This window comes from Tamandua tetradactyla, chromosome 26 (genome assembly GCF_023851605.1).
Source record: "Tamandua tetradactyla isolate mTamTet1 chromosome 26, mTamTet1.pri, whole genome shotgun sequence".
Lineage (NCBI taxonomy): Eukaryota > Metazoa > Chordata > Mammalia > Pilosa > Myrmecophagidae > Tamandua > Tamandua tetradactyla.
Genome location: NC_135352.1, coordinates 24412033 through 24484121, shown reverse-complemented (window position 1 = coordinate 24484121; position 72089 = coordinate 24412033). Strand labels below are relative to the sequence as shown.

The 72089-nt window shown below is 36.6% G+C and overlaps 3 protein-coding genes and 1 pseudogene across 9 annotated transcripts in view; 1 reads left to right on the top strand and 3 right to left on the bottom strand.

Annotated features, from left to right (window-relative positions):
* The window catches only part of TRIML2 (tripartite motif family like 2), a 15744-nt gene extending 2160 nt beyond the window's left edge, over positions 1-13584 (bottom strand). Inside the window, exons 1-6 of the mRNA XM_077144338.1 lie at positions 13200-13584; positions 12855-12950; positions 5567-5761; positions 3594-3734; positions 2456-2478; positions 2167-2267 (exon numbers count right to left, since the gene is read on the bottom strand). Coding sequence (XP_077000453.1) covers positions 2167-2267; positions 2456-2478; positions 3594-3734; positions 5567-5761; positions 12855-12950; positions 13200-13385 — 742 coding nt within the window. The 5' untranslated portion in view covers positions 13386-13584. The remainder of the gene's footprint in view (positions 1-2166; positions 2268-2455; positions 2479-3593; positions 3735-5566; positions 5762-12854; positions 12951-13199) is intronic.
* Positions 13585-24026: 10442 nt separating this feature from the next.
* On the bottom strand, positions 24027-44283 carry LOC143669779 (E3 ubiquitin-protein ligase TRIM11-like). The gene is made up of 6 exons (XM_077144375.1): positions 44102-44283; positions 32269-32680; positions 31880-31963; positions 26414-26436; positions 25614-25705; positions 24027-24801 (listed from the first exon to the last, which is right to left on the bottom strand). The coding sequence occupies exons 2-6, from the start codon at positions 32674-32676 to the stop codon at positions 24260-24262; spliced, it is 1149 nt and encodes a 382-aa protein (XP_077000490.1). The 5' UTR covers positions 32677-32680; positions 44102-44283; the 3' UTR covers positions 24027-24259.
* Positions 44284-44340: 57 nt separating this feature from the next.
* TRIML1 (tripartite motif family like 1) lies at positions 44341-53832 on the top strand. Of its 7 annotated transcripts, none has more exons than XM_077144645.1 (7): positions 44341-44418; positions 44671-44869; positions 48177-48272; positions 49282-49512; positions 50658-50680; positions 50864-50961; positions 52951-53832. In XM_077144645.1, exons 2-7 carry the CDS (start codon positions 44750-44752, stop codon positions 53484-53486), a joined length of 1104 nt encoding a protein of 367 aa, XP_077000760.1. In that variant the 5' UTR covers positions 44341-44418; positions 44671-44749; the 3' UTR covers positions 53487-53832. The 7 variants fall into 7 exon arrangements, with proteins under 7 accessions (XP_077000760.1, XP_077000759.1, XP_077000765.1 ...); XM_077144644.1 differs by having other exon boundaries at positions 44368-44418; positions 44744-44869; XM_077144648.1 differs by having other exon boundaries at positions 44410-44480.
* A 2416-nt stretch (positions 53833-56248) lies between these two features.
* Positions 56249-57000, bottom strand: LOC143669547 (ras-related protein Rap-1b pseudogene; annotated as a pseudogene).
* Between the last annotated feature and the right edge of the window lie 15089 nt (positions 57001-72089).

Sequence of the window (72089 nt, the reverse complement as noted above, 5' to 3'; positions counted from 1 at the left end):
CTCATATTTTTTATGAAGACAAATGCAAAAATTCTTAATATTAGAACATTGAATCCAGCAATATATATATATATATATATAAAATGATTAAAACATCATAGCCAAGTGTTTATCTTCAGAATACAACGCTAGTTCAACATTTGAAAATCAGTCAAAGGAATTCACCATACTAACAGATTAAGAAAAATAAAAAACATAATAATTCAGTTACAGAAAAGCACTTGATAAACTCAACATTTACTTATGATAAAAATTTTTAGCAAACTAAGAATAGAGGACAACTTCCTCAATTGATGAAGGGCAAGTATTAAAAACCTACACCTAACATACTCAGGTGAAAGACTTAATGCTTTCTTTCTATCTAAGATTGAATAAGGCAAATGTTCATTTCACCATTTCCATTCAACATCGTTTTGGATGTCCTATCCAGCATAAGATAAGAAATATAAAAGAAACATATTGGGAAAGAGGAAATAAAACTATCTATAGTCATAGATAACAAAAGCCACTGTATCTAACGAATGAGTTTTAGGGTAGCTATAAGAGATGATGTCAATATACATAAATCAGTTCTATTATTATACTAGCAATGAACTAGAAATGAACAAAATTTCCATAGGAACTGAAATTTTAAAAATACCATTTACAATATCACTAAAAATCATAAAATACTTAGGGAACAATCTAGTAAAATATATGCAATATTTGTGTGCTGAAAACTAGAAAACACTATGAGTAAAATCAAAGACCACCTAAATAAATAGAGATATACCATATTCATGGACTAGAAGATTCAGTATTATCAAGGTGTCGATTTTCCCCATATTGATCTATAGAGTCAATGTAATCCTAAACTCCTGGCCATCAACAAGCTAATTTTAATTTTACATGGAAAAGCAAAGACCTATAATGGTCAAAACTATTTTGAAATATAATAAGTTTGAAAAATTCACACTACCTGCCTTCAAGATTTTATAGTCAGTGAAGCTAGTGTAGTATTGGTGAAAGGAGAGACATGATGAACAATGGCTGTATTAGATCCAGAAAGAGACGTGCTCATATATGTCAACTGATTTTCAACAAAAGTATCAATTAAATTCAATGGAGAAAGGATAGTGTTTGTAACAAATGATGCTGGAACAGCTGGATATCCAGGTGCAAAATAATAATATTTTACCATATACTGACCATATACAAATATTTATTATCTTTGCTGGTGCTGGGATAGGCAATGGTTTCTTAGAACACAAATAACATAAATCAAAGAAAATTTGATAAATTGGGCTCCATCAAAATTTAAAACTTCTGCTCTTATAAAAAGACTCTTAGGAAAAAGAAAATACAAACCATGGACTGGGAGAAAATATTTGTACAATACATATTTGATAAAGGACTGGTAATCAGAATACATAAAGCAATCTCAAAAGCTGATAAGAAGAAAACACACAACCCAATAAAAATTTGAGAAAATATTTGTACCACTACTTCTCCAAAGTGGGAATACAGAGGATAAACAAACACATGAAAATATACTCAACATCATTCTCATTTGGAAAATGCAAATTAAAATCAAAATGAGATACAACTACTAACCTATTAGGTTAGCTCTAAAAAAATAATTTTAAAAAATCAACAATATAAAAAATGGTGAGGCTATAGTACAGCTAAACCTATCATACATGACTAGTGAGAAAGAAAGATGGCAGTCAGTTTGGAAAGCGAGTTTGGTAATCAGTCTCACCCCTAGTGGTATTCAACCAAAAGGAAATGAAGACATATGTCCACACAAAAACCTGTAAGCCAATATTTATGGCAGAAAGCTAGAAGCAATGCAATGGCCATGAAATTATGAAAAGATAAATAAATAGTGATATTTGTACAATGGAATATTACACGACAATAAAAAGAAATAAAGTACTGATACAACAACTTAGATGAGTCTCAACTGTATTATGCTAAGTGAAAGAAGCCAGGCTCAAAAGTCTATAAACTATGATTCCAGTAATATGACATACTAGAAAAGGCAAAACTACAGAGATAGTGTGTGTTTAGAAAATAGATACATTGACAGGTGGGCGGATAGATAGAATGATATGGCAAAAGTGGGAAAAAGGTTAAAAGTTGGTGGATCTGGATATCTGTAATGATGGATATACGCCAACTTACTTTGGAATACTCTTAGCATTTCACTCATTCCTGTTATCTGGCCAAAACTCAGGTTTGTGATATAGGCAGGCTCTAGACATTGAAGTAGTGGTGACTCACTCCTATAAAGAAAGGAGAAATTCAATTGTCTGCCCATACCCCAGACCTCTCCATTTAGGGGACAGATTTCATCATACTTCATCATTAGATGGATCCACCCTATCATTGCCCCAAAATCCTTCTCCCTATGTGTTCAACACAGCACACTCTATGATTTTGATGACCTGATAGTCTCCAAAATTAAACTTACCTTTCCAAAGAAAGTCTTACATTCTAAAGGGAAGAAAAAAAGAGAGAGACCAGATTATTACCAGGTTTTTGACCTAAGCCTTCTGTGAGTTGTGTCCATGAAAATATCCTCTTGCAATAATGCAACTTGATTTTTGCATAATTTCTTCAGCTTCATGGTACAAATTTTTAGATATCAAATGTTTACAACAAAGTAGGAAAGGTAAGGAAACATGCTCAAAAACATTTTGCAAAAGTCCTGAGGGAATATTTTCTATGCCTCACCACAACCATCTCATATACAACACTCATCATTCTATTGAGGCCCATCTATTTGCTCTCTATGCTGGGGGTGGCAAAAGCCCTCCTCAGTAGACAAAGGGGTCCACTAGGCTGGGGAGAGTAGCAGGAGCCAGTCAGGTACTGAAGAGAATTAGGCTACACTTACCCATACTGTATGAACTAGGCTTGGCTCTAGAACTGAACAGTTGCCTAAGAATTTGCATATAGAGGCTTCTCAAATGAGAGCAGGCACATTGCAAATAGGGACCTGGCAGAGGGATATGGATGGAGTTGTAAAAAGATAATTTATTTTCTGAAAAGGCAATGCATGGGTACTGTACTCTATTTAAAATATGCAATATTATTAAAAAAAAAAAAAACCCTCTCCCACCCTTCTTTCCCAAATCTAACACTATCCACACAATGTGCATGTTTATCTTGCCAAGAGACAGTTAATAAGCATACACACACACACACACACACACACACCTGTATATTTTCTCTATAAAACAAAGGAATTCTGCATCTTCTGCTCTTACTTGATAAGTTATCTTGAAGATACCCTTTTAAGAGCAGCTTCATTCTTCTTTCTATTTGGTTGCAGATTTTTCCAGTGTATAGATGTATCATAATTTCCTAAGTAATTATTTACCCTATTGGGGGATCTCTTGATTCCAACTTACTTCTGAGGCAAGGATGCATATTGCAAAACAGGTCTACACTTTCCATCGATTTTATCAAAATTCCTTTTGGTGACTGAAAAACAGCCTTTACCTATGGCTAATCACTGGCTATTGTGCTCTGGAAGTGACACCTGATGAATATCACTCACTTTTAGTTTCTCAAATCCTGTAATGAAGGTTTTTCTCCAATCTCACCTGGAGCAGTGCTAAGGTAGATTCCCCACAATTTTTCTCTAGCTCTCTGATCAGACTTTGGAGGCTATTGATCTGGGTAGAGACTCTGTCTTCACTCTTCTTCAGTGTATTCATGTTCTCTCTTCCCAAACTGTTTACTCTCTGCAGAAAGATTCGTTCATTACTATTCAAGAACTGGTAATCTCTCTTATTCTCTAATTTAATCATCTCTCTAAAAATCTACTTTTCTGCCAGGCATCATGGATCTAACAGATCAGGCCATGTTATCCCTGTGTCAAGAAGGACATTGCTCAATAGAAACTTGATTCTTTGACACATAGTACATTTATGTCGATGCAAACATGCGTGCACGCATTCCTCTTAGTCCCATAACAACTGCTTGGGGCTAAAAGAGATCACACATTTTTGTTGTGGCATCTTGTTCAGAAACTTTTCTATTTCCTTTATTAGATTAAAGATAAAATGTATTATTAATGTAAATTTAAAAGAATTAAATAATCAAGCATTTCAAGCACTTATTCACATTATCTTTTCTTAAAAAATAAAAATGTTCATGATGATGAATATGCAAATATGTGATAATGTTGTGAATTACAGATCATATATGTAGACCGGAATGATAAAGAATTAAGAACGTTTGCATTCATTTGGTGTATTTTGGTTTTTTTTTTTTTTTAATAATGACTCTTTTTTTTATTAATTAAAAAAAAATTAACTAACACAACATTTAGAAATCATTCCATTCTACATATGCAATCAGTAATTCTTAATATCATCACATAGATGTGTGATCATCATTTCTTAGTACATTTGCATCGATTTAGGAAAAGAACTAGCAAAACAACAGAAAAAGATATAGAATGATAATATAGAGAAAAAAATAAAAATAATAATAAAAATTTTTAAAAATATATAAAAAAAGGAAAAAAAACACAAACAAAAAAAAACTATAGCTCAGATGCAGCTTCATTCCGTGTTTTAACATAATTACATTACAATTAGATAGTATTGTGCTGTCCATTTTTGAGTTTTTGTATCTAGTTCTGTTGCACAGTCTGTAACCCTTCAGCTCCAATTACCCATTGTCTTACCCTGTTTCTAACTCCTGATGGTCTCTGTTACACAAACGGACATTTGCACACCAATGTTTATAGCAGCATTATTTACAATTGCAAAGAGATGGAAACAGCCAAAATGTCCATCAACAGACGAGTGGCTAAACAAACTGTGGTGTATTTTGGTATTTTAAAGAAAAATTAAAAAAAAATAAAAAGAAAAATGATATCATACCATACTGTATATTTGATCTGATTTTTCTTAATATTATGATCATGACAACTATTCCTTATTCACACAGAGCCATATCTTTGTCAAATACCCTTGTTAAATACTTCTTAAATTCCACTGTATGAATATAAAATATTCACATCATGCGCCTAAACTTATGGATACAGGTTTGCACCTCATCTCTTCCTATTATAAATATAACAGTAGTTATTCAAATAGTCAATATTTACTGAGTGCTTAATATATATGACACTATTTCAGGAGCTTCATGTAGATTATCTCATTCAATCCTCTCAACAATGCTATAGACTAGGCACCATTACTATCTCCACTTAAGAGCTAAGAAAAATGAGTCAGAGGTTAAGCAACTTGTCCAAGGTCATCAGGGGCTATAAATTGCAGAACCTAAATAGGAACCCCATCAATCTGGCTTCAAAGACTACTTCTAAACAATGACTCTATAATGAAACTCAATTTTACAGTGTTGCCTTAACCAGGTCTTGTATATGAGCATAAGTACATCTGCAGAATAAATTCTTAGAAATAGAATGGCTAGGTGGATATATACATTATTTTAATTCATGTATGGTTGTTAATGGATGCCTTATTCTGGAATTGGCACAATGTTCAGCTCTTCTTTCTCTTATTTCTCAAATATTGTGGGGATGTCATTTTCGGCATTTTACCTGTAGTGTCTCCTGGTACTTCTCCTCTAGCTCTCTGGCAAACTTGATCAGGTGATGCAGGTTGGCTTCTCTGGTATTCAGGTTGAATACACATCCTTGTAGTCTCAAGAGGTTCATCTCATTATTTTCCTTCAACAGCCGAAACCTTAATCTATATTCAGACTTAATCATCTCTTTGAAATTGTGCTCCTCTCTCTTCGCCATAGATAAAGATATGACAGACTTTGGGTTAAACATTGACAGACTTGACCACAATAATTTATCGTCATTCCATCTCTAGCCCTATAAGAAGACAAGACAAATATAAAGTATGGGCTGTGGTGGAGGGTGGAGAGGAGGGATAGAAGGCAAAAGTTCAAAGGAAAAAGGGAACTTTGGAGTTAAGACTGGCCAAAAGAACTATGTGACCTCAGAACATGAAATGCAGGTGAAAGAATATTAGTTAAATCTCTTAGAAAAGTTGAGTGAGTTATAACCTCCATGACCAAGGCAACCAAGGAAGACAGTGCCAATGGGATTTGCTGATGCTTTCGATAATGGTTGTGGGAAAAGAAGACCCAAAAGTAGATGATTCCAAGGGTTTTAGAGTAGGCAAATGGGGGAATGGAGTTGCCAAAACACAGAAAGAGAAACTCTGCAAGGAACAATTTCCCAAGTTGTAGAGTCTATTGGGAACTTCATTTTGAATATGCTGAGTTTGACTCATCAATTAGATATCTAAGAAGAGATGCCAAACAGGAGGTTGGACACAAATGTTTTTTGTTGTGAAATCTGAATTGGAGATTTGCCTAACTTGGGAGAAGTCAGTTTAAAATTGATATTTAATTTTATGAGACTTGATGGAATCAAGATCTAACAAGAGGCCCTACACCAATCAAGATGAGAATATAAGACCTCATGGCTCTGTTCCCCCATAGAAACTTTGAGTAACCAGCTCACCAGCATGACAGGATGAGTGCCAGATCAAGAAAAAGGCCACTCACAAATATCTAATTTAACTTGCATGGCCTGTTTCTTTGAAGATCACAGTTACATGGAATCTTGAATAGGGCATGAGCTCTTGTTAATTTGTAAGGTTGGTGTGATGTCCTAACACATCCTACAGAAATTTGGGCAGAGAATAAAAAAGCATTTGCTAAGTTCACTGGAGGGACTAGGGAGAAAGGAGGAAAAGTTCAGCTTCCCCATCTGGGGAATTCCTGATATTCTCGCAAGCAGTGGGGACAATCGATTTAATAGGATGAGTCCTCATTCTTGGACAGTGGTGTAGGTAGTGCAGCATTGTGAATATCATTAAATCCCAATGAATAGCATGTTTGGGAGGGGTTGGGATGAGAACATATGTTATATATACATTTCCACAATTTAAAAAAGAGAAACTAAAGAGATAATGACAAATACAACATTTAATAGTGGATGGTCTCTAAGAATGGAGGAGGAAAAAAGGCTCAAAAGGATATTATTGGGATATAAGAAAACTCTGGAATATAGAATGTAAGCTTCACATCAACATTAAATTTCCTGTACTTGGTAACTGCACTTAAGGTGATTACATAAGTGTATATCTGTATTTGTAGGAAATGTACACGAAGCATTATGTGTTCAAGGAATATAATGTGTGCAACCTACTCAGATGTTTAGGAAGTAGATGATAGATACATGATAAAAAGATGCAGCAAAGGTGGCAAAATGTTAAAATTAAGGTTGACCCCAGTATTTGGTGGGGGAAGGGCAAGCTGGAATTCTCTGTATGGGAACTGTATTATTTTTATAACTGTCCTGTAAGCTTAAAATGATTCTGAAAGAAAAAGTTAAAAAAATATATATCAAGAACCTGATCACTTCAATGAAAGGAAGGGTAAGGGGCATGGTATGCTTTTTATTTCCTTTTCTGAATTGATGCAAATGTTCTAAGAAATGATCATGATGAATATGCAACTATGTGATGATATTGTGAACTACTGAATATATATGTAGAACAAAACGATCATATGTTAAGAATGTTTGTGTTTCTTATATTTTTAAAAAAAATTTTTAAAATTAAAAAAAAAAGAACCTGATCACTTCTCCCCCTCCTCCCAGTGCAACATCACCTTTCCAAGAATTACTGCCCAGACTGCTTTTGGGTCTCTCCATGTTTTCCCTCCCCCTCCTGAAGTCTAGAAGTCTATTCACCTTTCAACAGCTGGAGTGTTTCTATGAAAATGGAGTTAGAGCATGTTATTCCCCTGCTCAACACCTTCTAGGGAATATAACAAAATAAGGTATCAGTGGCTGAAAGTTCAAAGAGTCAGGGAGCTACTCTGGAGGCTACTCATAAGCAAGCTTCAGCTAGATATTGCTAATTTCCATGGTTTGCCAAACCCCCAACCAAAACCATTCTTGCTAACCCTAAAGGACACTTTTAGCACTCTGAGATTCTACAAAAGTTTTACACACTAAGATTACCTTCCAGAAACGTACAACCTCCAGATGGTTCCTAGGTTAGATAAGCTCTAAAAACCCAGAGGAGCCAGCCTCTGCAGAACATCTACTACTTCCATACTCCCATCCCATATTATCAATACCTCTGTCCAACATGAAAAAAAATTAGAATGGGAAGGGTCCAAATACCCCTAAAGATAGGCAGAAGCATCAAAGAAGAAGGAGCTATAATACTGAAGATAGGACATAACAAATGAGTATGACTGCTTAAAATTATATTGATATTTCTTTTAGTCTCCACTGTCTTGGAGCAGCTAGAAGGAAAAACCTGAATTTGTGAAACAGTAACCCTTACCAAACTCCAAAATCTGTTTTATAACCACTTATTACAATACACTTTGAAAATGCATATATATATTTATATATAATATTTTTATATATTATATATAGATATATATTTCACAATAAAAATGTTAAAACATAAAATGCTTCCAGGGGTTCCTCATTCCATTTAAAGACAGTTGCCCTATCTATATGACTTGGGTCCTTTATTTTCTCATCTCACCATCTACTAGTCTCCCCTTCCTTCAAAGTCCTAGCCAAGTGCATAGCAGCGTCAAGACCTGTGCACTTGTCATTCTCTTTGCCTATAAAGTTTTCCAAGATGCCTGCATACATAGCTCAATCTCTCATCTCCTTGAGTCTTTTCTCAAATGCACTTTCTGAATGACAAGGTCTTTATCACCTTTTTTTAAGACTCTTCCCTGCTTGATTTTAAATAACAATAATTATAGCAGAGCTATATTATCACATACTATACATTTACTTATTTTGTTTACCTTCATTAGAATGCAGATTACACTAGGGTAAAGTTGTTTTCCACTTCTGAGTCCCCAGCACCTACCATAGTGCCTGGAGAACAGTTGTGAGCTCGGTATTTGTTGAATTTAAGATGCTTGGAGTGCAGACACAGTTTAAAATTCAGGATATATAAGAAGATCCTACAACTCAACATCACTAGCTATTAGGGAATTGCAAATCATAACCACAGTGAGATATTATCTGACACCTACTAGAATAGCTATTAACAAAAATGCAGAATATGATAAGTCCTGGAGAGAAGGTGCAGAAAGAAGCTCAGTTATTCTGTTAGTGGGAATGCAGAATAGTGCAACTGCTCTGGAAGGCAGTTTGGTGGTTCCTCAGGAAGCTAATTATAGAATTGCCATATGGTCCAGCAATCCCTTGACTAGGCATATATTCAGAGGAACTGAAGGCAAAAACACAGACATTTGCACACTGATGATACTTATAGCAGCACTATTCATGATTGCCAACAGATGGGAACAGCCCAAATTTTTATCCATAGGTGAACATGTAAACAAGCTGTGGTGTATACATGTGATGGAATATTATGCAGCTGCAAGACAGAATAAAGTCATGATGCATACAACAATGGGAATGAACCTTGAGAAAATTATGCTGAATGAAATTAGCCAGAAACAGAAGAATACTGTATGGTCTCACTTATATTAATAAGCTAGCATTAATGAGTGAATTCTGAGAGTCAAAGTTAAGAACACAGGTATTCAGGAGATGGAAAGAAGGTAGAGATTGAGCATTTGGTGCTAAAGGAGTGCAGAATGTTCAACAGGTCTGATTGTAAAGACCCAGAAATGGCTAGAACAATACTATGTGATGGTATATAACACCATTTATATATCATAATATGAATACACTGAACGAAGCTGAGTGTAAGTATGGTTGAGGGAGAGGGATTGGGGGCATGTATGACACCAGAAGAAAAGATACAGAGGCTGAACATTGAGGTGGTATAACTTAGTGATGCCTAGAGTGGACAATGACGGGGATTAAATGTATAAATATAAAAATATTTTTGCATGAGGGAGATCAAATGAATGTCAACATTACAAGGTGTTGAAAATGGGATGGTGTACAGGAGAAAATGCAATCAATGCAAACTAGGGCCTATAGTTAATAGTAACACTGTAACATGCTTCAATTGAATATTACAAAGGAAAATGCCAAAACTAAATGTAAGTCAGGAATACTGGATTCTTTCAAGAAGAAAATGTCCTCATATGCATAGTGGTGATAAAGGAATGACTATGTGATTATACTGGGACTCACCGATATTTTATTTAAGTTGGACTGTATGATATGTGAATAAAATGAACAGAGAGATAAAAGTGCTGGAGAAATATAGAGAAAGAGAAGTTGGTGGGGAAGCAGAGTGCCGCAGTCCTTCTGGACGGCGGTGTGGTTTCACAGGTAGTTAGCTAGGGGTGGGGTTGCCGTATGATCCTGCAACCCCATTGCTAGATGTACACTTGAAGGAACTGAGAGTGGGGACAAGAATGGACATTTGCACACTGAAGTTTGTGGTGGCAGTGTTCCTTGCAATGGATGGAGGTAGCCTAGGGTTACAATGACTGAGGAATGGAAGAGGGAACTGTGCTGTATACATACAATGGACTGAGTGGCTGCAAGAAAGAACAAAGTTGTGAATCTTGAGGACAGTATGTTAATTGAAATGAGTCAGAAATGAAAAGACAAATATCAGGCCTCACTCATATGAACTAACTATAACATACAAACTTGGAGAATTGAATCAAGAGCATAGGTTATCAGGTAAGGCCTATTATAAAGGGTTCTAGATTGCAAGCTCTTACAGCAGTCGCATCTACTGTGGAATTGTAACTGTCATTTCTTAATTCTGAAATGCTAAGCTATTTGTTTATAACCTGGTCATTCCCTGGAACTTTGGGTGACACCTTAGACTCAGGGTTAAAGCTGAGTCTATGAAAATCAGCAATAGCCTATATAGCAACTGTTAAAAAAATTTTTTTAAATAATCAGACTGCAATCAGAGATATGAATGAAGCTGATCTGGATAGGACTTATGTAAACCAGATGATTTGGTTCATATTCAACTCCTGTGTGAGACTAAAGGAAGAGATTTTCATATGGTGCAAAATATATATTTTGGGTAGTACAGTAACTAATTTAACTTGATACGGTCAGTTTATTTGAACACCATAAATTACATGGAATCTCGAATAAGGAATGAGATCTTGTTGGTTTATACAAGTTAGGGTGATGCCCTAAAACATCCCAGAGTAATTTGGGCAGAGAATAAAAGTATTTGCAATAGCCCCTTAAGGGACTTCAGAGAAATAAGGAAATGTTAACTCCTCATATGGGGAATTCCCAATATTTTCCATTATAGGCCAAACCCTTGCTCTTGGGGTTCAACCCTTTGAACTTAATCCTGCAAGAGAAGCTAAGCCTACTTATATATAATTATGCCTAAGAATGACCCCAGAGAACCTCTTTTGTTGCTCATATGTGGCTTCTCTCTCAAAGTCAACCCAGTAGGTGAACTCACTGCCCAATGTGGGATGTGACTCCCAGGGGTACAATTTCCCTGGTAACGTGGGACAAGACTCCCAGAGATAAATGAGCCAGGACCCAGCATCACAGTATTGAGAATGCCTTCTTGATCAAAATGGGGAAGAGAGAAATGAGCAAAATAAAGTTTCAGTGGCTGAGAGATTTCAAACAGAGTTGAGAGGTTATCATGGAGGTTACTCTTATGCATTATATATATATATATATCCCTTTTTAGTTTGTAGTATGTTAGAATAGTTAGAAGGAAATACTTGAAACTGTTGAACTGTATTCTAGTAGCCTTACTTCTTAAACATGATTATATAACTATATAGCTTTTAAAATGTGAATGTGTGATTATGAAGACCTTATGGCTAATATTCTCTTTACCCAGGGTATTCAGATGAATAAAAAAATAAAGACAAAAAAAAGAATAAAAATAAATTAATTAATAATAAGGGGAGGTAATGTATAAAAAATTCGGTACGGCGGGCCATGGTGGGTCAGCAGGCAGAATTCTCGCCTGCCATGCCAGAGACCCAGGTTTGATTCCCAGTGCCTGCCCATGCAAAAGAGAAAAAAAAGGGGGGGAGTGGGGTAGATGGCGATACTAGTAGTCACTGAGAGAGAGGGGGTAAAGAATTATGGGATGGATGAGGGTTTTTTCTTTTTTTTTTTAATTTCTTTTTCTGGAGTAATACAGATGCTCTAAAAATGATCATGGTGGTAAATACACAACTATGTGATGATATTGTGAGTACTGATTATATACTTTGGATAGACTGAATGGTGCGTGAAGATATTTCAATAAAAATAGTTGAAAAAAAAAAGATGTTTGGGGCAGAAAAAAATGAGGATCAGTTCTCGTGCTGCCACACATTCCTTCCTTCCCCACCACCCCCAAATGGAGATTTTTTTTTTCTCTTGAAAAATTAAAACTGAGAAGATACAGATTCTGGGATACTTAAAAGAGTTCATAAATGAAAGTGTACATCATGGACGCTGGGGCCCTCAATTTGGATGGCTATTCTTAGATTGTCTTTTATAAAGGTTTCATGATGTTCACCAAAAGTACATGATGTGCTAGTTTTCATACATCTTTATAAATAGTGTAATCAATGTGTTTGATCTTGCCAGTGAGGGTTGTTAAGAACTGGCTCATTAACATTTAATACATTTTAATATATTTTATTTTATTTCAGGACCTTCTTGTATGTTTAAAAGATGATGTATTTTCTTTTCAGTCTCATTTCTCTATGGAGTTTCTAGTCTTTTTCTTATTGACTTTTAACAGCTCTTCTCACATTAAGAAATTAGCACTTTTCTGTCCTATGGATTTCAAATATTTTTCCTGCTCTGTCATGTCTTTTGACTTTGTCATGTTTGCAATATTATTATTTGCTGTGTATATTATTGGTTATTTTCTCACTAAAGAATGAAAATGAGCACTGACCTGAATCATCACCATTTTTCCTTGTACATCAGCTAATATACTTTTAGCCACCTCCAGTTTCTTCCTCAGTGTGTTCAATATCTCCTGGAATAACTTCTGCAGAGAAATACATCATAAAAATGCAGGTTTTAGAACTGTTGGGTCCTAATTTGAAACAAACCAAAGGTTAATACATCTATGTATTTTTTAGCCTTAAAGTTGCAGGCCCCAAATCTGACATTTGTCTTGTATTCTTTGAAAACCATCAACTAAGGGAATGGTCTTGAAGGATCAGAATATCTGTTCCCAAATATACAAGTAAATAGGAGACAGGCAGGGTACTCCGAGATCTGCAGTGAAGCTTACCCTGTAATTCACTGAAGCCTCTTCTATTCCATGCATCATGTGATACTTGTGTTCTTGGGACAGGAAACATTTGACACAAAGTGTGATTTGGTCATCATCACAGAATAGCTGTGGTGGTTCCAGGTGTTTCACGCAGTAGTAATCTGGGATTTTTTGCAGAAATTGGGGGCTGGGACTTTTGGACATCTTGGCATGTGCTGCTAGTTGAAGACAGGACTATTTGTTTTTGATATGGACAGGAAAGAGATGGGCAGGTCTCTTCTATGCACAGACACAGTTGACAACTGCCATGCCCATGTCAGGCTCCAATGTCCTAAGCAAACATTTCACAGAGACACGGTGGTTTGGCTCATTCTAGACTCTTCAAATCAAACAAACTGTTGGGAGACCTTGTGTTTGGGGAAGAAGACAGAAAGAGTTATACCAGTATTCTAAGATCAGAATGGTTCTCTCAAGGTTTATGATAATTTTGACCTACAGGCTGAAAAATAAATTACAAACGACAGCATGGCACAGCACTTCTCTGTTTATCATTGAGAAAAAAAAGATGCTCAACAGAAGGCATTGAGCTGAACTTTGGAGGAATGTCGAGAAGAGGACACAGCAAAAAGCAAGGAATCCAAGGAATAAAACTTATGGGGGCACTCACTGTCCTGGCACTTCGCATCAGCCTGAAAGTAAGGGCCTCTTTGAGTGCCTCCTTAAATTTTGTGCCACGATACTTAGCTTGCCTCTCCCCAGTCTTGGCTATTAAAAGATATTGATTGAAAGACAAAAGAGAACAATTATAAAACTGTGTTTTCATTAATTGTAACAAATGTATAACTCCAATGCAAGGTGTTAATAATAGGTATATAGGAATCCTGTGTTTTATGCATGATTTTTTGTAAACCAATTTCAAATAAAAAAAAAAAACCTAATACCAACAAAAACACACCAGAGAATGAAATCCAAAAAAAAAAAAAAACCTTTGCAAAAATCCTAAAGGGAAACTGTACATTCTGTTCAGTTCTTTTTAAGAAACTGTCAAGGAATCTATAATTTATCTCATCCCCTTTCTGTGTCCAATTATTTTAATGCCTTTGATCAACAAGTCCACCTTTCCTCTCAAAATATTATTTTAATTATAGTCTTGAAATGTGTCATCTACCGTATCTGGAAACATTTTTCTTCAGTGAACAACTGCCTCGGTTGACTTTGTTTTCAGTCATTATTGGGTGACACCATAATGCTGAATACTGATTTCTCCAAATCCTCTGTTCTATTCATATTTTCCCCAATTCACCTTATTAAGCAGCACTTTTGATGGGCGCCCCAAAGCTAATCTACCTAGTCTCAGAATCCCCCAATTTCTTTTTCTAAATGTACTAACTTCTACCATCTCTTAATGCCCTCCTCACTCTTTCTCTGCCCTCGTGTCCTTTCATTCTTTTTAATTTTTTAAATATTTAGAACATTCACACTTCTTAAATTGATTGATCTTGTACATATGATGTTTTGGTATTTTGTTAAGACACACTTTAAAGCAGTTTCTTAAGTGTGATTCTTAAACTTGGTTTGCCTTTTTCACTAGTTAACAATTGCACTGATGATAGATAAAACTGCTGGAGTATTACTGTTAATTGAGGAAGTGGCACCAAACAGTACTAGTAGTCATTCATTATGTTTTTTTTATTTCTATATATTTGCATGCACCCAGTTGGAAAAAAAAGTTTTAAGGATATTTCTTATGTCTTAATGAAGCAGTAAAATATTAAACCTCAACCTGTGCAAGATTTAATATTCTGAGTGAAGAATGGAAAAACCATGAGAAAACATTTATGTAGTCTATGGAAATAAAATAGTTGTTCCAAGATTAAAACCACTTACATGATTGAGTTGCAAGCTATACTAGCCATATATATTTTTTCATATACTATTTCCACTTGAAAGAACTGAGACAAACCATGGTAATCCAGCCTGGATACTTACAGTGGCACTTTCTTGAAAACTAACAAGTGTTACTGTCATTTCAAGGAAAACAACTAGCATTATTTGCCAATGCTTAAATTTTAGCTTCTAAGGAAAAATAAGAATTTTGGAAAATCAGTATTCACTCTTGTAAACTTGACTGCTTTCCAAATATTTAAGTTTTTCCTGATGAGATTGGTGATGATATTAACAAATGGGATTTTTTTTATATATTACATAAGAAAATGCCAACATTTGGAAGATATCCAAACTCAGTGAATCAATATTTCCCAAATGACTAATTCATGATACTAAAATTATAGGTATGAAATGAATTCAAAGTAGAAGATAGGTCAAGTTGATTTTATGTTACAGAGTACAAGGAGTTATTGATATGATTCCAATAATTAATTTTGCTTTAGAAAAGGTTTTTTCATAAAATTTTATTTGTATTTTTTTAATGAATTAAGTTTTAAACTTAGGTTAAATTTCTAATATACATATGAAACACATAAACTTGGAGTGTTCATCAACAAAGCAAGAGTAAAGGAGTCCTGAGACCAAAGTTATAACTGCCTTTAAAAGATATATTCCTTACAAGTGGGATTGCTGGATCAAAGGGTAAATTAAATGCACACATAATTGGGGGTATATTTTGCCAGATTCCCATCTGCAAAGATTTTACAATTTTGTACTCCAAGCAGTATAATGGAAAGATGTCAAAATTTTCTATTTTTGCCTACTTGCTAGGTGAGAACTGATATCTTGAAATATTTTCCATTTCCATTTATTTTATCACGAGTTCCATATGGTTCAGAACCATTTTCATTTCTTTTGTTGTGAAAAGTATAGTCAAGCTTTTTACCTGTTTAATTCAGTTAGGCCTTTTTCTTTCCAATTTTAAGGGTTATTTATATATCTCAAAGATTGACACCTTGTGTATTACATCAAGTGCAAATATGTATTCTATAAATTGTAAATATTTTCTACTTATTTGGATTTTGAATGTGTTCTAATCCTTTTTAACTCCTTGAGCCTTTCAACTCCCTAATGACTTAGCTTGTCTTAGCTCCCTGAAGACACCCCAGGCTACCCATGGGAAAGAATTGATAAATCACCAAAATGAACACATTTACAAATTCAGTGGCTACTGGTAGCTTTATCTGACTTGATCTCCAGAGAAGCAATTAAAAGTTGCCCACACCCTTCTTCCTAGATCCTTTCCTTCCCTTGGCTGCCAAGATCCTATAGCTGTTATCCCTCCTACTTAATCAGTCTGTTTCTCAAAGTCTTTTTTATCTTCACATCCTCTAGCACTTCTAAATTTAGGAGTTCTACATTCCAGTCCTATAGTCCCTCCCTAGGTATCTTCATTCAATTCAATACATTTAAGAACCACTCTTCAATTTTAATCTTCTACCAGACAGGGAGCTTCCCATCATTTGCAAATGAATGTCTAACAAGCACTCAAAGTTAACATATCTAAACTACTGCTCTGGATTCCAACTCAATACTTCCTTTCCCCAAATTCACTTTAAGATTCTTCCTTTAGAATAGTTGAAACCACCACCATTTCATCCTGTTATCTATTGTTTTCCTAGATTATATTATTTTAAAACCAAACTCATGGTTCTATTAACCTTCCATTGTAGTTAGAATGAAATCCAAATGGCTAACCAAGTCTAATGCCATCTGACCTCCCACCTACCTCAATCTCCCCTATATCTTTCCTACAGCACTCTCAATTTCAATATCAAACCATTCGAATCCTTTCTGCTGCCTTAGATGGCCATGCTCTCATATTTTTGCAGTCCTGACTTTTAATTCCTTTCAGTTCCCAGCCCAAGAATCACTTCCTCAGAGAGACCTTTTCATAACCACCCAATTTTAAATACCTGTCCAGCATGCCTACCCTCTTATTTCCTTCGTACTTAACAGATCTTATCTTTCTACAAACAAATGTACTTGTTGGTCCCTTTCCGGCCATAAGAAACGAAGTTCCTTAGATGTCCCTGGCCTACACCTGAGATAGTAAATGTTCAAATACTTTTAAAGAAAGATGTTAACTCAAACCTGTTAAAAAGTAAAGAAGACATCTGAGACAGAGAAGAGAGCATAAATATTTTCACAGAAACCAAAAGAAAAGACAATATTTGGAGAACAATTTGTCTCTCTGGCATGTTGTTTTGTGTTAAATTCATATATAACTTCATCTTGTCTTTTCTAAATTTATTTTTCTTTTGCCCTGATGTTCTCATTTATTCTATCTTTTTGCACTGCATGCATATATATATATATATATATATATATATATATACTTTTTTTTTTTTTTTTTTTAGATTTCATAAATACTAAGATCAAGTTTAAGTATCTAAAGAAAACCGTGACTGAGGAACTTCACTTCAGAGAAAAGCTCACCTTTCTTTGTAATCCTGAACATTTTCTTTAGGGAAAACAGCCAGAACAAGGAGACTGGAGGCTTTTATCTGCTCAGTTATTTCCTCAGCTTCTCTCTTTCTCTGTATCACGTAGGCAATTGTGAAGCCTTTAAATCTTGTTCATATATAAATCTGGTACTATGACCAGCAAACTTCAGGGAGCATCAGCATACCTAAATTTGTTAAAACGCTAATTCTGGGCTCCACCCCCAGAGACTCTTATCCTCTAGGTCTGGGTGGAGTCTGTTAATTTACATTTTAATGAGCTCACAGTCCTACAGAATAACCCTGACCTTGGTCTGAATCGAATGGATGGGTGAATATTTTGCTCTTTATTTTATCTCTCAAACCTTAGTAGTATGCAACACACAATAGCACCTTATTTAAAAATAAAAATGTCTAAAAAGCCTCAAGTGTATATTAACACTTCACAGAAAGAAGCTATTACCTCAGAAGCTCTTTGTGTTTTCTCCTCAGCCGTGCTTCTTTAGCTTAAACTGTTAAGGATGCTACTAGAGAATAATACCTGATTTCACTGTTAGTTTCCCCACAGTATTTGCAAGGAAGTGATCATCATATTCCTTGAAGATAGAAAACCCATGTTTGGGAATAACTGTCAGACTGAACAATTCATCAGAGATGGGAGGTCCGGGGACAATCCTAATAGCTCATATTTGGCTTTGGTATAGAGGAAATCTGCTCAGCTTCCCCAGTTTTACAACTTTGTCCCTGGAATGTTTTTATTGCTCCCTGCTACTCCCGTGCTCATTAAACATCAGGGATTTTTCACTGCTGACAGGACAATGAGAAAATTCTTCTACCTGGTTATCTAATCTTCTATTAGAAAGCTCTCCAGTAAAAAGCTAAAATTCCCGAAGAAAGGTGATTTTCTTTAAATTATCAAGGCACAAATAAAATTCTGAGTCATGTTTCTCCTGGCTTATTTCATGAACTTTTGACAGTCCTGTCCGCGTTTGTTAGCCACATGTCCTCTTGCCACTGGCCCCAAGCTGCATTCTCTCACATTCCAGCCAGGATGAAGATGGTGCTAAATAAGGCCATATTTGGGATTTCTGGTCTATAATTCTTCTGCAGTGGACCACCTCCTCCTCCTGTTTCAGGGAGAAAGAATGTGGGGCATACCTCTTGCTCTGCCTCATTGCTGATATTTAGCAGGAAGAACCAGCCTCTTTCTAGCTCCTTTTCTTCAAGGCTGATATATTAGAAGCCAGGGCTTAGCTTTCATTGGCTTCCTTTCCGTGACCATAGAGGACCTGGGTTCCATATCCTCAACTTCTTTTACTTAAGAGTTCATATTAAATAATCAAATAAAGACTGCTGTTCATATTAAATAATCAAATATTAAATATCACTAAGGCCAGCCTTAGTGATAGCAGAGTTTAGTTTTTTGTTTTTTTTTTCCATTAATCAATGTGTGCTTATCTAAACCCAAGGTATTCAGTTTGCTTTCCCTTCTCCTAAAAGACGATCACCCTTCAAGGTAAGAATTCCAACATAACTTTAAGAGGGCCTCTTTACCTCACTTAATCAAAAATCAAGAAATATCCTTTGTTTCAGCTACAGAGAATATCTTTTGCAAAACAAATGGGTTGCATCTATTCAGGGTCCATTAACCCTGACCAAAAGAAGTTAACAATTTTGCCTTAGGTCACACATTAAGAGAGCATCACCTCTAATTGGTGAAGTTAGACTAAATTGGGTTCTGGTTCAGTGCTGCCAATTAGTTGCCATGACTTTCAGTAAGCCAATGCAGTCTGAGTATCACCTGCAAAATGAGAATGACCCTAACCACCCTTTGCATAGTTTTGCGCATAAATGAGAGGTCTAAAGCATGCATACAAGTAAGGATGGTAACAAGAACTGTGAAATTTCTTTCTAAGTGGGAGTTCCCTTTCTTTCCTCCACTTAACCAGAATCTTAAAAAAAAAAAAAAAAAAGTGCAGTGCGGGAGCGGTCCAGACATTTCTTTTCTAAATAAGGAAGTGTATGGCCATGGCTGGAGGTGGTGATAACAGAGATGAGTTACTGGTGTATGGGAAATAAGAAGCATTTCTATGCCTCTTTAATCTCTGTTGTTTAATAACATGCATAGGAATAGAGTGGCCACTATATAATTGATGTTGAGGTACATCCTCAGCCTCTATTAATGGAATGTTTACCCTAAAATCTGAAGACTGCTCTTTTTCTCTACACCTAAATTCTCTACTCAGGAGAAATTTTTTCTACTCCATGATACTCCATTTCCATAATAAAGCGATATCATCAAGATCTTAAAATCTACTTGCTGCTCATTATCATTAGAGGATAGGAATCTAGTTCATCTTTAATCTTTGTGTTAAAAAAGAAATAAAAAAGCTGGCTCCATATGGTTATCAGTCAGGATCAACAAACCGACTGACTACATTAAAAGATGTAGTATAAGGAATTGATTCACATGATTACGGCTTTTGGCAAGTCTACATTCCATAGCACAGGCCAGAGGCTGGAAATATCAGAAGTGATGTTAAAATCTGGAGTCTGGATTCCTTAGGCTAGAAAGTCAGGAAGGAGAAGTGGATGCAGTCTCCAGGCAGAATTCCTTCTGCTCTGTTCTTCCTCCACAGATCTCCAACTGATTGGAGGAGCTCTCACCACATTGTTATTTTCTGGATATCAAGTTAATTTCCTGGATATTGACAAGCTGATTTTAAATCTACACGGAAAGGCAAGATCCCACAATAGCTAATGTGATGCTGGAAAACAAACAAAGTTGGAGAAGAGCGAAGTTGGAGGACTGACACTATCTGACTTCAAGCCTAAAACTAAGTGCTTACAATAAGGGGATACTGAGAAAAAATGATAGATGGAAATAGTCAACTGAGCTTTGTTAAAGGAACAAAGTCAATGGATCACTGAACTATATACTTGAAAGTGGTTAATATGGGAAACTTTATTTTGTATATGTAACTATAATATACATTAAAAAACAAAAGAACACAGTAGAGTACTGTAAAACAAAGACTGAACCCTAATATAAACCTATGGAGTATAGTTAATAATATAATTATAATAATGTTGGATTTTCATTCCTCAATTTTAACAAATGTACCATGCCACACTAATGCTAAATGTTATAGGGAAAACTAGGGGGCAGTAAATGGGGAACACTGTACTTTCTGTGTGACCTTTTTGTATACTTACAACTACTCTAATGAAGAAATAAAAAGATGCAGAGATGGAAAATAAACACATGAAAAGATGCTCAACATTATTTCTCATTAGGGAATTGCAAATTAAAATAGCAATGAGATACCACTCTACTCCTATTAGGATGGCTAAAATCCAAAGCACAGACTCTACCAAATGCTGGCAAGGATGTGACAACACAAGTACTTTCATTCATTGCTGGTGGGAATGCAAAAGGCTACCTTCACTTTGGAAAATGGTTTGTTAGTTCTTACAAAGCTATATCATACAATCCAGTAATCATGCTCCTTTGTGTTTTCCCAAAAGAGTTGAAACTTATGTCCACCCAAAAACCTGCATATAAGCATTATAGTAACTTTGTTCATAATTTCCAGAACTTGGGAGCAAATAAGATGTTCATCAATAGGTGAGTGAACAAGATCTATAGAACATCCCTTAAATGGAATAATTGTTGATTTTAAAAAAGGGAGCTAGCCAACAAGCCATGAAAAGACATGGAGGAAGCTTAAACACATACTGCCAAGTGAAAGAAGCCAGTCCAAAAAGGATACTGAGAGGCAAACTTAGCAAACTCACCAAAATGAGGCGAAGAAATTCAGGTAAATTTTTATTTCAGGGAGAAACAGAGCTGCCCAGGCAGTGTTTCAAGAGAGAGAGACACAGCTGCTGGGAGGAGGCAGGGGATAGGTTTTTATGGCTTGGGGGTAGGGAGTTGGGGGTAGGGGTTAGGTGGGCTTTCATTGGTGGGGTTTGGGGAATTGGAAGCCTTCCACTGGTGAAGTTTAACATTTAAATGTTGCCTTAGTTATACAGAGTTGTAACTGTTGGAGGGTGGCTGTTGAGTAATGGGAGGTTATCTCAAGAGGGCAACTGCTGGAGGGTGAAGGAGATGCTGGTGTGGATTGGGGTGGGAGAAGCTTTCTGAAATATTTGCCAGGGGTAGGTCACATCGTGGGGGAAGGGGTCCTGCCCTCCAGGTCTAACAGATGTATGTCTCAACTATATAATATTCTGGAAAAGTCAAAACTATAGAGACAATAAAAAAAAGATCAATGATTGTCAGGAGTTCCAGGGAAGGGAGGGAGGGATGAGTGGGTGGAACAGGGGATGCCTATGTCTGTGAAACTATTCGGTATGATACTGTAATGATAGATATCTGGCCCTACACATTTGTCAAAACCCATAGAACCCATAGATGTTTTAATTCAGAAATGTAATAAAGATTTATAGCTTATATTCAGTTTGTAAAAAAAAAACGAAAAGAAACCCTATGGAAACAAAGTATGTACAAATCATTAGGGATCAGAACTAAAGCTGATCCCTAATGTAAACTTTGGACTCTAATAATTTATTGATATTGTTTTGTCAACTGTAACAAATGTACCACACTAATGTGAAGTATAGGAGAAAATGTGTGTGAAGGGGAAGGGTAGGTAGGAACTTTCTGTACTTTCTACTTGATTTTTCTGTAAAACTGCTCTAAAAAAATAAAGTCTAATATACCTATACTTAAACAAAACCAAGGTGTTGGGTCTTACAGAACTTAATTCAGCTCGAAGTAATTTATGAAGTGAACTACTACTGCAAAATGTGTTTCATAATCCTGGTTGGAGCCATAAAAGGAACAAGCAGAAATGTTAATGAGTAAAGAATCTGTCTTATCTGTCTTCTCTCAAAGTACAGTGGGGGGAAATAGTCGCATTTACTTTCAGCAGTTATCCTACTTCAGTATATAAACAAAAGCTTTACCCTGAGATTAGACTCACAGTTTATATCTTCTCCCTGAACACTTATGGATTGCTTTCTTTTTCTTGATCTTTTGAGTTTTGAATCACCTATCCCTTCATGCACTATGCAAGACATCTTCACAGTACAATTAGTGGCTCAGTAGTTTCAAACATTCCTCTACTTTTCTTGAGCAGTCAGTTTGAGTCCTTTTATCAATAGTGTTAATACAATTCAGGAGTGATACCGCTTTTGCAACTTGTTAAAGTGAATGTTAAATAATAAAATATCAGGACCACCTCAAGCTATAAATATTTAACTTTAATCAGATATTCTTTAACTTCAAACTATTGACTGCTTATTATTCATGGAATATCTTTAATAATCAAGAAAATGAAATTATAGAAAAGCATGGAAGAGTATATGTTCAAGGTAAGTCAATAATGAAGATTTTATAGATATGTCTCTTTATAAAAGTCCTCCTAATGAACGCAAACATTTTAGTTTACATTTTAAGACCACTTATAAAAAACTAAACAGTTTCTACTACGCTAAATTACCTAATGCAAAAAAAAAAAAGCTTATATTTTTTAACTTAGGAGATTTTATGGGATTCTACTGCCTACGTTTAGCATGCTTCTTCAAATATTGTTCTTTTAAAACCTAAAGAAAAATAACCTCTGTTAGTGCTGCAAACAGATTTCCACTGTAAATTGGAAACTTTATTAGATTATTAGATTATCTCCAGGAAGATGTAACTCACCCAATTTTGGCTATTAACCTTTTTTTAGATGGAGATGTGATGCCACCCATTCCAGGTGGGTCTTGATTACTTTACTAGAATCCTTTGAAAGAGGAAACATTTTGGAGGGAGCTTCAAAGCATGAGAGCCATGAGAGCCCATGCAGCCAGAGACTTTTGGTGATGAAGAAGGAAAACACCCCCCCCTAGGGGAGCTTCATGAAAGCAGAAGCCTGAAGAGAAAGCTACCCGACTTTGCCATGTGCCTTACCAATTGAGGGAGAAACCCTGAACTTCACTGGCTTTTCTTGAGTGGGGTTTACCTCTTGTTGGTGCCTTAATTTGGACATTTTTATAGACTTGCTTTAATTGGGATATTTTCACAGCTTTAGAACTGTAAACTTGCAACTTAATAAATCCCCCCTTTTAAAAGCCATTCTGTTTCTGGTATATCGCATTCCAGCAGCTAGCAAACTAGAACAACCTCTTTTAAGATGAGGTTGCAGGGAAAATAAATTTGGCAGAGATATTATCTGATTAATATATTAATCTCAGTTTGTACCCAGGACACATAAGTAAAAAACATTTCTTTAACAAATATAAAGTCTTAATAATGTATCATTTCCTATAGTATAGAATCCAATGTAAGTGCTCAGTCTCTCTCTTGATCATTATCAAGTCAATATATACAGTTCTTAAAATTACTGTTAGAATACATTAATTGGAGTTTTTCAATGCTTTATTAGAAGTCATAGAGAATCCAGGGATCGGTTAAAAATTCTAGTCATTACAATTTTGAAATTAGATAGTATTTTTTTTCAGCCAATTAATTCAGTTTTTAACCTGATAAACTATGTCAATGTGTATTACAATTCTAATTATAAACTCTTTGGGGTAGCAACCATGTTTACATGTTATCTACCAGCTTGTTCCAAATCTCTCTAAATTTAATCCAGATTTGTTTTTTTCTTAGAAGAGTTAAAGGGATGTTTTTACTTATTAAGGTTTGCGTACTGGGCTGATAGTTAATGGCATAGGCTTCCCGTGTATATTGGGAGAACCGGGAAAAAAGATAGGACGCAGTGGTCCTAATGACAAAAGTGGCAAACAAAGAAGGGGACAGTCTCTTGGAACATCATAAAATAACATAGTCCCCAAGTCATAATCTAGTAAAACCCCCACTTCATTTGTAGTAGCCTCTGCAAGAGGAACTAATACAAAAGAATTGGGGTTACAGAAGACATAGTTTTTTCCATGCCAAGCACACTTCAACAAATATAGATCCTTATTGGAGAAAGCGGCATTCTTTCTAACCAAGGATGCTTTACAGATCCCTATTTCCCACTCATTTTTCTCTCCCACAATCACTTCCCAATAATGCATTCCAGATGTAAAGACCTGGGTTCCCATAATGGCAGGATAATCAAATCTTTCTCTGTGGTCAATCAGATCCTGCTTGACTCCTGTGTTAGCCACACTCTTCAAATCCAGGGACACAATGAGATAAGGACTTGATGTCTCCTCATCCAGAGTTATATCCACTAGAAAAAAAAATTCCAATGAAATTGAAGGAAAGCATGGTCATGTCATTATGTTCTGGCCAACTGGATTTAAGTCTAAATTTTGTGCAATTTCTAAGAAACGTTTTCAGGGGAGGGGATTATTCTTCTCTCCTTGAGCTTGCCTTCAATATGAAAGCAATGGCAGGAACTCCAGTAGCCACCCTGAACTATGAAATAACTCATAGAATGGACCCATTCATCTCAGAGAAACAGGAAACAAGAAATGAATCCATTGTGGCTACTAGATATTGAATGAGTAAAATAATTTCCTACCTTGTTAACCTGACATTATTTTCACTTTTGCTTTTAATCATGGCCCAGGCTGATTCTAATGAGTTAGAAAAAGACCAAAGCTAAGGCCTGAAAAGCTTTATATGAACTTCTTACCATGGGATTTACAGTATTCATTCTATTTATTTTTTATTTTTTCAGAGTGAGAGGTGAGGCTATGGAGGGAGCAGTGTTAAGTCAAGAAGAGAGTAGAAAGAACTCAATTACTTACACCTTCTAAACTATTTAGTCTTAAGGACAAAAACATCATAAGACTTGATATCTAGACACCAAAAGCATCTCCTAAAACTGGCAGTTTCTGAAAGAGAGATAGGAGGAAAGCAAATGTCTATATTTGAGTCCTTGGGCCAGGAACATTTTCATTTCTTAGTCTTATATAGATATGGTTTAGTTTTCTATTAACTGCTCCAAGTTGGAGAAGTAAAACAAGGCAGAATTGCAGAGAATTCAATCCTGTGTTCTTGTTAAAACAGTTCAATTTCACCCTTGCTGAGCCTCACCTGAAAATGTCCTCATCCATTCTAACCATCCTTGCTGCATGCTCAACTCTCTCAAAACTACCTTGGGAAAGTTAGTTCTCTTGGAATGGTACCTGTGAACGCAAATAGAGTTAAGCTCTGTTTAGGCAATGCTGAGAAAATGATCGTTTTCCTTATTCTCTACCCTTAATGGATTCCTTCAAAAAGTAAGCCCTCCTTTGAATATACAGAGATTCAGAATGGGCACTGGGGTAAGAAGAGATCTGACAACACCCCTAAGATTAACACACACTAAACTGGATGCTATGTGAAGGGATTTTGCAGATGTAATTAAAGTCCCAGATCAGTTGACCTTTAGATAGGGAAATTACTCTAGATGGGTCTGACCTAATCACACGGGTCCTCAAAAGGGGCGGAGCTTTCAGTAATGAGGGAAAGTTGATACAGGGGAGGTTCACTATTGGTGCCTTTGGAGGGAGAATATCTGGCAGAGCTGAGAGCTGCTTCTAGGTGTGGTGTGGGACTTCCAACTCATAATCAACAAGAAAACGGGGTCCTCATTCACTCCTACAGCTTCAAGGACCTGAATCGTGCCAACAATGGAAAGAACTCAAAAGTGGACTGACTCCAAACTCCAGATGAGAATGCAGTTCACTCAAAACTTCAATTTCAGCCTTATGAGACCCTGAGCAGAGAACTCAGCCACTCAGTTCACAATTTTGTACTGACCTACAAAATTGTGAACTCAAACAGACACTGTTTGAACTGCTACATTTTTGATAATTTGTTACATGGCAATTTATACTAACACAGACACTTACTTTAGTGAACTACAACTTGGTACCTGAGGGGAGAAAGAAATATGTTTAGAAATGGATTCTTCAGGCAACTCCTACATCTTATTTTGGATATAGAAAACAGGTCAATATTTCTAATGCAAGCTTATTTTATTGGGCAAAAATAATATTGTAAAACAAACCTAGAATAACTTTGATACAGCTTAATTTAGAAATTTTTAAAAAATGCTTGATTGAGAGTATTTCAAAACAAAAGCATAGCTCCCAGTCCTGGAGTTTGTTCATATGAAACTTAACCCCACAAAGGATAGGCTAAGCCTAATTAAAATTAGGCCTAAGAGTCACCCTCAACAGAACCTCTTTTGTTGCTCAGATGTGACCTCTTTCTCCCAGCCCACACAATAAGCAAACTCACCCCCCCCCCCCATGTGGGACATGACTCCCAGGGGTGTGGATGCTCTTGGCAACATGAGACAGAAAACCTAGAATGAGCTGGGACTCAGCATCAAGAGATTGAGTAAACCTTCTCGACCAAAAGAAGGAAGAATGAAATGACACAAAATAAAGTGTCAATGGTTGAGAGATTCCAAACAGAGTTGAGAGGTTGTCCTGGAGATTATTCTTATGCATGAAATAGATATCACCTTGTTAGTTAAAATGTAATGGAGAGACTGGAGGGAACTGCCTAAAAATGTAGAGCTGTGTCCCAATAGCTTTCACAATGTGACTGTGTGATTGTGAAAACCTTGTATCTGATGCTCCTTTTATCTACCTTATCAACAGACGAGTAAAACATATGAAATAAAAATAAATAATAGGTGGAACAAACTTTAAAATAAACTTAGATTGAAATGCTAGTGATCAATGGAAGGGAGGGGTAAGGGGTATGGTATGTATGAATTTTTTTCTGTTGTCTTTTTCTTTTTTTGAATTCATGCAAATGTTCTAAGAAATGATCATGATGATGAATATGCAACTATGTGATGATATTGTGAATTATTGATTATATATGTAGAATGGAATGATCATATGTTAAGAATGTTTGTATTTCTTTCTTGTTATTTTTTTATTTAAAAATTAATAAAAACAATTTCAAACAAACAGATGTAATGGAGAGGCTGGAGGGAACAGCCTGAAAATGTAGAGCTGTATCCCAGTAGCCATATTTCTTGAAGATGATTGTATAATGATATAGCTTTTGCAATGTGACTGCGTGATCATGAAAACCTTGTGTCTGATGCTCCTTTTATCTACCTTGTCAACAGATGAGTAAAACATATGGAACAAAAATAAATAATAGGGGGAAGAAATGCTAAAATAAATTTAGTAGGGAGGGCCACGGTGGCTTAGCAGGTAGAGTTCTTGCCTGCCATGCCGGAGACCTGGGTTTGACTCCTGGTGTCTGCCTGTGCAAATAAATAAATAAATAAATTTAGTAGACTGAAATGCTAATGACCAATGAAAGGGAGGGGTAAGGGGTATGGTATGTATGAATTTTTTTCTGTTTTCTTTTTATTTCTTTTTCTGAATTGATACAAATGTTCTAAGAAATTATCATGATGATGAATATGCAACTATGTGATGATATTGTGAATTATTGATTATATATGTAGAATGGAATGATCTTATGTTAAGAGTGTTTGCATTTGCTTCTGGTTATATTTTTTAAAAATTTAAAAATTAATGAAAACAAATGAACAACAACAAAAAAGCATAAAAAGTAACCTCCTACCTGAACCAAAAGTTCATTCGAATACACAAAGTATCCAATTTTCCAAAGACTTGTTGGACATATCTATTTCTTTTCACAGGAGACAGTGAACTTAACGTCTTAAAAACATTCCAACAAGCAAAAATTGCCACTGGTTTTAGATTTCTTTTTTCTCTGCCCATGTTCTGCAAAAGCATTTCCACTGAGAAGTTTCCTGTAGAAACTGGCAGATTCTGACCCTTTATTTTGGTTCAATTTCTCACCCATTTATAAAAAGATTCAGGTTTGATGGTTAATAGGTAACAGTTTAATTTCGTATTGGTTGAACTTAGTGGCATATCCCATTCTCCATCTTATAGAGATTTATAACTAGTATGTATATATTTTTACTGGTGGTTGTACAATCTAAAAAGCCAAGTCCTTTTTCAATGGGAATCTTTCAAAGAACCACAGTATACCAGAAGATAAAAGTTGAATTTCTCCTCCAGCCATTTGTTTATCAAATAACTATTTGATACTTATCTCCATGTGCACAGACCTGTTAGAACACAATGGCGTTTAAAAGAAAAGAAACAACACACTAGCCATTCTCATGGGCAGTTTTTCTAGCCTGCAGGTTGCTGTGTCAGCTTAGTAAATCATGACCCGCATTAAAAATTAGAAGAATCAGAGTACCTTTTCCAGAGCAAAGCAAAGAATGCTTCCTGCACTGTGTATCTCCAAATCATGTCAAAGTACATTTTTTTTTCTATTGAGCATAATCAAAATAGCTTGGAAACCATTGTCATAGGGGAATTAACATTTAATGCAAAATAGTATTAAAGAGTCAAGGCATCAAAGAAGAAATTGCAAGACTGACTAGTGCCAACAAGAAAAGGTGCAGTGGATTTTGAGGCTTATATGTAAGAAGAAGTTAATTATCCATAGAAGTCTGGAATGGCTTCACTGAGAGAGCTCAAACTCAGAAGGCAGAATGTAGGGGAAGGTGCAGGGAAAGCAAAGATGCTCTTAACCTCCTGATTTAACTTCTTTAGTCCCTCAGGCTCATTTCTAGAGGTAATCATTGTTGGACCAATTGTTAAACAAAAGCTTGTTTTCTTCTTTAAAAGTACTGTGGCTTTGAAGGAAAAGCTACTACCAACTAGGGAACAAACATCCTTTGTTTCTTTCCATGACCTAGATAAACTATATCTTGCTCTTTCAAAATGTTTAAGGATTTGAAAATGTTAGCGTTTTCCCATCATGGGGTTTCTTATAACATATGAATTTTCAATAAAGGATACCTAAAAAGGCAGTGTTTTTATACTTAGACTATTCAGAAGTATTGCATTTAAAAATGCCAGTTCAAAGTTCTTTAAATTCTTAATATAATCCTAGCAAATTTTACTGTTTAGGGGGCCTTATGTTTGGTCCCTATTATAAAGCCAAGCCATTTCAGATAGTCAAGCTACATTTATCAGTTTATTAATCAGTATCTTTAAATACTTAATTGTCTGACCTAGAATTCTCTAATCATGAAATGATCTACCCGATAAGATAAGCTTATAAATAGTGAACGTGAAGTTCTTTAATATTATGTTTTATATATTTTTGGATCTCTACTTAGAATTTTAAATATAATCAATGATTTTATTACATGTTTTAAATTGAAGTTATATGGCTACTACCATATCAAGCCAAGTTCTTCTAAACATATAAATGCTGAATACGTTTTTATATAGTGTAGTTAATATATTTATAGTCTGGTTATTATTATTTCTTCCTTGGCTTAAAAAGTGCCATCTCACTAGGAAAAAATTAACTTCTTGGTTAAACGAGGTTACATATGGTTGGAGATACAAGGGGGGGTCCTGAGTTTTGAGGCTGCAGATACTTAGGGTGCTTCTTTTTAGGACCGTTCTGACTTTTTGCTTATGAAGCCTAGAACACCCTCCGACATACACACACAGAGACATCAGTTGATGGATTTTGCATTCTTTGGCTCTTAATATGCCTCAACGTCTTTTTAATTTAAAGCTAGTGTTTGATCTTGATGGAACACTGCATTTTCCCCATCTATAGGCATTTCTGCTTTATGATGTATTTTCATACACTCTGCCAAATCATGCACTAAAAATAAAACTGCTTCCATAAGTGTTGGAGCAGAATATTTAAGCCATGTATATAACCAGATGCTTACAAAAATATTGACCCTAAACAAACAAACAAACCCCACAAAAGCACACAGGCAGACTAAAAAACATGGTAAACTAAAAACAAAAAAAAAATATGGAAACTATAGGACTAATGTTTTTACAAAAGTGAGATATTGTATAAGGGAGGTTTTAGAGAAGGGTTGAAGCTGCCAAGGACAAAATGCACATAGGTTGTGAAAACAGTAAAATGAGCATGTCCAAGATGGAATATGTGGTCAAACTGAGCTCAGAAGAATATGAGCTGAACAGTCAGTGGAGAAATTACCACCTTGATGATTTGATACATTTGGCTGCATTACTGTACTTTGTCTTCGACTGCTAGAACTAGGAAGAAAACTTTGATGTGCAGGGGAAAGAGTCATGTTTGAATAATGTGATTTTCTTATCCTACCAAAACAATTCCCTTATTTGTCAACTATGAATGAATTAGATTGCGTTAGAGAAATATGTCATTTCTAGTCCGACTATGGATTTCTAGGCCTAATATCATAATTTCCAAGGATGTTTGATTTTTAATTGAACTTTGAATTTCACCTCTGTTCTGGACTACTGTTGGTTCTCTTTGGCTGCCTTCTATATAGCAAACCTTTATCTTTGGTTTAGTTCTTTCTTCTCATCTTCAGGCTCATATGCATATATGTATGGATTGCTGGAAATCTCTATTCACCTATCTTACATGTACCTAAAAGTCAACATGTCCAAAATAAAATTCATTTAGGATCCCTCTTACACATACAAAGGAAGAGAAAACAAAAACAGAAGACAAAAAACAAAACCATCTTTTTCCCTAGGTCAAAGGTTACCATATCCATTCAGTTGCTCAAGAATATTGGAATGGTCTATGAGTATCTCCTCTCTGCAAGTCTATAATTAATCACAGAGCCTTAGCTATCTAGTTTCCCTTGGACATCGACTATACGTCTACTTCTCTCCATCACCATAACCATTAATCCCGTTTAGCTTTTAAAGCTAAGCATTGTAACCAACTGTCATTATCCCTGGTGCTAGATTTACCTCTTTTGAACCCCAAGCTTCAGCAAATCATGGAGAAAGAAAAAAAATCTAGTTATTCCAGTATCTTCTTTAAGACTTTAGTCAAAACAATTTTACTTTAGAATCATGTCAGTTTTCTTCAGCGTTATAAGACTGCCTATTTTCTCCCAAACAATCTGATAAGAATTTTTGCCTTACTCCTACTTCCAGGCCTTTGTACATAAGGATTGTTTCATCTTGACCTCCCCATTTCCCCACATCATATTAAAGTGGAAGAAGTGTCTTAGAGAACACTTCTTAAATATTTCTTAGAAACCATGTGTGGGTTTGATTTCCTGATACATCAACTACTACCATTGCACTATAGATTCTGACTGTCCATTACTTTTAGGCTCTTTCACAAGATGGGCTTCCTTGAAGCTGGAACTTTTATTTTCCATCCTTTAGTAGAGTTTAGTTCCTCTAACTTGAGCAAATTGGTGCTTATTCTGTGGTAAAGATGGAGCTACAATCTATGACTCTAGACTCCAATTGAAGACTCCTTCTTGATCATGTGGCATCCTTTTGCAGAAGAACCTCTGGCATATTTACCTGTTCATTTTTCTCCAAGGGAAGTCCTCTCTTGTGAGATGCTAATGCTTTGTGTAGAAAATTCAGAATTTCCTTGACCTCCTCCTGAAAAAGAAAGAGCACTATCAACCCCTCTTTGGAGTTGTTAGATCTATAAAATATAAGCCTTTGGAGTTGTTAGATCTATAAAATGTAAGTTTTAGCAGAAACTTGGGCATGAAATAGGATGTGAAAATTAGCAGTTAACCTCAGTCAAAAATGGAGCTCTTGAGTCTCCACTGCCAACAAGTGAGATAGGGGAATAGAGGAAATCTAGATAGTAGGTATCACTGGGAAGACCCAAGATATTAAAAGAGGAGAGAATGAATGAGAATGAGCCCTTAGCATTTCCAAAGAGAAGATAACCTCACCTTGATGATTTCTTTTGTCTTCTCAATGGTGAATATTATATGAGACTCGTGTTCCTTAGATAGAATACATATCTCACAAAGGGGCATCTGCTCTACCACACAGAACCTCTTCACGTTTTCTTCATGTTTCTTACAGTAGTGATGTTTGAAGTCTATTAAGTGAGGTTTCAGATGCTTTGCTATCATAGCCATCATTCCCAGCTGCAGATTATACCTTGGATCTCTCAACTTGTAAATATTCTTGCATATAAGGCAGATGCCTCCACCCCAGGTGTCCTTCCAACTTCTTAAGAGGCATTCATAACAAAATTTGTGTCCACATTCCATTGCAACTGGTTTGGTCAAATAGTGTAAACAATTAGAACAAGTCAGCTCTTCCTTGATATTTGGTAGATCCAAGGCAGCCATTGTCCTTTTGGGGGAAGCAGAGAAAGATTGAGAAAGAAAGAAAACAAATAACTCATTCTGATCTTTTGTGTCAGCTAATGATCAACTCCTTCATCTCAGGCACTCAGTGTCTTCTTTTTAATTGTCATTCTTACTCAGTATAGAAATTGTCTGGGATTTTAAGCTCTCTACCTTAGACCTTTGTCAGAATATTATTCTCCATTCACATACCTGTTGCAAACTCTCGTATGGAATCAGGGTAGGAGGAAATGTGGTTTGGGTAAGAGGCAGATGAAAGCATGTCTAAAGCTAAGCCACTTAAAATTAGGCCTAAGTGGGGGCATAAATGAAATCAGAAAGAAAGATAGATGATAAAGATTGAGATGGTGTAATCTAGGAATGCTTAGAGTGTATAATGATAGTGACTAAATGTGCAAATTTTAAAAATGTTTTTGCATGAGGAAGAACAAAGGAATTTCATTACTGCAGGGTGCTGAAAATAGATGGTAATTAATATTTTAAAATTTCAACTTATGTGTGAGACTAAAGCAAAGGATGTTTATTTGGGACAAAATTCATATATTGACAACTGCATCTCCTAATATAACTTATGTAGATAGTTGGTTGAACAACAGAAGTATATGGAACTTTGGGTAGGACATGAGATTTTTTTTTTTTTTAATTAATTAATTTTTTTTAGGACACGAAATTTTGTTGGTTTGTTAAGAGTGATGCCCCGATGAATCCCAGGGTGATTTGATCAGTGAGTGGAAAAGTATTTGCAAAGTCCCCTTTGGGGAATGATGAGAATGGGGGAAAATTCAACCTCCCCAAGTTGAATTCTTGATATTCTCACAAGCAGTGTGGACAACCAAAGCTGTAGGCTGAGACCCCAGTCTTAGGGTTTGTTCATATGAAACTTAACCGCACAAAGGATAGGTCAAGCCTATTAGGCCTAAGAGTCACCCCCAGGAAAACCTCTTTTGTTGCTCATGTGTGGCCTGTCTCTCCAGCCAACACGACAAGCAAACTCACCACCCTCCCCTTATCTACACGGGATATGACTCCCAGGGGTGTGGACCTTCCTGGCAACGTGGGACAGAAATCCTAGAATGAGCTAAGACTTGGCATCAAGGGATTGAGAAAACCTTCTCAACCAAAAGGGGGAAGAATGAAATGAGACAAAATGTCAATGCCTGAGAGATTCCAAACAGAGTCGAGAGATTATCCTTACGCATTAAGTAGATATCACCTTGTTATTCAAGATGTAATGGAGAGGTTGGAGGGAACTGCCTGAAAATGTAGAGCCGTGTTCCAGTAACCATGTTTCTTGATGATGACTGTATAATGATATAGCTTTCACAATGTGAATGTGTGATTGTGAAAACCTTGTGTCTGATGCTCCTTTTATCTACCTTGTTGACAGATGAGTAGAACATATGAAATAAAAATAAATAATAGGGGGAACAAATGTAAAAATAAATGTAGTTTGAAATGCTAGTGATCAATGAAAAGGAGTGTTAAGGGGTATGGTATGTATAATTTTTTCCTGTTCTCATTTTATTTTTCTGTTGTCTTCTTATTTCTTTTCCTGAATTGATGCAAATGTTCTAAGAAATGATCATGATGATGAATATGCAACTATGTGATGCTATTGTGAATTACTGATTATATATGTGGAATGGAATGAGCAAATGTTAAGAATGTTTGCATTTCTTTCTTGTAATTTTTTTTTAATTAATAAAAAACTTAAAAAAATTTTTAAAAATTTAGGCCTAAGAGTCACTCTCAGAAAACCTCTTTTGTTGCTCAGATGTGGCCTCTCTAAGCCAACCTGGCAGGTGAACTCACTGTCTTCCCCTCTAAATGGTATGTGACTCTCAAGGGTATGAATCTCTTTGGCAATGTGAGACAGAATACCCAGGATGAGCCAGGACCCAGCATCAAGGGATTGAGAAAGCCTCTTGACCGAAAGGGGAAAGAGAGAAATGAGTTAATAAAAAGTTTCAGTGGCTGAGAGATTTCAAACAGAGTTGAGAAGTTATTCTGGAGGTTATTCTTACACATTATATAGATACCCCTTATCTTAGTGTATAATAATACACTAATTATGGTTTATTGAGTTGCTGGAGGGAAGTACCTGAAATTGATGAGCTATGTTCCAGTAGCCTTGATTCTTGAAGATGATTGTGTAACGATAATAACTTTTATAATGTGACTGTGTGATTGGGAAAACCTTGATTCTAATGCTCATTTTATTCGGAATATGGACAGATGAGTAAAAAAATATGGATAAAGGATAAATAAATAATAGGGGGGATCAAAGTTAAAATACATTGTGTAGATGGAAATACTAGTGGTCAATGAGAGGGAGGGATAAGGGATATGGTATGTATGAGTTTTTTCTTTTCACTGTTTTCTTTTTCTGGGGTGATGCAAATATTTAACAAAATGATCATGGTGATGAATATGCAACTATGTGATGATATTGTACACTGATTGTACACCATGTATGGAATGTTTGTATGGTGTCTTATCCATAAAAATATTTAAAAAAACAAAAAACAAACATGGATCACTGGGTTACAACCCTAGAGTTTCTGATTAGAGAAACTGATCTGGGGTAGGGTCTCCAGATTTTGTACTGCCATTTAGTTCCAGATGTTGAGAACCACTTGTCTAGACAAAGACCTATACCAATTCAATCAGAATTGGTCCTCTAGAGGGAAGAGACAGGTGTTTTGTTTTGTTTTAACTTTTTTTATTAATTAAAAAAATTAACAAACAAAACCTTTAGATATCATTCCATTCTACATATACAATCAGTAATTCTTAATATCATCACATAGTTGCATATTCATCATTTCTTAGTACATTTGCATCGATTTAGAAAAAGAAATAAAAAGACAACAGAAAAAGAAATAAAATGATAATAGAGAAAAAAAGACTATACATACCATACCCCTTACCCCTCGCTTTCATTTACCACTATTGCAAACTGAATTTATTTTAACATTTGCTCCCCCTATTACTTATTTTTATTCCATATGTTCTACTCTTCTGTTGATATAGTAGCTAAAAGGAGCATCAGACACACAGTTTTCACATTCACAGAGTCTCATTGTGAAAGCTATATCATTGTTCAATCATCATCAAGAAACATGGCTACTGGAACACAGCACTACATTTTCAGGCAATTCCCTCCAGCCTCTCCACTACATCTTGAACAACAAGGTGATATCTACTTAATGCGTATGAATAACCTCCAGGATAATCTCTCGACTCTGTTTGGAATCTCTCAGCCATTGACACTTTGTCTCATTTTACTCTTCCCCCTTTTGGTTGAGAAGTTTCTCTTAATCCCTTGATGTTAATTCTCAGCTCATTCTAGGGTTTTTCTCAGTTCCTTGATGCTGAGTCTCAGCTCATTCCAGGATCTCTGTCCCACGTTGCCAGGAAGGTCCACACCCCTGGGAATCATGTCCCATGCAGAAAGGGGTTGGGTGGTGAGACTGCTCGTAGTGTTGGCTGGAGAGAGGGGCCACATCTGAGCAACAAAAGAGGCTCTCTTGGGGGTGACTCTTAGGCCTAAATTTTAAGTAGACTTAACCTATCCTTTGTGGGGTTAAGTTTCATGTGAACAAACCTCAAGACTGGGGTCTCAGCCTATAGCTTTGGTTGTCCACACTGCTTGTGAGAATATCAAGAATTCAACTTGGGGAAGTTGAATTTCTCCCCACTCTCACCATTCCCCGAAGGGGGCTTGCAAATACTTTTCCAGTCACTGATCAAATCATTCTGGGATTCACTGGGGCATCACTCTGGACAAACCAACAAAATCTCATGTGCTACCTGAGATTCCAAGTACTTATGACATTCAATCAAACTATCTACATGAGTTATATTAGGAAATGAAGAGACAGGTTTTGTTTTGACTCCCCAGGTAATTCTAATATGCATCCAAGCTTGAGAACTACTACCATAAGAGACTAGAAGAGGATGGAGGGGGCATGGCAGGGCATCTAGGAGGTTGCATATGTGGAAAAGTGGGAATATATGTAAAACCTCAGTGTCCTGGCTCAGTGTCTGATCACAAAATAGGTATTAAGTTCCCAGTGGCTCTATCTACCAGAAAGCATTTCAATCTTTAATAGTGCTTTTCCTAAAAACAGTCCTCAATTCTTCTTTCAGCTTCCTCAGTCTTAGTGACAAATCACAACACTGACTTAGTTCTTTGTGTGAGGCTCCTAAAGGTATTTAGTGCTCAGTTATGACACGTGAAGTCAAGGAAACTTATATAGTACCTGGTTATTGCCATGAAATCCTACATTCATGAACTTACTCCTATGCCCAGAACCCCCATTCTTCTCTAGAGTTCTCTCCAACCATAGAGACTTCACCCCAATGAAGATATTTTCTTATATGTTAGCATCCTAATATTCAGACAAAGGCAAGAGTTGAGAAGAGGGCTCCACTTTATTTTTAGCTCAAGAGATTCTATTGCCTCTTCTAAAAGCTATATCATAAGCTGACCTAAAAAGTAGGCTCTTCTCTGACCTCAACATTTGTAGCTGCAAATAGAGAAACATGGAAGCAGAGTCCCCTAGCAGTACCTGGCACTAATTACCATAGGATAATAGAGGGAGGGGAGACTCACTCGACACCATCCACTTTCAGTGATTAGACTTGACTCAGATCACTGCCCAGCAAAGTTTTTTTTCTTTTTTTTTTTGTCAGTTATGAATTTCTTGAGTTTGATATTTGTGGTTCACTTATCTGTGGAAATGGCCCCATAGCTTGATGGTTAATAGAATGGACTCTGAAGCTAGGCCACCTCTGTGGATCTCGAGTTTGTCATCTCCTTTACAAATAGGGCTAGAATTAATCTATTTCAGAGTATTCTGGGGAGGATTAAATAAATTAATATATGTGAGTGTTGAGGACAGTTCTTGTCACAGAGCAAATGTCCCTCTTAAGCATGTCCTTGTTAACTGGTCTCATGTTTTCCCACTAAAGATAGGACTTTATGACTAGTGATAACATGTTTGTTAGATTTCTTTAAGAAAAGAAAAGAAAAAAAAAGTCTCCCTCACCAAAAAGATGGGGAAGCAAATATATATACATATATATATATATATATACACAGTATACACCAAGCATCTGTTTCCTTACTTATTCAATACTTTGTGAGATAACTTATATTTTCTAATTTATTAGGTGTGTTACAGCACCTAGAATATAATAAATGGTATATATTAATTCCTGCAGAATTAACTGTAAGAGTCTTACGTGATAGAAGCAAGACACAGAACAAGTGACCTCTGCACTCGGGTATCTTTTAAAAAAAAACTACCATCATCCATCATCAATAGCATTAAAACTTGTTCGCACAGTATTAATATTTCAAAACATTTCTCTCTAATAATCTCAAAGCCCCAACTCTCCATTTAAAACTGGTAAGAATTGTCAAAACAAAATCTTGGAGTTTGTTTATATGAAACTTATCCCCGCAAAGGATAGGTTAAACCTACTTAAAATTAGGCCCAAGAGTCACCCCCAGCAAACCTGTTTTGTTGCACAGATATGACCTCTTTCTCAGCCAACAGGCGAGCAAACTCACCACCCTTCCCCTGACATGACTCCCAGGGGTGTGGATCTCCCTGGCAACATGGGACAGAAATCCTAGAATGAGCTTGGACTCAGCATCAAGGGATTGAGAAAACCTTCTCTAACAAAAAGGGGAAGAGAGAAATGAAACAAAATGAATTGCCAGTGGGTGAGAGATTTCAAAACCGAACTGAGAGGTTACCCTAGGGGTTATTCTTATGCAATATGTAGATATCCCCTTTTTAGTTTATGGTTTGGCTAGAGAGAAGTGCCTGAAACGTGTAGAAATGTGTTCCAGTAGCCATGTTTCTTGAAGATGAGTGTATAATGATACAGCTTTCACAATGTGACTTTGTGATTGTGAAAACCTCGTGTCTGATGCTCCTTTTATCTACAGTATGGATGGATGAGTAAAAATATGGATTCAAAATTAAATAAGTAATTGGGGGAGCAAATGTTAAAATAAACTGAGTAGATTGAAATACTAGTGAGCAATGAAAGGGAGTGGTAAGAGGTATAGAAAAAATAGGGGGATCTCTCTCCAGTCAGTATGATGAGCAGTCTCACCACCCTCCCCCCTCTCTGCGTGGGACATGACTCCCAGGGGTGTGGACCTTCCTGGCAATGTGGGACAAAGATCCTAGAATGAGCTGAGACGCAGCATTGAAGGACTGAGAAAAACCCTAGAATGAGCTGAGAATTAACATCAAGGGATTGAGAGAAACTTCTCAACCAAAAGGGGGAAGAGTAAAATGAGACAAAGTGTCAATGGCTGAGAGATTCCAGAGTCGAGAGGTTGTCCTGGAGGTTATTCTTACACATTAAGTAGATATCACCTCGTTGTTCAAGACGTAGTGGAGAGGCTGGAGGGAATTGCCTGAAAATGTAGTGCTGTGTTCCAGTAGCCATGTTTCTTGATGATGACTGAACAATGATATAGCTTTCACAATGAGACTCTGTGAATGTGAAAACCATGTGTCTGATGCTCCTTTTAGCTACTATATCAACAGAAGAGTAGAACATACGGAATAAAAATAAATAATAGGGGGAACAAATGTTAAAATAAATTCAGTTTGCAATAGTGGTAAATGAAAGTGAGGGGTAAGGGGTATGGTACGTATAGTCTTTTTTTCTCTATTATCATTTTATTTCTTTTTCTGTTGTCTTTTTATTTCTTTTTCTAAATCGATGCAAATGTACTAAGAAATGATGAATATGCAACTATGTGATGACATTAAGAATTACTGATTGTATATGTAGAATGGAATGATATCTAAAGGTTTTGTTTGTTAATTTTTTTTAATTAATAAAAAAAGTTAAAAAAAAAAAGAAAAAATAGGGGGAACAAAGTTTAAAATGTATTGGGTAGATGGAAATAATGGCGATCAGTGAAAGGGAGGGGTAAGGGGTATGGTATCTACAAGTTTTTTTCTTTTTTCTTTTTATTTGTTTTTCTGGAGTGATGCAAGTGTTCTAAGAAATGATCATGGTGATAAACAACTATGTGATGATATTGTGAGCCATTGATTGTACACAAAGCATGGAATGTCCATATGTTAAGAATGTTAGTGTTTGTGTTTTGTTTTGTTTTATCAATAAAAATATTTTAAAAAAAGAACATGGCCCCCCCCCAAAAAAAAAGTGGTAAGAAGTTAGATTGTAACTCCTCTTTCCTCTTTCTTAACAGCCCCTCCTAAATTTGGAGCACGTCTTTATATTCACATTTATCTATATTTGTTGGAAGTGTTTTAAAAAAAAACCTTTCCTCTCAGGCTTCCCAGCTCCTTCAATTTCACCTCTTTCCTTAATTCATTAAGAGACAAATTACATAAAGCACCCAGCAGGAAGCCTGGAACAAGTAAATTCTCCAACTTTGCCTAAAGCAAAAGGTTTATTCTCCAGGAAAACACACAAACAAACAGAAAAACCTCACCTTAAATCCTCATATAATATGTGTTTGCTGTCAAAGCTCCAGAAACCAACCCTAGAACTGCAACCTCTGATACTTCAGCAAGAGTGGTTAGGTTAGAGCTTTTAACTGATTCTATGAAGTTACAGCACCTGGGCCCCACTTCCTTGCTGATCTGGCCTCCATGAGTTGCCAGTAGGATTAACTATAAAGAATGATAAAGGTGGATATTTCCAAACTGAATTGGGTCTTTTAATACTTCTGAAATACAAAGTATTTTTGGCTGTGCTAGTAATTTGACCCACTGTCTAATCATGCGTTCTATTCTTTAAACATTCCAAGAGTTTTCTTACTCATAAATAGCAGTTTATTCCATCACTTGAGATGTAGTTAGGCCCGTTAGAGTAAAGTCCAGATCAAATGCGATTTTTCCCTTAAAGTTTTCCCTAATTTTTCCAGAAAGAATAACATTTTCTCTCCACTAGAATGCCAAAAAAGTTGGCAAATTTAAACTCTGTTCCTCTTCAAACATACATCATGTTATGCTTTGTAGTATTATTTTTTTTGCGCACATATCTCCTGCTTCCAAAGAAAAGAAGCTGTTTTAGCCATATTTACATTGCTTTCCGTATCAAGCTCACTGTTCTATACAAGGGAGGCACCATGCCTATTACTAAGACAAATAAAAACTGTTACTGAAAGCACAAAATTCATGAAAAGACACTTTATTGTATCACAGCTGAAATCAATCCTTTGAAAGAATTTTATCTTTCACCCTGAAAAAATTGCTCATTAATTGGCTTACTACAAGTCAGCTCGCATTTCTTTGCTCCAACCCACTTCCCTTTTATTGATTTATGGGAAAAAATGCAGATGAAAGCATTAAAAAGTAATGTGTATTCATATGCAAAAATCTAAATAATAAGCAAAAGTGATTTCTTCACATACTCCAATCCCACCACCCAAAGTTAGCCTCTTTTAGGACGACTTCATTGTGTCTCCTTCCAGCCTTTCCCCTATGCGTTTATGTACACAGACACATTTATCAACATCCATAGCACGACCACAATTTTTAGGAAAGAAATACTTTTATAGATAATCTAATTGTTATTATTTATACTTAAACTATTTTAGGACAAAAATGTATTTTTCCCTTTAATATAATGTAACAGACATAGTATCATGTCAGCGTTCAGAGAAAGATCTACTATTTTAAAATATGGCTAAGTAGTAATGGCAACGATAATAGCTATTACGTTAAAGAATGCATTCATCTAAGAATTCTATAATTTAAGAAGTTAGCTATTTGACAGATCTTCTTCCCTAGATCTACACTTTTAATTTACTTGGTTATTTACTTTTGCTGCATGGATATCTATAATGTAAGTTATTTAAGTTTATTAATACTTAGTAGCCAATTTTAAAGTTCTAATGTGTTACTAATGATCTTTTATGATGGACTTCATTCTTTGGGTACCAAAATTGACCATTTATTTAAAAGATATGCTCCTCAATAATACCTAATTGTAAAGTAATCATGTTAAAACACTGAATGAAGCTGCATCTGAGCTATAGGTTTTTGTTTTGTTTTGTTTTGTTTTGATTTTACTATTATTACTTTTATTTTTTTCTCTATATTAACATTCTATATCTTTTTCGGTTGTGTGGCTAGTTCTTCTAAACCGATGCAAATGTACTAAGAAACGATGATCATGCATCTATGTGATGATGTTAAGAATTACTGAATGCATATGTAGAATGGTATGATTTCTAAATGTTGGGTTAATTTCTTTTTTTCCGTTAATTTAAAAAAAAAAAAAGAGAAGGGGTAATTGGAGCTGAAGGGATACAAACTGTGCAACAGGACTGGATATAAAAACTCAGAAATGGACAGCACAATACTACCTAATTGTAATGCAATTATGTTAAAACATTGAATGAAGCTGCATGTGAGGTATAGGTTTTTTTTTCTCTCTATTATCGTTTTAATTCTTATTCTGTTGTCTTTTTATTTCTTTTTCTAAATCGATGCAAATGTACTAAGAAATGATGAATATGCAACTATGTGATGATATTAAGAATTACTGATTGTACATGTAGAATGGAATGATTTCTAAATGTTTTGTTAATTTTTTTAATTAATAAAAAAAAAAAAAAAAAGAAAAAAGATATGCTCCTGACTTGCTAAATGGATGTTGGGTGACCTATAACAAAAACAAATAGAATAAAGTAATATAAATCAATAAGATTTAAAAAGCAATACAAAGGGAGGAGGGGGTGCAAGGGTAGTTCAGTGGTAGAATTCTTGCCTGCCATGTAGGAGACCCGGGTTCAATTCCTGTCCATGCACTTCCAAAACAAGCAAACAAACAAACAAAAACACTAAAAATTCAACAAATGGTGCTGCAAAAATAGGATACTTACATGGAAAAATAATGAAATGTGACCCTGCTGTACAGCATACAAAAAAAAAAAAAGAGAAAAAAATAGGAATCAAAGAGAAATAATATGAAGTAGTAATCCAAAACCAGAGGGGGGAAATACATATACTCACACATGTATCCACCTGGAGTACACATTGGTATAAGCTGTTAGGTAGAGAGCCAGCTTTAAAATTTTTTTTCCCCCAGGTGCATACCCTTCTTTGCCCTAATTCATTTGTAGGACAATCCATTTTTCGCCACTCATATGAAATGAGACACATATTTAAAACCAAGCTTTCAAGTAATAAATATAGTTTTTTTCAAATAAGCCCCCATCTAGCCTACTGCCACCATCCCCAACCAATATATAAGTCTTTTCTGTATTTTATAGTGCTTCTTTTCTGAGTTCTCCATTCCTAATTACACCGGGGTGATGCGCATGGCTGGGGACCATCTGAGGTATCCTTTCTTCACCTCATCAGGAGGAGACAGGTCAGAGCAGAAGCTACTACTTTTGCTCTCTGAAATCTTGCCTGCCAGTCGGTGTAATGTATTTTGGGAAAAAGAGCCCACTCAATGATTTAATTTCATCTATGAGTTAATCCTACTGAGCGGGTTGACAGTCGCCCACCCAAAAGAAGATTTCTGAAGACAAGAAGTTAAATCAGAGATAGCCATTGTTTTCTTTCTTTCTCATGAGAAGGAGCACCCACAAGACAGGTGGAAACAGGTGAGTGCGCCAGCTCTGCGCAGTAACAAAGATTATATAGCAACTGCTCTGAAGCAACTGCTGCCTCCCCTGCTCACCCGTCCCCCATTGGCTGCGAGTTGTGGGTTTACAGTTTTGAGCGTGAAAGCTAATCCAGGAAGAGACAAGACCCTAAGGTCTGAGGTTACAGTTACAGCCCCTTTGACTTGGATTCGGGGCAAATGGACCAACCTGGAGGCGAAACTTTAATCGTGCTTGTAGGGACTTAAACAAGGAACCTGGATGTGGGAGGTTTAGCAAACAGGACTGTGGGGGAGGCTGGGCAAGCAGATCTGAGCCATTCTGTTTCCTGAGAAGAGGCCATTTTCCCTATTTCTCTCACTATCAAAACGTTCAGAGAGATAATACAGAAGTCTGCATTCTCGATAGTGAGTGTGGCCAGCGATTTTAGTTACTTGTCACATTATAGGCCGAGTTCCCTCTGAAAGTACTTGAGCAGGATTAATTTCACTGAGAAATAGCTAGAAATCTTTACTCACTAAGAAGTCAAGAAAAGAAAAAGGGGTGGGGGTGGGGGGGAGGAAGGCAGGAGCTCCAGTTGCCTGGTTCCGACCTACCCATATGGTAAGTATCATATTAAAGGGACCAACTTAATTTATTTGAGCCTGAATTTTTGTTTTTTTTTCAATACTCCATAGAAGGTAATTGGACAATATGATTTCTTGGCTCACGCTGGATTTAAGACTGTGGCTCTATAACAATATGTTTCCTCTATTCATTCGTTTAAAAATTACTTACCCACAAATTGAGCCTTTGATATATATTGCAAAATAATTATTTGAGTCACAGGTAAAAAGACTTAGTTATCTTGTCAAGGACCTTTACAAAGGAGTCACAGGTAGAAAGACTTAGTTATCTTGTCAAGGACCTTTACAAAGGAAAGAGTTTATTCGGAAAGGAGAAGTGAGATGGGACTGATGAGTGTGACGTGAAAATGGAACATGCCGATCTCCCCATTCCAAATTGGAACACAGACTCTGTGACGCACTATAGCTCTATTGTAAGGCTTATTGTAATAATTCTGATTGATGCTAAAGACTCCTTCTGGGTTTGAGGTAGGAATAACACAATGAATGACGCCTTATAAATTATTTCTCCAGTGGTGGCAGTTGTTAAGGTTATTACAGATATTTGTTTATTTAGCAAGCCCCAATCTTAGATAATGCCTAGCAATATTTTGAAGCTATGCCCCAGTTAGTGGGCTAGAAGCAATCTGAGCAGTTGGGGTCTCATCACCCCTATCCGGTGCCACTCTTTATCTTATTAAAACTGGCATAACCCTTTTCCCTGATTTTCCTCTCTTGTAGCTTAAATTTTCATCCACGTAATTTAAAAACGCTGTACAAAGGACGCGTGGCTAAAACATTTTTTTTAATATAGCAAGCAATGACTTCAGAAAGGTTCATTTTAACTGAGAGGAAGGAAGGTAGAGGAAGAAGCATTCAAAACCAGAAAAAATCTTTAATAAACATTCAATATAAGAAACCACTCGACATCCCAGTGAAGGTAAGTGGGAAAGAATGTTTGTTCAGTTGGAGCTTTGAAATAAAGAAATGAGTGGAATAACCTGGGTAATGGGGACCCATGGAAGCGTGCAAGCTGGAGAGTAATCGGTTGAAAGTGGAATTATGGTGTGATGAAATTAGCGGTAGAGTGGAACTGGTTATACTCTGAGAATGCTTGTTAGGTCCCACTTTCTGGCAGAGGGTAGGAGGAAGACCATGACAAGAATTGACTCATGAGCACATGACAAGAATATGTATAGGATTTTTATATAGTAGTCATTGTATAAAATCTCCTCACTACGTTTATTTTTTTCATAGGTCCTAAAAAATATCTTCACATTTTATCTCTGTCTAATAAGAACTGATGGAGAAGAGGGACAATTATCTAATGGAGAACTAAGAGGGCCTAATGCAGATGTTTTCAAAGGGAGAAAATAAGTGAGAAAAGTTATATCTATACTAAAATATGATTATTTCCGCCAATTCATGGTGTAATGACCTATCGAGACATCTTCCAACTAGAATGTTGTTTTAGATGCTTTCCACAAGGCAGAGGAGTGAATGTCGTGGCCTGAAGAACAAAGCAATAAATATATTTCTGACAATTAATTGTACATCTAAAGTCAGGGAATTCTTCAATGGTGAAATTGTTCTCATTTGATTGGGATGAATGCAATTAAATACAAGGATAGAGGACCCAATAAAGGAATAGAAATCTTAGGTTTTGTTCAAGCTGAGAAAAGGACGCAATGAGAGGATGAATATATATTACAGCTTTCAGCCTTCAGATTCTCAACCAGGTTCCATCAGCAGAGTTTTCAAAAATATTTGGACCATACTTCCAACTCAGCTACTATTAGAGGTCATAATTCACATCTTTGTACTGGCTGATCCCAAGTTACCCAATGCTCCAGCCTGAAATCAAAGTATTTAAGGGGTGTCACGGTGCTGTTATATACAATAGCTGAACCTCAAAATGGTAACTCTGTTAGGAGCAAGTGTGCCCTCAGTATTCAGTATGTAGCTTGCACAGAGAGAGGTTCAGTAAAAGTTTGGGGTTGATGATGAACCCAGCATACAAGAGTTCCACATTGAGTCATAATTGGCTTTGTGTTGGGAGAGTATATGTCAAATGGTGAAATCAGGCACAGAAGAGAGTAGAGTTTCTTCTAATAACATCATAGCTACTGATCATCCACTTATTACTCAAAACAATAGAACTTCAGGGAGGACTTTTCTAATCCCAGGCTAAGGGGTGTGACCTTGCTCTGATGTCCCTCCATGAAAAAATGTCTACAGCAGATTTGATGGAAAATCTCAGGGAAGAACTAACGTGTTTTATCTGCTTGGACTATTTTACCAGCCCAGTGACCACTGAGTGTGGACACAGTTTTTGCCTGGTGTGCCTTCTCAGGAGCTGGGAGGAACACAGTACTCCTTTATCTTGTCCTGAGTGCTGGAGGACCTTAGAGATCCCTCATTTTCAGCCCAATGAGCGCCTGGGCAGGCTGGCTGGCATCGGCAGGCAACTGAGATCCCAGGTGCTGCAGAGTGAGGACGAGCAAGGCAGCTATGGGAGAATGCTGGCAGCCACTAACGTGTTCTCTGATGATGAGCAGAGTATAAATTCTTTCTCAACCCAAAGTCATGGAATGAACAGACTGTATTTCTCGAATAAGGCTGAGAACCAACACAAAGTAAGATCGGCTGCTCACCGTAAATCTCAGAACAAGAAACCATGTTCCTCCACTTAACTCCCATGATATTCTGTAACGATGACAATCATGGGTGCTTTTATTTAGGCACCAGACCACAAACTTGCATGGATCTTGCTCTCATGTTTGGTTTGCATCATCCCAGTCATTTGGGCTCATTCTTTTTTTTGCTTAAACAACAGGAATTTATTATTTCATGGTTTCAGAAGTTGCTTCCTTCTGGGGTTAGTAGCATTCTAGCCAGCTGGCAATCCTTGGGGTTCCTTGGCTTTCCCATCACATGACGATATCCTCCTCTTCTTTCTTCTGAGTTCCCACTGATTTCTGACTTCTTGATCCTCCCCATGGCTTTCTCTTACTATGTCTGAATTTCTCCTGCTTCTAATGGATCCCAGTGATCTGGATTAAAACATAATCTCATTTATTTGGACCACACCTTAATTTAAATAACATTTCCAAGAGGTGCTATTTACAATGGGTTTATAGTCACAGCAATGTAGATTCTGATTAAGAACATGTCTAAATTAGGGTACATAATTTAGTTTACCACAGGCGACATACACACAACATAAAATTTCATATTTTAAGTACTTTCAAACGTGCAATTCAGTGGTTGCATTCAGTATACATTCACTATGTTATGCTACCATCACCACCACCTATTACCAAAAATTTCCATCACCCAAAACAGAAACTTTGTATTCATTGGTCATTAATGCCACATTCCCCACCCCCACCCCTTCCCCTTCTGTAAGGACACTGATCACGTTGGATTATGGGCCCACCCCATTCCAGTATGATCTGATTTTAACCTGCTTAATTCCATCTCTAACAAACCTATTTCCAAAGAAGAGCACCTTCTAAGGTACTGAGGATTAGGACTTCAACATAACTTTTTGGGGGGCACAATTTAACCCATACTATGGGGGCTGGGGAGAAGGGAGGACAGGTGCAGCTGATGCAACCATATCAAATCTTTCCTGCATTCCTCAAGCTTCAGGGGCTGTATCTTCTTGCTCAGAGAAACCTGAAACCCCAGAGCAGGGCCAGGATGGGCTTACACCCCAGATGAGTTTAGGTCTCAGGTTTGTGCCTACATGCAGGGGTAGAGTGGGGAGTGGGGTGTCCAAGAGAAGAACCCCAGAGTTCTTGGATGTTAACGTTCCCAAAAGCTTACTCTTCTGTTCCCTGGCTCTGAGCCACCTGCTCACCTTCAGGCTGTTGAGATTCCAGTTGTTTATGCAACATTCTAGGAGCCTCTCTTTGAGATCCTAAAATGCCTGCATTCTGAGTCACTTAGGGGTGGTGAGGAAAGGATGGAGACCCTTGCTGGATCATGCAGAGGAATCTCAATGGGAGAGGGAGTGTCACAAACAGGAAGCTCCCAGGTGGAGAGCAGTCACTGCCATGGGAAGAATTAAAGATGGCGGCTCCAATGAGCTGGAATGAGGAGGGCCCTGCCTAAAACTGTCTTGGGGCTCCGCTACTCATTTTTTTTTTTTGGGGGGGGGGACTTCACTACTCTCTTGGGTTAGGGCTCATTCTTAAACTGGTGCTTGGCTTATTTGCAACACAGTTTTGTTTCTATTGCAGAAGAAGCTTCAAGAAGTCCTAAATATTTTGCGCAAAAAGAAAAGGGAAGCACAGAATATATTAATACATGAAAAGGAAAGGGTGATATTATGTAAGGTAAGTATCTGTCTTAATTTTGGTTCTTATATATGATTCTATAAGGGGGTCTAAAGAGATTCTTAGAGAAATATCAGAAAAAAAAAGAAAAAAAGTAAAAAATTTCCAGTTCCACTCCTGCACTATGCAGTATCTTTGCTTTTGGTCTCCTACCTTCACTTTTCTACTTGGGAGTTTCAAGACTTTCAAATTCAAGCAATTTTGTCATCCCCATGCAGGTATATATATATGTTTATCCTCCTTCTCTGAGCATCCATGCTATATAGATACCTCTATTATGGCTCTGATTGCAATTATTTAAAACATTATTCTTACAGACAGGATGAAAATCAATTAAAAAAGGAATATATAAAATGCTTTGTGAAAAAGAAAGTAGAGATAAAAGAAATACATTAAGAGAAAAGGCAAACAAGGGTGAAATCGTAATTTGAATAACTATGTCTGAACAAATGCTAGAAGTTAGCCACAGATTTGATTTGAGCTGACTAGCAGCCAAAGCAAAGAATTAAGTGTTTAATTCGGTAATTAAAAAATGTATATAACTGTGTATTTGATTCTCCCTATAGATTTTGAGTTTGTAAGTGGGATTATTTGTCATGTATATTTCTATTGATATTATGTGATCCAATGCTACTTTCACTGAAAAAAAAATTTGCATGAATGAACACTCACAAATTTTTGTGGTTGTTTTTATCCTTAACCTGCTTTATTCTTTTATCATAATACTGGTCACCTATGTTTATTTTGGTCTCTCCCACTCAAATGCCAGTCTCCTGAGAATAGAAAATTTGATTTTGTTTACCGCTGTATCTATCACACACATGCATTCTAAAATGTCAGAATAGCCACTTAGCCAATCAATAGTGTATGTAATTTATGTGTCAGGTTTCAAGAATTGTCTCGGAGAAGTAATAGGGCTTTGTAGGGGTATAAAAATCTATAACCACCAGTGTTTCTGTCACTAACTTCATTTACTTGTGTGTGTGTATATGTGTGTGTGTAATGGCAGGAAGAGACAAAGAATTGTAAACAGGCTGTTGTGTCAGAATACATGAAAATGTATCAGTTCCTGAAGGAGGAGGAGCACCTGCAACTGCAACTACTAGAGAAGGAGGAAAGAGACAACCTGAAGAAACTGAGGGACAATGAGATCCAGCTGACACAGCAAATCAGAAGTATAAGAAAAATGATTGAACAGATAGAGTCCAAGTGTCAGAATTCCATTATAGAATCTTTCGAGGTGAGAATAAAATTCATGAGAGGGTTGAGAAAATTAACGAGAGCAATATGCAATAACCCATAAGATTTTGAGCTATGGAGAGTACATTTTTCTTCGTTCGGCTGAAAACCTAAATTTTTGCCCAAATGTAGTTTTCTTGAAGAATTAATATTCTATACTTTAAAGTCTTGGGCAGAGGAGAAACAGAAGAACACCTATCCTAACCAGCCTGATGATGACTCCAGTTTCTTCTGTGCCTGCCTCTGCAACTTCAGCTTTGTCAAATGTTTTATTAAATTGCTTAGTATTGACTATGTAATGGACATAATAATAATATCCATATTAATGGACATTATTAAATTTAATCTTTACCAAGACCTATGAAGATAACTACTATTATGATGTTATCCAGAGATGACTGTCATCTACAAAATGGCTTTAATAATATGCTTAATAACACAAACCCTTCCTACGGGGGCTTCTATATTTCTAGCTCTTCCCTTGATAGGATAAAAGCTGACATGAACTCTTAAATCCCAGTACTTATTTAATAACTGGAGCCTATTGCCCAGTAGGTAATTTATCTGTCCAGTAGCTAATAGGTGATAGAATCCATGTATTCTGTGTACTGAGTCCATATGCTTTACCATCTTTGTACCAGCACTTCTCTAGGCTACTGAATTCTCCAGTACCTTCTTCACATAAGCCATGTGAGCCAACTTCTACTTCGTGTCTATTTCCTAGACTGGGTCCACAGAATACTCCTGTTAATTTAGTAACTTTCATCCAACCACTGCGACCTCAAACAGGATTGGTCTCAGCTCTCAGTTTTGCTCTCCTTTGCTTATCTCTAACTTCCTGAGGCATTGGATAAAGAGACTAGTAGTTTTAGTTTTTCGCTTCTCTGTCAACAATGGGTTCTGCTGACCAAGGAGTTACATGAGAAACAGAGAAAAGGAAATTGTCTGTAGTCATTCAGAGAAACATCTCCTGTTCACCAGCAACCATCCCTAGAAGAAACAGGGATTTATTTCTACCATTTGCTCTCCCACTCTGAGTGTTATAGGCCCACGGGAAGAGAACTCTGAATCTGCAAGAGACTTTATCTAAAATGTATTCAGTCTTTGCTAGTGATCATATTAACAGTCTTCCCTTTCTACCTTTAGGATGTGAGAGGAACACTGGAAAGGTAGGTCTCCATTCTGTGTTTTTATGTAAAGATAAAGGGATTTGGTGTAGGATGAAATAGGTTATTAGGGTGGGGATTGGGGGTGTTTATGTTATTGGGGCAAAATGAGATGAACTTTCAAGTTGGAACAGGTCACATGGTCTGTACTAAGGAACCAGAGTAAACATCTCTGCCATCTTGTAGGAGTGAACCGCTCTTGCTTCAGTGTCCAGAGGCCACCACCACGGAACTGAGTCTGTGCCACATCACTGGAATGCGAGAGATGCTAAGAAAGTTTACCAGTAAGTCAGTCTGATTTGTCAAACCTTTGGAGATAGTTCCAGAGTTCACATCAGCATATGTCAAAGGATGAAAAATGAGCCTTTAGTCAGCTTCTTCTACCAGAGAATATTCACCATGTGGGAGTCAGGCTTTCCGCTAAGGCATCCTGAGTTAGAACTGAGCACTTGGGAAGCCTGGGGCCACAAACCATCTCTGTTCTTGAGCAGAGACAAGCAGTGACACTTGATTGATGTTTTGATCTGGCTTCCTTTTCTTTGTCTAAGGAATCTGGATCTTTCCTTTTTTGCTTGCTTTTTTTGTTCTGTTTTATCCCTCCCAGTCCCAGCTCCATCCCTTACCCCCCACCCTTGGGTCCTGCACACAAAGGCAGACATCTCCTGAAGGAATATTTCCAATTCTAGCTGTGTTCTTCTAAGGATAAACACTTACTTGAACTCTTAAATTCCACTGAAGGAACATTAAAAGAACTGCTCTTTTGGAATGCTTCCAATATTTAGGCCAGCCAAGACCAAGAGAGGTCAGCGTGGGCCTTTATATTAGATTCTTAAGGCTGCCAACAAAGTACCACAAGCTGGGTGATTAAAACAGCAGAAGTTGATTGTTACACAGTTCTGGAGTCCATGCTCCCTCTGAAACCTGTAGAGGAGAATCTGTCCTTGTCTCATCCTAGCTTCTGATGTTTTGCCTGCAATCCTTGACATTCCTTGACTTGCAGCTGCTGCACTCCAATCTCTGTCCCCATTGTCATATAGCCATCTTCTCCCTATTTCTCTCTGTCTCTTCTCCCCTTTTATAAGGACACCAGTCATTCTCAATTAAGGACTTACTCTGCCCCAGTATGAATTCATTTTAACTTACCTAATTTTATCTGAAATGACTCTATTTCCAAATCAGGTCATATTCTAAGGCATGGGGATTAGGACTTCAACATATCTTTTTTTTTGGAGGATGTACATTTTAAACCATAACAGTGCTCAGGTTTATCTTGTTGACAATTTGACTTTCAGAGGAAGATCCAATGAGCTTTGGACTCAACGGATATTTGATAAGTGCCTACTGTGTGCACAGTATTATGCAGTTAGGCTCTGGACTTAATTACAGTGATGAATGACAGGTGTGGCCTTTGTTTTTGTAGAACATTCAGGGAAATTGAAGATATGAACATTAAATAATCACACAGATAATTAGTTATAATTGGAATTTGGTTTATAGGTAAAGGCATGAAATTGTATTATAGGATACCTAATCTTGTTTGGACAGTCGATTAAAAGTGGAAGCCTCTTATTTGACCCTGGCAAGAGAGCAGAAGCTGAGGCCTCCTATTGGTCCACAGTGTATTTCATTAGATGGTAACCAAGCATTGCCTTAACTCATTTGAAGCTGCATTTCAGCCTGTCATTGTAAAAAATATGCTGATTAGGAATTCTCTCCCAAGAACTTAGTAACTTTGTAAACTTGATCAAGTTTCCTAACCTTTATGAGCCTCAGTTTCCTCTTCTATAAAAATGGAAAAACATTAATAATACTTGGACGATTAAATGAGAATAGTGTACAGATAATGTTGAGCACACAGGAGATGTTTAGTAAATGATAACTGCTTAAATTACTCTCCCACCCAAACTGAAGAATCAGGACCATACTTGGCTAAAATGATTACGAATAAAAAAAGGGTATTCTATGTTTGGATAAAAAAGCTCTTAATACTAAAACTGTCTTATAGACAGAACAACTTCAATTCCATTATCAGAGATTCCCCTCTCCCTCTTAGGCTGTTCTTTTCACATGACTTTTTAGAGGTTCACTCTACCTTTTATGAAAAAATGAAAGAAGGGCCCAAAGATTCTTTTATAAACAAAGAAAACCACCACACTCCCCTAAATTACATTTTACAAATTAGAACCAATACTGATCATTTTGTTTAAATTCCACATACATAAAAGGTTTTTCAAGAATGCCAAAGAGAAATTCATTCTTTTCTTCTCTTGCAGCTGATATAACTCTGGATCCAGCCACAGCCAATGCATATCTAGTCTTGTCTGAGGATCTGAAAAGTGTGAGACATGGAGGAGTCAGACAACAGCTACCAGACAACCCAGAGAGATTTGACCAGTCTGCAACTGTGTTGGGCTCTCAGATCTTCACCTGTGGAAGACACTATTGGGAGGTGGAAGTGGGAAATAAGACCGAGTGGGAGGTGGGGATTTGCAGGAATTCAGTTTGCAGAAAGGGAAATCTCCCAAAGCCACCTGGGGACCTCTTCTCACTCATAGGTTTGAAAATTGGAGAGGATTATAGTCTTTGGGTCTCATCGCCTCTGAAAGGTCAACACGTGAAAGAGCCTGTGCATAGGGTTGGTGTTTTCTTAGACTACGAATCTGGACATATTGCATTCTACAATGTGACAGATGAGTCCCTCATCTACTGTTTCCCTCCAGCCTCTTTTGAAGGAGCTCTCAGGCCTATCTTTTCTCCTTGTCTCCCAAATGAAGGGATGAACACAGGGCCTCTTACCATTTGCTTATAGCCATGTTTGAGGGACATCTCCTGAGCCTTTACTGAGGATGAGGTTTAAGACCAACAGATGGCTATTAATTAAGATGATGAATGCATTGACAGTATTAACATCAGGTGATCTGAAAGAAAAGCCCCAAAAGAGTGTCCATGAACTTGAGCCCACATGAACAGCCAGATTGAATAATGAACTTCCACATGAATGTGGTAAAAGACGATCCTATCCTGTGTCTCTAACCAAATTCATTACCTGGACTACTCCATGTATGTGCAGGTCACTAAAAAAGGAGAGACAGAACTAGCTCCCGTTATACTGAATCCCACTGTCTGAGGCCAGTTTTATAAATATATGTCATTTTTTCAAGTGTATTTATTTATTTGACTCTTAAATAACTGTGCTATTTGAATGTGCCTTTATCCTATGTGCAGAGGTCTGCATCCTGGGACAGCCCAGATTCCCTGGGAGCCTGTGCACAACTTCTCCTTTCCAGGGTGGGTAAGGGAGACTCATGACTCAGCCTTCTCAGAAAAGTCCCTTTTCTTCCCACATCCTGAGGCCTGGAGTCTTTGTACTCAGGAAAGCTTGTGTGTTCAGAAAGTAGCAAACATTTGTGTGAATATGAGCCTCTCATTTATGTTCCCATAATCACAAAAGGCTGGAAATTTCTGTTATGTTTGTTAATATGTTCAAATATGACAGAACAGAGTCTCTATTCAATAAATGTATCCAGTCTATGGATGTCATATAACTTTGAGATTTTTTTTTTAATTTTAAACTTTTTATTTTGAAATACTTTCAAGCATATAGGAGTGTTACAAAAAATAATGCAAATCCCATACAGAAAACTCCAACAAATCCCTATCCCCCCAGATACTACATCCACCAGTTTTAACATTTTGCCATAGTCACATTTACCATATCATTCTGTGTATACCTCTCTCTCTATCTATTCATCCATTCACCCATCCATCCATCTATCTTTTGATCAATCCATTTTCTGAACACATGAGTGTGGTTTGTATACATTATGCTTCCTTAATACTTAATACAGCTATGTACATTTCCTACAAACAAGGACATTCAATTATGTATCCATCTTAAGTAGAGTTATCACATTCAGGAAATTGAATACTGACATAAAGCTTAAGTCAGCATTACAGTTTTATTATATATTCTAATAATGTCCTTTTGAACGCTTGTTCCTACCCTTGTTATCACACACCCAGAATCAGATATTGCCTTTGTTATTGTCTCTTTAGTGACTCTTTGTTTCTTTTTTCTTATTGTGGGAATATACATACCACATGAATTTTCCCTTCTCAGCCATTCCCATGCACACCATCTGGTGAGGTTAATCACATTTGCTGTATTACAGTACCCTCACTGCCTTCCAATGCTAAAACTTTCCCATCTGCCCAAACAGGAACCCTATACCCACTATGTATTAACTTCCTATCCCCCCTGCCTTCATCCCTGGTAAATTGCATTCTAATTTCTGTCTCTATAAGCTTGCTTATTCTCAAATATTTTTTTTTTTTTTTTTTTTTTTGCATGGCAATCCAAATTTATTGAACTACTGATGCTAAGTTATACAAAATTGCACCACTTTAATTAAGGCTTTTAGTTTACATTTGGCCACCTCAAAGTAGTTGTAACATTAGGTTGTTCAATTTAAATACTGTGGCTCCCTGTTGGATAGACGAACAATCTTTACACCCAAACATTAATGCATACAAAGCAACAAGGCATTGTTAAATAAAACAGCAATAGTTACTGCAAATTAGGCCTTGTGACCAATTACACATGATTAAAATTACTTCCCACATCCACAGTACTCATCCACCATTTAACATCTCAACCAAAACGTTACACATGTGAAACAATCACTAACAGGCAAAAATACTAAACCTGTATATTTGGTATTGCAAATACACTTATGCATGAGCAAGCAAGGGATTCACAGTGAGAATCTACAGCTGCAGAAGCCTGAAAATGATTTACAAAAAAATTGTTAAATCATTAAAAAATTGTTTGAAAATATACACTACTTGTTGTAGACCCCCACTGTACACACAACTATAAACATTGTTCCCTATGTAAACAAAAAAGGAAACATAATAAGAGATTTGAAAAGTCTGGACATTTCCTTCCCAACAGATATTAAAGGCAGTGTTTTTAATCTAAGACATTTTACTGAAAGGACTATCATATTTTAAAGACAAGATCACTGTCTCCACAGGTTTTTCAAAAATTAAAAAAACTACATAGCTCATTAATCAAAAGCGCTTATTTTTTGCAATACAATGATAATGACCTTGAATTTCTTAAAAATTACAATAAGCTACAAGTATCGAAGAAGTGAAGTTATCTGGAGTAGTCTACATAGAAGCTCTTTGGACTTTCTTTTATTAAGCTAAAATAGTGGTGCTTTTAGGATTTACGTTATTGTACTCTCCAATACAAAGTTTATGGGGTGTGTTAAAGTATACAGTATACCATTTTCATACATGTACAACATTGGTGGATGAAGAATGTCTCTTAATAAGCAGTAATACTGGATGTAGCCTCTGGTTTTACCAGCTGTATACTCTAGGGCTATTATATAAGTAAAAATCTCTCTTGTGATACTGGAAAGCATTTAGAATGTGCAAACTGATGTAGTAGCTTTCATCCGCCTCTTAAAGGGTACCACCACAGGAAAGTCCATTTAAGATGTTGGTAGGTCTAACAAAATTGGAATGCTGGCACTGTTGAATTGGGCAACAGTTCTTCAGACCTGGGTCAGAGCTACAGTGCATTTGGTATATTAAAGCAGCTGACATGATGTCTTTTTGCAGGCCTTCCCAGGCACTGGAGTTTTTCTGTTAATTTGCCGTACTAGGTCATAAAAGATCTCATTAACATTAATTTTTGATTTTGCAGAAGATTCTAAGAATGCACAGTTGTTCCACTGTCTTGCTAGATTTTGACCTTGCTCCTTTCCTACAACTCTTTCGTCCTCCAAGTCACACTTATTACCAACCAGAATCATTGGAACATCATCAGTGTCTTTTACTCGAAGAATCTGTTCTCTCAGATCTTGTAAATCATTAAATGTGGACTGTGCTGTGATGGAATAAACTAATGCAAAGCCTTGTCCATTTTTCATGTACAAATCCCTCATTGCTGTAAATTGCTCCGTTCCTGCAGTATCCAAGATTTCGAGCATACACTGTTGTGCATCTACTTCAACTTGCTTTCTATAAGAATCTTCTATTGTAGGATCATATTTTTCAACAAAAATTCCTTGAACAAACTGCACGGTCAGAGCAGACTTTCCAACACCTCCTGAGCCAAGAACGACTAGCTTATACTCACGCATGGTGTGAAGTTGTTGTCAAAATCTAGTACCTCTCGCGCTGTCATCGGTTCGCGCAGCCAGTGTCTCCTTGCGCCTCGCGCTCCCTCCGGGTCGCTGCTCCCGGCGCCACGGCTGTACTGCCGATACCGCCGCCGCTCCGGCTGGTTACACGCCTGACTCTGGGCGAGGTTTCTCAAATATTTTATTTTTAGTCACTACAAATAGAATCTGTAACAATCGTGTTTGCTTCGATATCAACTCAACTTCAATTGTATACACTAGTTCCTATACCTCTCCATCCCCCCACCTTTGTGTGATTCTTGTCCTTAAGTATATGTTTATACATTACATGTTCAAAACCACTGGGTTATTATATTTTGTACATTTCCCTTTAAGATCCTAGAGGAAGTAAAAAGTAGAGTTACAAACCAAAAATTCAGTAGTACTAGCATTTATATTTATCTGTCACTACCCTCACTGAAGAGCTTTATTTCTTCATTTGGTTTCAATCTATTGTCTAATGTCTTTTCCTTTCAAACTGCAGAACTTTCTTTTGCATCTCTTTTTTTTTTCTTTACATGGGCAGGCACCAGGAATCGAACCTGGGTCCTCTGGCAATGCTATTCTAATGATGCAAAGAGTTCCTCAGTTTTTATTTATCTGGGAATGTCTTAATTTCACCCTCATTTTTTTTTTTATTCCTCTAGTCTGTTGATGGGCATTTGGATTGTTTCCATCTTTTGACGATTGTGAATAATGCTGCCATGAACATCAGTGTGCAAATGTTTGTTTGTGTCACTGCTTTCAGTTCTTCTGGGTATATAACAAGTAGTGCCATTGCTGGGTAACTCGATATTTAGTTTTCTAAGGAATCGACAAACTGTCTTCCATAGCAGCTGTACCATTATACATTCCCACCAACAGTGTATAAGTGTCCCAATTTCTCTACATCCTCTCCAACATTTATAGTTTCCTATAGTTTGTTTAATAGCAGCTATTCTTATAGGTATGAGGTGGTATCATATTGTAGTCTTGATCTGCATTTCCTTTATAGCTAATGAAAATGAGCATCTCTTCATGTGTTTTTGAGCTATCTGTATTTGCTCTTCAGAAAAATACCTATTCATATCTTGAGCTGATTTTATAATTGGGTTGTTTGTTTTTTGTTGTTGTTGAGTTGTATGATTTCTTTATTGTACAGGATATGAAACCTTTGTCTAGTGATTTCAAATATTTTCTCCCATTGAGTTGGCTGCCCCTTCACCTTTTTTTTTTTGGATACAGTACGACAGAGTCACATTTCATTTTTTTTCTATGTGAGTATGCTATTATTGCCACACCATTTGTTGAATTTTTTGTTTGTTTGTTTTTGTTGGTTTCTTTTGTTTGTTTGTTTGGGGAAGTGCACCTCTTCACCTTTTTGATGAAGTCTTTTGAGGTGCAGAAGCATTTGATTTTTTAAAAATTTTATTTATTAAACATGCCAACATACAAACAGAAACATCCTTACATATGATCATTCATTCTACATATGTATAATCAGTAACTCACAATATCATCACACAGTTGTATATTCATCATTACGGTCATTTTTTAGAACATTTACATCAGTTCAGAAAAAGAAATAAAAAGAAAACAGAAAAAAAATTCATACATACCATAACCCTTACCCCTCCCTTTTATTGATCACTAGCATTTCAATCTACTAAATTTATTTTAACATTTGTTCCCCCTATTATTTATTTATTTTTTAATTTCTAAAGTTGTTTTTTATTTATGAAACATAGCCACATACAAACACAATCTTGCCATATGATCATTCCGTTCTTGTTATATATTCAATAACTCACAATATCATCACACAGTTATATATTTATCATCATGATAATTTCTTAGAACATTTACATCAATTCAGAGAAAGAAATAAAAAGAAAACAGAAAAAAAAATTCATACATACCATACCCCTTACCCCTCCCTTTCATTGATCACTAGCATTTCAATCACCAAATTTATTTTGACATTTGTTCCTCCTATTATTTATTTATTTTTAATCCATACGTTTTACTCATCTATTGATAAGGTAGATAAAAGGAACATCAGACACAAGGTTTTCACAATCACACAGTCACATTGCAAAAGCTAAATTATTATACAATCATCTTTAAGCAACATAGCTACTGGAACACAGCTCTACATTTTCAGGCAGTTCCTTCCAGCCTCTCCTCTATACCTTAACTAAAAAGGTGATATCTATATTATGCATAAGAATAACCTCCAGGACAACCTCTTGACTCTGTTTGGAATTTCTCAGCCATAGACACTATATTTTGTCTCATATTGCTCTTTCCCCTTCTGGTGGAGAAGGTTTTCTCAATCCCTTGATACTGAGTCCCTGCTCATTATAGGATTTCTGTCCCAGAAGCATTTGATTTTTTTTTATTAATTAAAAATTTTTTTTAATTCCAAGAAACACCCAACAAACACAAACATTCTTAACTCTTGATCATTCCGTTCCACATATATAATCAGTAATTCACAATATCATCACATAGTTGCATATTCATTGTAATGATCATTTCCTGGAACATTTGTACCTCTTCAGAAAAAGAAATAAAAAGAAAACAGAAAAAAAATTTATACATACCATGCCCCTTACCCCTCCCTTTCATTGATCACTAACATTTCAATCTAAATTTATTTTAACATTTGTTCCTCCTATTATATATTTTTATCCCATATATTTTACTCATCTGTTGATAAGGTAGATAAAAGGAGCATCAAACACAAGGTTTGCACAATCACACAGTCACAGTGTGACAGCTATATTATTATTCAATCATCTTCAAGAAACATGGCTACTGAATCACTACATTTTCAGGCAATTCCCTCCAGCCTCTCCATTACATCTTGACTAACAAAGTGATATCTATTTAATGCATAAGAATAACCTCCAGGATAACCTCTTGACTCTGGAATCTCTCAGCCATTGACACTTTATTTTGTCTCATTTCAGTCTTCCCCCTTTTGGTCGAGAAGGTTTTCTCAATCCCTTGATGCTAAGTCTCAGCTCATTCTAGGATTTCTGTCCCATGTTGCCAGGAAGGTCCACACCCCTGGGAGTCATGTCCCACACAGAGAGGGAGAGGGTGGTGAGTTTGCTTGTTGTGTTGGCTGGAGAGAGAGGCCACATCTGAGCAACAAATGAGGTTCTCTTGAAGGTGACTCTTAGGCCTAATTTTAAGTAGGCTTGACCTATCCTTTGTGGGGTTAACTTTCATATGAACAAACCCCAAGACTGGGGGCTCAGCCTATAGCTTTGGTTGTCCACACTGCTTGTGAGAATATCAATAATTCTACTTGGGAAAGTTGAATTTTCCCCTTCTCACAATTCCCCAAAGGAGACTTTGCAGATAATTTTTTATTCACCATTTGATTTTGAGGAGTTGCCATTTATCTATTTTTTTCTTTTATTGCTTGTGCTTTGGGTGTAAAATTTAGGAAGCTACCTCCTATTACTAAGTTTTGAAGATGTTTCCCTACATTTTCTTCTAGAAGTTTTATGGTGCTAATTCTTATATTTGGGTGCTTGAACCACTTTGAGTTAATTTTTGTATAGGGTATAAGATAAGGGTCTGCTTTCATTCTTTTGGCCATTGTTTGATATCCAGTTCTCCCAAGCCCATTTTTTGAAAAGACTATTTTGTCCCAGTTCAGTGGATTTGGGGGCCTTGGTCAAAAACTGACCACAGATTTGGTGGTCACCTTCGTTTTAAAAAAAAAAAACATTTCGCTAATGTGAATTACAACAAACATACCAAAAAGCAAGAAATTTCAGAGTACACTGTAACAAGTAGTTGTAGAATAGATTTCAAAGTTTGGTATGGGTTACTGCTCCACAAAGTTTAGTTTTTTCCTTCTAGCTGCTCCAAAACACTGGAGACTAAAATATCAATGTAATGATTCAACTGTCAGACTCATTTGTTAAATCCTATTTTCTCTGTTTTATAACTCCTCCTTCTCCTATGATCCTTCTCCTGATATTTAGGGTATTTGTACTCTGTCCATTCTAACTTTTTATTGTTGGAAAGCACTGTTGATAATATGGAAGAGGCAGATGGAACTAGTTAATTGTTCTTGGAGAGGCTAGCTGCTCTGGTTTTCAGGAGCCATCTGGAGGTTGTAGGTTTCTGGAAAGTAATTTTAGTATGTGAAACTTTTGTAGAATCTCAGATAGAGTACTAGGTGCTCTTTAGGGTTAATAGGAATGGTTTTCATTGGGATTTTGCAGACCATGGTAATTAGCAATATCTAATTGAAGCTTGCATAAGAGTAGCCTCCAGAGTAGCCTCTCAACTCTATTTGAACTTTCTTAGCCACTGATACCTTATTTTGTTACATTTCATTTCCCCCTTTTGGTCATGAAGGTGTTGTTAAACCCAAGGTACCAGGGCCAAGCTCATCCCTGATGGAATGTCATGTCCCATGTTGCAAGTGAGACTTTCACCCCTGGATATCACGTCCCACGTAGGGAGAAGGGTTAAGATTTTCCTTGAAGAGTTGGGCTTAGAGAGGGAGAGGCCACACAGGAGCAACTGAAGAGGCTTTCTGAAAGTAACTTTTAGGCTTACCTATAGGTAGGCTTAGCTTCTCCACTGTATACATAAGCTTCACAAGAGCAAACCTCAAGATCAAGGACTTGGCCTATTGACTTCACAGTCCCTAGTTTTTGAGATAGTAGCAAGTGTTTCCCGAGTGGTAAAGTTTAATAGTTCCATATTCTTTCTCCTGTCCCTCAAGGGACTTTGCCAATACTTTTAAATTATCTATTCAATATACTTTGGGATGTGTATCAGGTATTACCTTAAGCTAAACAGAATTACAAGCCCTCATTTCCTTTCAGTACTCATGGGTTTGATTTGTTTAAATGAGCTGTCTAGACAGTTAACTTACATTATGTGCTAGAAACAATTTGGGTTCTGGACAAGATAAACCTCTCTTTCTTTGATCTCACAGAATAAGTGAAGTTCTAAAATACAGACAATGTCTTCCTTAACCCTGTATTTGGGTTTACCTTAGTCCCAACCTGATCAGCTTCATTCTTATCTCTAATTGAAGGCTGATTTCTTTTTAGTTTCTTTAACAGTTGTTGTATGTAGCAATACTGACTTTCAAAGCTGAAGAACTCCATCTCTGAGTCTTAAGTGTCATACAGGTAGCCCAAGTTCCAAGGAGATACCAGGCTATACATATATAGCACAACATCTCAAAATACAGATAACATTTACAGCTCCAGACTATATTTGACTGCTGTAAGATCTTACAGTCTAGGACCCAATTTTCTTACAAGTATTTTCTAAGAGACTATACAATGTATGTTCTTTTGCTTCTGGCTTATTTTGTATTACATAATGTCTACAAGGTTCATTCACCTCATTGCATGTCTCATGATTTTGTTCCTTTCTGTAGCCATACAACATTCCATTGTATGCATACACCACAGTTCACGATTCTACTTCTCAGTCAATCTATCCTTCAACTACATCCATCCATTGTCACCCTAATTTATTTTATTTTTTTCTCTTATGCTTTTTTAATTTTTAAAATATTTTTTATTAATTAAAAAAATTAACAAACAAAACATTAAGATATCATTCCATTCTACATATACAATCAGTAATTCTTAATATCATCACATAGTTGCATATTCATCATTTCTTAGTACATTTGCATTGATTTAGAAAAAGAAATAAAATAATAGAGAAAAAAAGACTATACATACCATACCCCTTACCCCTCGCTTTCATTTACCACTAGCATTTCAAACTAAATTTATTTTAACATTTGTTCCCCCTATTATTTATTTTTATTCCATATGTTCTACTCTTCTGTTGATATAGTAGCTAAAAAGAGCATCAGACACAAGGTTTTCACATTCACAGAGTCTCATTGTGAAAGCTATATCGTTGTTCAATCATCCTCAAGAAACATGGCTACTGGAACACAGCTCCACATTTTCAGGCAGTTCCCTCCAGCCTTTCCGCTACATCTTGAACAACAAGGTGATATCTACTTAACGCATAAGAATAACCTCCAGGATAACCTCTCAACTCTGTTTGGAATCTCTCAGCCATTGACTAGTCTCATTTCACTCTTCCCCCTTTGGTTGAGAAGGTTCTCTCAATCCCTTGATGTTAATTCTCAGCTCATTCTAGGGTTTTTCTCAGTCCCTTGATGCTGAGTCTCAGCTCATTCCAGGATCTCTGTCCCATGTTGCCAGGAAGGTCCACATCCCTGGGAGTCATGTCCCACGCACAGAGGGGGAGGGTGTTGCCCTAATTTTTGAAAGAAGTTTGCCAGATATATAATTCTTGGTTGACAGTTTTTGCTTTTAGCACTTTAAATATGTCATCCCACTGCCACCATGCCTCCATGGTTTCCAATGTTAAATTAACACTTAATCTTACTGAGGTGCCCTTGTATGTAACATGTTGCTTCTTCCTTGTGGCTTTCAGATTTCTCTATCTTTGGCATTTTGACAGTTACAGTTTGAGTGTAATATACTGTGGTGTGGGTTGATCCTATTTGGGGTTCATCGAGTGTTTTGGATATATATATTCTTGTCTTTCATAAAATTAGGGAAGCCATTATTTGTTTGAATATTTTCTCTACCCTTTTCTTTCTTTCTTTTCCTCTAGGACTCCCATAATACATATACTGGTTTGCTTGAAGATATTCGCCAGGTTCCCCAGGATCTGTTCACTTTATTCTTTCTTCATTTTTCTCAGACTGGATTATTTCAATTGTCTTACCTTCAAGTTCACTGATTCTTTCTTCTGCTAGTTTCAGTCTGCTGTTGAACCCTCTAGGGAGTTTTAAATTTCTGTTATTGTGGTCTTCAGCTCTGTTTGGTTCCTTTTCATAATTTTCATTTTTCTATTGATAAAAAGTATCGTCTATTAGTTTCCTGATTTTGTTCAGTTCTTTGTTCTTGTTTTCCTTTAGTTCTATGAGCATATTTAGGATCACTTTTTTTTTTTTTTCTTTTTGCATGGGCAGGCACCAGGAATCGAACCTGGGTCTCTGGCATGGCAGGCGAGAACTCTGCCTGCTGAGACACTGTGGCCCACCCTAGAACCACAGTTTAAAAGTATTTGTCTGATGTGTCCTAGGTTGGGCCTTGTTCTAGTTTCCTAGCTGCCAGAATGCAGCACACCAGAGATGGATTGGTTTTAAATAAAAGGGGATTTTTTTGTTATTTCTTCAGAGGAAAGGCAGCTAACTTTCCACTGAGGTTCTTTCTTACGTGGAAGGCACAGGATGGTCTCGCTGGTCTTCTCTCCAGGCCCCTGGGTTCCAACAACTTTCCCTGGGGTGACTTCTTTCTGCATCTTCAAAGGCCTGGGCTGAGCTGCAAGTGCTGAGATGAGGAATGCCAAGCTGCTTAGGCTGTGCTACATTGCGTTCTCTCATTTAAGCACCAGCCAATTAAGTCAAACGTCACTCATTGCAGCAGACACGCCTCCTACCTGACTGGAGATGTAATTAGCAACAGATGAGGTTCACGTACCATTGGCTTATGTCCACAGCAACAAAACTAGGTATGCTCACCTGGCCAAGTTGACAACTGAATCTAACTAACACATTCATCAACATAATCAGTAATTCACAGTATCATCATATAGTTGCATATTCATCATCATGATCATTTCTTAGAACATTTGCATCAATTCAGAAAAAGAAATAAAAAGAAAACAGAAAAAATTCATATATACCCTACCCCTTACCCTTCCCTTTCATTGATCACTAGCATTTTAATCTACTAAATTTATTTTAACATTTGTTCCCCCTATTATTTATTTATTTTTAATCCATATGTTTTACTCATCTGTTGATAAGGTAGATTAAAAGAAGCATCAGATACAAGGTTGTCACAATCACATAGTCATGTTGCAAAAGCTAAATCATTATACAATCATGTTCAAGAAACATGGCTACTGAAACACAGCTCTACATTTTCAGGCAGCTTCCTCAGCCTTTCTGTTACACCTTAATTAAAAAGGTGATAACTGTTTTTTTATTAATTTAAAATTTTGTTTAAAATACCAAAAAACACCAAACAAACACAAACATTCTTAACTTTTGATCGTTCCATTCTATATATATAATCAGTAATTCACAATATCATCACATAGTTGCATATTCATCGTCATGATCATTTCTTGGAACATTTGCATCTATTTAGAAAAAGAAATAAAAAGAAAACAGAAAAAAATGCATGCATACCATACCCTTTACCCCTCCCTTTCATTGATCACTAGCATTCCAAATGTGATATCTATTTAATGTGTAAGAATAATCTCCAGGAAAACCTCTCAACTCTGTTTGGAATCTTTCAGTCATTGACACTTTATTTTGTCTTATTTCTTTCTTCCCCCTTTCGGTCAAGAAGGTTTTCTCAATCCTTTGGTGCTGAGTCCCAGCTCATTCTAGGATTTCTGTCCCATGTTTCCAGGAAGGTCCACACCCCTGGGAGTCATGTCCCACGTAGACAGGGGGAGGGTAGTGTGTTTGCTTGTTGTGTTGGCTGAGAGAGGCCACTTCTGAGCAACAAAAGAGGTTCTCTTGGGAGTGACTCTTAGGCCTAAGTTTAAGTAGGCTTAGCCTATCCTTTGCGGGGTTAAGTTGCATATGAACAAACCCCAAGATTGGGGTCTCAGCCTATTGCTTTGGTTGCCCCCACTGCTTATGAGAATATCGATTCTCCACTTGGGGAAGTTAAATTTTCTCCCTTTCTCACCATTCCCCCAAAGAGACTTTGCAAATACTTTTTTTATTCACTGTTCAAATCCTTCTGGGATTTATTGAGGCATCACTCTGGACAAACCTACAAAATCTCATGCCCTGCTCAAGGTTCCATGTACTTATGGTGTTCAATTAAACTGTCCACATAAGTTATATTAGGAACTGCACTAGTTAAAGTATCAATTTTGTACCAAATATTTTTTTGCTTGGTCTCACACATAAGTTACAGTTTTAAAATATTAATTACCATCTATTTTCAACACCCAAGCAGACAGCTTTTAATCCTTGGAAGGCCAAAGCAAGCCTGCTTTCCTATCTCAGCATGCCAGGGTTTGTGAGGAAGAGGGTATCTGAGCAGAGCTCCTGTTGACTGGTCTCAGATCACCTCCTGTTCACAGCCCACATTCCTGCTGCCCTTTCTCTGTGGTCTGTTCTGCAGTTGTTTAGGAATTCTACCGTGCTTACATTGTAGTGTGTCTGCAATTTCAGAGGGAGACCTTTTACTTCTTCCTGCCACTCAGATAAGTCAGTACCATAGGGCAGACAAGAAAATGGGTGGATTTATTTTATTTTATTTTTTAAATTTATTTTGTTGTGGTTGTTAAAGTATCATTCTTTGTTGTACTAAATTATGTGTGTCTGTGTGTGTGTTAACTGATTGATGGGATTTAGCCACCAGACTTGACTTAAGAATCTCAGGAAAAAAAAATAGTTTATTATAGATTTTGCCTATAAATTGGAGGAGAATTTGGGGAGAAATTAATTGAACCTGTTAATTAGCATATAAGGTCAAAGAACATCAATAAGTTACTGGGTTTATTTTAGGGTTCATTTTCTTTGCCCTTTCCCACTTCTCATGAATCTAAATCTGATTTATCTTGCAACCTTATAACTTTCAATCTTATACTCTCAAAGGCAGGGGAGCGTATCTAAACTAGACATATGATCCCTGATAATGTCTTCTTCTGTTTTTTGTATTCACCATTTGCATTTTCACCCTGGCATTACATATAATTAGAATCAGAAAACTGCAGAAGAGAAGAACCAAACACATCTTTAGATGAGTTTTGTGCCTCAGTTTACTTCCCATTTGATCTTTTGTTAGGTAAATTTTATTTCCTGATTTCTCACCTCAAAAAGCTGAGACAACCAAATTGTAAATAGCAAACCTCAAACATATTTGGAACATTCCCCCTCAATTACCAAATAAAAAGTTGATTTTTTTTGTGATTATAAGATAAAAAGTTGATGATTTTGTGATTATAAAATGCATTTTGTATTTAGTGTGCATTACATATGCTTGTAGTGTAAACCCTGTGATAGCTTCTTTTCTTTCACAAAGGGTTGATACAGTCGAGGAAAACAGCCGTATTTTTTAACTCAAAGTCATTTTGAATGGATCTCTTTGCTGTTCCGTTGTACACACTGGGCCTGCTACTGATTGGGGTGTGTGAGGAAGGTTGAATCCATGCTATATATACTATTCTGAGTTCTCATAAACAACCATGAAAAAGTTGCAAAAAAAATTTAATGGTTTTTAGATGTAAACTCCAAGCAGATGCGGTGATAGGGATGGCAGAGATGAAAAACTGGGGTATGCAATCCCATGTTTGACAAATTCATTCCCTTGCACTGCTCAGGAGCCAGGGTTTCACTGTTTTTGACCATTTACATTGCCATTTCCTTGAATATGTCCCATGTGAGGTCGGCAGCCATTCCTCAAGCTATCCTATAGTCTTGTTAATTCTTTCAACTCCATCCCTTCTCCCCAAATCCTCATTTTCCATCCTTTCTTAGGTGGAAAATTTCCCCAGGACACAGCAAATCCCAAGCAGCTTGTTGTTCAGTGGACCCTACCAAAATAGAATGCAGAATCATAGCCATTTCCTTCTCCACCTCCTCATCACTAGCTAGAAGGAGAAATTTTCCAAATTTTCCAGTAGCCATTTCCTTCTCCACCTCCTCACCACTAGCTAGAAGGAGAACATCATGATTTTGGGTGGTTTATATTGTTTTTTATTTGTTTTTCCTAGAGTACTCTGAAAATACTACACGTATCTTGCACTGAAAGCTAGTTTACCACTAAAACCTACTGAATCTTTATGACATCTGCTTCTAACTTCCCACTCTAATACCACTCTCCCCCAATGGCAGGACTTCAAACTATTTTGCTTAGAGATCATTGGTTTCTTTTCTTACCTTGGATTATATTATGTGGCCCTCTTAAAATAACTTAACTCAAGAATATGCCCAACTGACTCTTTCATACTCTTGGATTTCTCCTTCTGTGTTCCACCTTAGGGGGGTGGAAATAGAATAATAAATAGGCTACATTAGAAAAATGGGAGAATGCTGAAATACGTAAGGGAGAAAATAAAAATCACGTATAAACTCATTACACAGAGATAAATGCCTATGTTTGGTGTGTATCTTTCTCATGTTTTTGTGTTTTCTATATATGCATTTTAAACAAAATTATAAAAGAATATCATTTAATATTACATTGTGAGCTTCCTTCATATCACTAAATATTTCTTGAAAATATGACTTTTTAAATCCCTAAATATATGAGCATTTATCTTCTAATAAACTCATCTTGTTAATTGCATTATATCCCCAATTCAGTCAATACAATGTTAGAATGATATTTTCTGATAAGTTCACATTCAAAATTTCCCAGTGCCCTAGTAATGTTCTTTATAGCTGCTTTTTATTCTTCCAACAACCAGGAATCATGCACTGGATCATGCACTGACTGTAACTGGCATGGAAAATATGATTGTTAATGGGAGTAATATTTCATTACATGAATGTTTCTAATTTATTGACTCATTTGCCTACTCTGGGACATTTAGATTGTTTCCAATTTGTAGCTATTATAAACGACACTGTGATGAACACCGTGTGTACATAAACCTTTGGGCATATATTTAATTATTCTTCCCCAAGTGTGTCTCTTACAGGCTGAAAAACTACCTTGCATCCTGCGGGCATATGCCTGGAGGTTGCACATCTTCCTGCAGAAGTTTTCTGTGCATTGCAGGTACTCAGAAAGGTTTGACATACTCGTATGCCACATTGAAGCTGCAGACACACCATCTCTGGAATAAGAAAAAGAACGTTTTTCCTGTCTTAATTATGGTATTGACAGAAGCTCTACATTTGCAAAAAAAGTGATCCTGGGAGAAATTGGAAGTTAGTGCTTAGGCTTTGAAATGACAGTCTTTGGTTTAAACACTTGCTTCATCTTGCACAATTGTTTCAACTTGCACAAGTTACAAAGTGGTGATGGTTGTACAACATTATGAATGTGATTTAATGGCACAAATGTTAAAGTAGATAAAATGTCAAGTTTTATATTTTATATATATATAAAATTAAAACCAAAAGAGCAGCAGTGACTTGCACAAGTTATTTCATCTCTTGGGGGCCTCAGTTTCCTTTTCTCAAAAAACTGTAGAGAATACTTATTTGTCATGACAATTATGTTAGAACACAGAAAAAGACTTACTGCATGGTGTCTGATGAAGTTTGCTAGTTCTTCCAATCTCCTGGAAGCTCCATTTTGTAATTCTTAAAAAAAAGGGATAGTAAATCCACAGAATACTTGTGTGGAATATGGAAAACAAGCACAAAAATCTTTGAAATACTTCCAAGGTAGGTGTTGCTCCTTTAGGGGGAAATATGCTAACACAAAACTCAGTTGGAGCAAAAGGAAAACATCTATAGATCATCTTTTCAGCTTTCACAGAATTCCTTCTGACTTTCAAACTTAAGAGTATCCCATTACCCAACTTAAAAAATAATAATTCAATAAATAATAAATGTATTAAAAAAAACTTAAGTGCTAATCTCAGTGTTATTTTTCCAGTCTTGGCAATCTCACATGCATTGAATATAACTGGCATCAAATTTGGGCCCCTAGGATGTGGTATTAACTTTTGCTCATCAGTAGCTCTGCTAGTGTAAAAATAACTGTACCCGAAAAAATGGGTTGGTGTAGCCTTTTTTCATGACTGTACCTCAGTCAATGGGGCTCAAATAAATTAGAAGTGTGCCTAGATATTGATCCTTTTAGCAATTTGGTGGGGCTTGGGGTGGTCACCGCCAGCTGTGAACTTCTTCCTCCTGTTACTCCAGGCTGCCTTACATAAAAACATTTCAGATGTGTGCCATTACATGAACAAGGTTGGAAAGGCTGTCTCCACCTATCTCCCCACCCCTGCAGAACTTATCAAAAGAGAAAAAATTACTCAGTTGCCTGTGCCGTCCTACAATGTCTCAGAGCAAGGTAGGACAAGGTTCTGTGGGATCCAAAGCTTATGCAAATGAAGAGTGCTCTACAAAAAATAGTACAAGATTATAAATTACAAAATTAGGTCTTAGAGGATCTTAGAGGGTCCAAAGCAAGTGAAGGACCTGGAACTTGTTTGACTAGCTTCATGGTACATCCACCTCTGGGGAAGCAAGATGCAGAGGTTTAGTGCAAGGGTGATAAAGCTAGATTCTAGGTTCAAATCCTGGCTCCACCACTGACCATTGTCCAACCTGGGCAAGTTACTTAATCTCCCTGAGTCTTGGTTCCCTTATCAGAAAATTGTGGGAAAAAATATATCTTTCTCATAGGTTTGTGGTGTGTATTAAATGATATAACACTTGCATTTACTATACCACCTAATTTATGATGCAACTCAATAGATGTTAACTATTAGTAGCTCCTTACTAAGCCTTGACATCTACACTAGCCAGACTCTGTTTTTGGATACTGTCTTCTGTGGCTCCATACCTCACACAGTTCAGCCCAAGAACTTACATCTGATCTCAGGATATTGACTTCTCTTTCTCTTTACTGCTCTCATGCCTGTGGATTCCATTCTTGAAGGAAACTCCACTTCTAGTTCTGCAGTCACTCCAAAGCTCATGCCTTATATCTGGCCCATTTGAGTTCTTAATTTTAGCCCTCACTCTTTATCTTTTAGGAAGTCTCCCTAAATGTTCTTGAATATTTCAAACTTTCCCTTTTACCTAACTCAATTATTTTTCTTCCAGTTCTTAATTCGAATAGAAAACTCTTCCGAACTGAAGCTCACAAAATTTAGAGTTCTTGCTTGCTTTCTGGGTTGTGTTTGCAACGGAGATGATGGATCCACGAGTCCTTGGTTCAAAGGGAAGTGCCTCTTTCACTGGCTTTGTTTGGTGCCATTTTGGTGGGGATGGCTTCTCTTCACAAGGTATTTGAGTCTCCTGTCCTCCATCCAGTTGGGATAACAAATGTCCAGAGTGTTCAGAAAAGGTGTATTATCCCTGAGGTACAGAGAGTGAACCTGAGTTTATGAGTGTGTAAGTGTGATTGTGTGTATGTTTGGGTGTACTGTGGGGATGGGATACAAGAAAGTCCCCAGATCTTCAGAGTCTCTTTTTTCAGCTGCTCTCTTGTCCTTCCTGTCACACTACCTTCCCTCAATCCTCCTTGTATTCCTACTTTCTAGTTTCCCAGAAATGAAAAGTTGACTCTGTATACGTTCTTTGAGAAGAGAACCTCAAAGGGGGTTTCTTGGACTCTATTTCTGACACTAGGGGAGGGAAATAGCCCAGGGATAAAAGATGGGTGAGAAAATCAGAAAGAAACATACAGAGAAGGTCCAGACTGATGCTTGGAGATCTGCTTTTCTACAGAAGACCCCAGGAGAATCTCTCACAGCTAATATGGAGGAACTCATGCTACTTTTCCATATATATGAATTATTTTATAGTTCTTCCTATTTATGAGAATCATTCAAAAGTAAATTGCAAGCACTGTAAATAAACACTGAGGACAATAGTATACCATAGACAATAGTATAAATATTTTACTTAAATTCCAGCCGTTTCTTGAGCTCTGGTTACCATCTTAGGAAATAATACATGGTTTACTCTTTATTTCTTCCTTTTGCATTTATCTAAAGAACTCATTAAAATTGTATTAGACATTTTAAAGAGTAACTGTTAACAATATTGTCGCCTGTGTAGTACTGGAAATGCTTTGTTATCTGGTGCTAGTTGCATCGTGCGTTTAGTTTGTGAAAATGCATTGAGCTAGAAATTTATATGTTCAATTTTTGTTTGTACATGGTACATCAATAAAAAAATTTTCAAATGTTTCTCCCTCTTATTGAAGGTCGGGTCCCTGCGAAGCAGAAGCAGACTCTGAGCTGTAGTTTAGCATGCATGTTTTCAATTTTTTTAGGGAAGGCCTTGGAACCAAGCCCATTCCCCCTTTTTTTAATTAATAATTTTTTTTTAAATATAACAAACAGCAAATAAGTGCAAACATTCTTAACTTATGATCATTCCATTCTACATATATAATCAATATTCACAATATCATCACATAGTTGTTTATTCATCACGATGGTCATTTCTTAGAATATTTGCATTAATCCAGAAAAAGAAATAAAAAGACAACAGAAAAAAATTCATACATACTAAACCC

Coding starts and splice junctions, on each gene's coding strand:
- LOC143669779 (XM_077144375.1), bottom strand. CDS start 32,676: ATGGCTGCCTTGGATCTACCAAATATCAAGGAAGAGCTGACTTGTTCT. Junction 31,964..32,268: donor AGACAAAAGAAATCATCAAG/GTGAGGTTATCT, acceptor TTTCTTTTTCAG/GAGGAGGTCAAGGAAATTCT. Junction 24,802..25,613: donor ATGGATGAGGACATTTTCAG/GTGAGGCTCAGC, acceptor TTTTTTTTCTAG/TGGATATAACTCTGGATGAG.
- TRIML1 (XM_077144642.1), top strand. CDS start 46,140: ATGTCCCTCCATGAAAAAATGTCTACAGCAGATTTGATGGAAAATCTC. Junction 50,681..50,863: donor GTGAGAGGAACACTGGAAAG/GTAGGTCTCCAT, acceptor GCCATCTTGTAG/GAGTGAACCGCTCTTGCTTC. Junction 50,962..52,950: donor GATGCTAAGAAAGTTTACCA/GTAAGTCAGTCT, acceptor CTTCTCTTGCAG/CTGATATAACTCTGGATCCA.